Here is a 72,089-nt window from a genome sequence, read left to right on the forward strand (position 1 = left end):
CTGTCTCTATAAACTTGGAAATAACTACACCTCTATCCCTATAAACATGGAAATATCTAGACCGCCATCTCAATAAACATGGAAATATCTACACCACCATCGCTATAAACATTTAATATCTATACCGCTATCTGCATAAACATGGAAATATGTACACCGCCATCTCTATGAACATGGAAATATCTACACCGCTATTTGTATGAACATGGAAATATCTACACCGCTATCTCTATGAATAGGGAAATATCTACACCGCCATTTGTATGAACATGGAAATATCTACACCGCCATCTGTATGAACATGGAAATATCTTCATCGCCATCTGTATGAACATGGATATATGTACACCGGCATGTGGAAGAATATGGAAATATCTACACCGCTATCTGCATGAACATGGAAATATCTACACAGCTATCTGAATATACATGGAAATATCTACACAGATTTCTCTATAAGTATAGAAATATCTACAGCGCTATCTCTATAAACTTTGAAATATCTACACCGCCATCTGTATGAACATGGAAATATCTACACCGCTAACTGTATGAACATGGAAATATCTACACCGCTATTGGTATAAACATGAAAATATCTACACTACTATCTGTATGAACATGGAAATATCTACACCGCTATCTGTATGAACATGGAAATATCTACACCGCCCTCTGTATGAACATGGAAATATCTACACCGCCATCTGTATGAACATGGACATATCTACACCGCCATCTGTATTAAGATGGAAATATCAACACCGCTATCTGTATAAACATGGAAATATCTGCCCAACTATCTGTATAAACATGGAAATATCCGCACCGCTATCTGTATAAACATGGAAATATCTACACTTCTGTCTGCAAAAACATGGAAATATCCACACCGCCATCTGTATGAACATGTAAATATCTACACCGCCATCTGTATGAACATGGAAATATCTACACCGCTAACTGTATGAACATGGAAATATCTACACCGCTATTGGTATGAACATGGAAATAACTACACCGTTATCTGTATGAACATGGAAATATCTACACCGCCATCTGTATGAATATGGAAATATCTACACCGCCATCTGTATGAACATGTAAATATCTACACCGCCATCTGTATGAACATGGAAATATCTACACCGCTATCTGTATGAACATGGAAATATCTACACCGCTATCTGTATATCAATGGAAATATCTACACTGCTATCTCTATAAACATGGAAATAACTACACTTGTATTTGCATAAACATGGAAATATCCGCACCGCTTGCTGTGTAAACATGGAAATATCTTCACCGCTCTCTGTATAAACATGGAAATAACTACACCGCTATCTCTATGAACATGTAAATATTTACAACGCTATCTGTGTAAAGATGGAAATGTCTACACCGCTATCTGTGTAAACATGGAAATACCTACACCGCTATCTGTGTAAACATGGAAATACACCGCCATCTGTATAAACATGGAAATATCTACACTGCCAACCGTATGAACATGGAAATATCTACACCGCCATATCTATAAAGGTGGAAATATCTACACCGCTGTCTGTATGAACTTGGTAATATTCACACTGCTATTAGTATAAAAATGGAAATATCTACACTGCTATGTCTATAAGAATGGAAATATCTACACCGCTATCTGTATGAACAACGAAATATCTACACCGCCATTTCTACAAACATGTAAATATCTACACTGCTCTGTGAATAAACATGGAAATAACTACACCGCTATCTGTATAAACATGGAAATATCTACACCGCTATCTCTATAAACTTGGAAATAACTACACCACTATCTCTATAAACGTGGAAATATCTACACCGCCATATCTATAAACATGGAAATATCTACACCGCCGTCTGTAGGAACATGAAAATATCTTCACCGCCATCTCTATAAACATGGAAATACCTATACCGCCATCTCTATAAAGATGGAAATATATAAACCGCCATCTGTATGAACATGGAGATGTATACACCGCTATGTATATAAAGAAGGAAGCATCTACACCGCCACCTGTATAAACGTAGAAATATCTACACCGCCATCTCTATAAACATGGAAATATCTACACCGCTATCTGTATAAAGATGGAAATATCTACACCGCTATCTGAATAAACATGGAAATAACTACACTGCCATCGCTATAAACATGGAAATATCTACACCGCCATCTGTACGAACATGGAAATAACTACACCGCCATCTGTATGAACATGGAGAGATCTACACCGCTATGTATATAAAGAAGGAAGCATCTACACCGCCACCTGTATAAACGTAGAAGTATCTACACCGCCATCTCTATAAACATGGAAATATCTACACCGACATCTGTATAAACGTGGAAATATCTACACCGCTATCTCTATAAAGATGGAAATATCTACACCGCTATCTGAATAAACATGGAAATATCTAAACCGCCATCGCTATAAACATGGAAATATCTACACCGCCATCTGTACGAACATGGGAATATCTGCACCGCCATCTGTATGAACAAGGAAATATCTACAACGCCATCTGTATTAAGATGGAAATATCTACACCGCTATCTGTATAAACATGGAAATATTTACAACGCTATCTCTATATACTTGGAAATATCTACATCGCTACCTGTATAAACATGGAAATATCTTCACCGCTATCTGTATAAACATGGAAATATCTGCACCGCTATCAGTATAAAGATGGAAATATCTACACCGCTATCTGTATAAAGATGGAAATATCCACACCGCTATCTGTGTAAACATGGAAATATCTTCACCGCTATCTGTATAAACATGGAAATAACCACACCGCTATCTATATAAACATGTAAATATCTACAATGCTATATGACTAAACATGGAAATGTCTACACCACCATCTGTATGAACTTGGAAATATCTACACCGCCATCTCTAGGAACATGGAAATATCTACACCACTATCTGTATTAAGATGGAAATATCTACACCGCTATGTGTATAAACATGGAAATATCCACACTGCCATCTGTGTAAACATGGAAATATCTTCAGCGCTATCTGTATAAACATGGATATAATTACACCACTATCTCTATAAACATGTAAATATCTACAACGATATCTGTGTAAACATGGAAAGGCCTACACCGCTGTCTGTGTAAACATGGAAATATCTACACCGCTTTCTGTATAAACATGGAAATATCTACACCGACTTCTCTATAAACATAGAAATATCTACAGCGCCATCTGTGTAAACATGGAAATATCCAAACCGCCATCTCTATAAACATATTAATATCTACACCATAATCTGAATGAATGTAGAAATATCTACACCGCCATCTCTATAAAGGTGGAATTATCTACACTGCTATCTGTATGAACATGGAAATATCTACACAGCTATCTGCATGTACATGGAAATATCTACACAGCTTTATCTATAAACATGGAAATAACTACACCGCTATCTCTATAAACTTGGAAATATCTACAGCGCCATCTGTATGAACATGGAAATATCTACACCGCCATCTGTAGGAACATGGAAATATCTACACCGAAATCTGCATTAAGATGGAATATCTACACCGCTATCTGTATAAACATGGAAATATCTACACCGCTATCTGTAGAAACATGGAGATATCCACACCGCTATCTGTGTAAACATGGAAATAACTACACCGCTGTCTGTACAAACATGGAAATATCTACACCGCCATCTCTATAAACATGGAAATATCTGCACAACCATCTGTATAAACATGGAAATATCTACACCTCCATCTCTATAAACATGGAAATGTCTACACCACCATCTGTATAAACATGGAAATATCTATACCGCTCTCTGCATAAACATGAAAATATCTACACCGCCATCTCTATGAAGATGGAAATATCTACACCGCCATCTGTACGAACATGGAAATATCCACACCGCCATCTGTATGAACATGTAAATATCTACACCACCATCTGTATGAACATGGAAATATCTACACCGCTAACTGTATGAACATGGAAATATCTACACCGCTATCTGTATGAACATGGAAATATCTACACCGTTATCTGTATGAACATGGAAATATCTACACCGCTATCTGTATGAACATGGAAATATCTAAACCGCTATCTGTACGAACATGGAAATATCTACACCGCTATCTGTATGAACATGCAAATATCTACACAGCTATCTGTATATCAATGGAAATATCTACACTGCTATCTCTATAAACATGGAAATAACTACACTGCTATCTGTATAAACATGGAAATATCCACGCCGCCACCATTATGAACATGGAAATAACTACACTGCCATCCGTACGAACATGGAAATATCTACACCGCCATCTGTATGAACATGTAAATATCTACACCGCCATCGGTATGAACATGGAAATATCTACAACGCTAACTGTATGGACACGGAAATATCTACACCGCTATTGGTATGAACATGAAAATCTCTGCACCGCATTCTGCATGAACATGTAAATATCTACACCGCTCTCTGTATGAATATGGAAATATCTACAACGCTATCTGTATGAACATGGAAATATCTACACCGCTATCTGTATGAACATGCAAATATCCACACAGCTATCTGTATAATATTGAAATTATCTACACCACTATCTCTATAAACATGGAAATAGCTACACTGCTATCTGTATAAACATGGAAATATCTAAACCGCCATGTCTATGAACATGGAAGTAACTACACCGCCATTTGTATGAACATGGAAATATCTACACCGCCATCTCTATGAACATGGAAATATCTACACCGCCATTTGTATGAACCTGGAAATATCTACACCGCCATATGTATGAACATTGAAATATCTTCACCGCCATCTGTACGAACTTGGATATATCGACACCGGCATCTGGATGAACATGGAAATATCTACACCGCTATCTGCATGAACATGGAAATATCTACACAGCTATCTGCATATACATGAAAATATCTACACATATTTCTCTATAAATATGGAAATAACTACAGCGCTATCTGTATAATCTTCGAAATATCTACACCGCCATCTGTATGAACATGGAAATATCTACACCGGCACCTGTATGAACATGGAAATATCTACAATGCCATCTGTACGAACATGGAAATATCTACACCGCCATCTGTATGAACATGTAAATATCTACACCGCCATCTGTATGAACATGGAAATATCTACACCGCTATCTGTATGAACATGGAAATATCTACAATGCTATCTGTATGAACATAGAAATATTTACCCCGCTATTTGTATGAAGATGGATATATCTACACAGACATCTGGATGAACATGGAAATATCTACACCGCTATCTGTATGAACATGAAAATAGCTACACCGCTATTTGTATGAACATGGATATATCTACACAGTCATCTGGATGAACATGGAAATATCTACACCGCTATCTGTATGAACATGGAAATATCTATACAGCTATCTGCATATACATGGAAATATCTACACAGATATCTTTTTACACATGGAAATAACAACACCGCTATCTGTATGAACATGGTAATATCTACACCGCCATCTGTATGAAAATGGAAATGTCTGCACCGCCATCTGTATGAACATATAAATATTTACACTGCCATCTGTATTAAGATGGAGACATCTACACCTCTATCTGTATAAACATGGAAATATCTACTCCGCTATCTGTATAAACATGGAAATATGTACACCGCTATCTGTATAAAAATGGAAATATCTACACCGCTACCTGTATAAACATGGAAATATCAGCACCGCTATCTGTATGAACATGGAAATATCTACAACGCTATCTGTATGAACATGGAAATATCTGCACCGCTATCTGTGTAAACATGCATACATCTTCACCGCTATCTGTATAAACATGGAAATATCTTCACCGCCATCTGTATGAACATGGATATATCTACACAGACATCTGGATGAACATGGAAATATCTACACCGCTATCTGTATGAACATGAAAATAGCTACACCGCTATCTGTATGAACATGGAAATATCTACACCACTATCTGTATGAACATGGAAATATCTACACCGCTATCTGTATGAATATGGAAATATCTTCACCGCCATCTGTATGAACATGGATATATCTAAACAGCCATCTGGATGAACATGGAAATATCTACCCCGCTATCTGCATTAACATGGAAATAGCTACACCGCTATCTGTATGAACAGGGAAATATCTACACCACTATCTGTATGAACATGGAAATATCTACACCGCTATCTGTATGAACATGGATATATCAACACAGCCATCTGGATGAACATGGAAATATCTACACCGCTATCTGTGAAAACATGCATACATCCTCACCGCTATCTGTATAAACATGGAAATATATACTGTGCTATCTGGATGAACGTAGAAATATCTACACCTCTATCTGTTTGAACATGGAAATATCTACACCGCTATCTGCATGAAAATGGAAATATCTACACAGCTATCTGCATATACATGGAAATATCTACACAGCTATCTCTTTACACATGGAAATATCTACACCTCCATCTGTATAAACGTGGAAATATCTACGCTGCTATATGTAAAAAAGGGAAATATCTACACAACTATCTCTATAAATATGGAAATATCTACAACGCTATCTGTTTAAACATGGAAATGTCTACACCGCTACCTGAGTAAACATGGAAATATCTACACCGCTATCTGTATATACATGGAAATATCTACAACGCCATCACTATTAACACGGAAATATCTTCACCGCCATCTGTATAAACATGGAAATATCTACTCCGCCACCTGTATAAACATGGAAATATCTACACTGCCATCTGAATGAACATGGAAATATCTACACCGCCGTCTGTATAAACATGGAAATATCTACACCGCTATCTGTATATACTTGGAAATAATTACACCGCTATCCGTATAAACATGGAAATATCTACACCGTTATCTGTATAAACATGGAAATAACAACACCGCTATCTCTATAAACATGGTAATATCTACACCGCTATCCGTATAAACATAGAAATATCTACACTGCTATCTGTAAAACAGGGTAGAATAAACACAGCTATCTCTATAAACATGGAGATATCAACACTGCTATCTGTATAAACATGGAAATATCTACACCGCTATCGGTATGAACATGGAAATATCTACACCGCTCTCTGTTTGAACATGGAAATATCTAAACCGCTATCTGCATGAACATGGAAATAGCTACACCGCTATCTGTATGAACATGGAAATATCTACACCACTATCTGTATGAACATGGAAATATCTACACCGCTATCTGTATGAACACGGAAATATCTACACCGCTATCTGTATAAACATGGTAATATCTACACCGCTATCTGTACAAACATGGAAATATCTACACCGCTACCTGTATAAACATGGAAATATCAGCACCGATATCTGTAGGAACATGGAAATATCTACACCGCTATCTGTATGAACATGGAAATATCTACACCGCTATCTGTTTGAACATGGAAATATCTACACCGGTATCTGCATGAAAATGGAAATATCTACACAGCTATCTGCATATACATGGAAATATCTACAAAGCTATCTCTTTTCACATGGAAATAACTACACCGCTATCCTATAAATATGGAAATATCTACACCGCCATCTGCATATACATGGAAATATCTACAAAGCTATCTCTTTTCACATGGAAATAACTACACCGCTATCCTATAAACATGGAAATATCTACACCGCCATCTGTATGAACATGGAAATATCTGCACCGCCATCTGAATGAACATATAAATATCTACACCGCCATCTGTATTAAGATGGAGATATCTACACCGCAATCTGTATAAACATGGAAATATCTACACCGCTATCTGTATAAACATGGAAATATCTACACCACTATCTGTATGAACATGGGAATACCTACACCGCTATCTGTTTGAACATGGAAATATCTACACCGCTATCTGCATGAAAATGGAAATATCTACACAGCTATCTGTATATACATGGAAAAGTCTACAAAGCTATCTCTTCACACATGGAAATAACTACACCAGTATATCTATAAACATGGAAATATCTACACCGCCATCTGTATGAACATGCAAATATCTGCACCACCATCTGTATGAACATATAAATCTCTACACCGCCATCTGTATTAAGATGGAGATATCTACACCGCTATCTGTATAAACTTGGAAATATCTACACCGCTATCTGTATAAACATGGAAAAATCTATACCGCTATCTGTATAAACATGGAAATATCTACACCGCTACCTGTATAAACATGGAAATATAAACATCGCTATCTGTATTAATATGGAAATATCTACACCGCAATCTGTACGAACATGGATATATCCACACAGCCATCTGGATGAACATGGAAATATCTACACCGCTATCTGTATGAACATGCAAATATCTACACAGCTATCTGTATATCAATGGAAATATCTACACAGCTATCTCTATTAACATGGAAATAACTACACTGCTATCTTTATAAACATGGAAATATCTACACCGATATCTGTATGAACATGGAAATGTCTACACCGCTATCTGTATGAACATGGAAATATCTACACCGCTACCTGTATAAACATGGAAATATCCGCACCGCTATCTGTATGAACATGGAAATATCACCCCCTCTATCTGTATGAACATGGAAATAGCTACACCGCTATCTGCTTGAACATGGAAATATCTACAGCACTATCTGTATTAACATGGATATACCTACACCGCTATCTGTATGAACATGGAAATATCTACACCGCTGTCTGTATGAACATGGAAATATCTTCACCGCCATCTGTATGAACATGGATATATCTACACAGCCATATGGACGAACATGGAAATAACTACACCGCTATCTGTAAACATGGAAATATCTACACCGCTATCTGTATGAACATGGAAATATCTAAACCGCCATCTGTATGAACATATAAATATCTACACCGTCAACTGTATTAAGATGGAGATATCTACACCGCTGTCTGTATAAACTTGGAAATATCTTCACCGCTATCTGTATAAACATGGAAATATCTACACTGCTATCTGTATAAACAGGGAAATATCTACAACGTTACCTGTATGAACATGGAAATATAAGCACCGCTATCTGTATGAACATGGAAATATCTACACCGCTATCTGTACGAACATGGAAATATCTACACCGCTATCTGTATGAACATGGAAATAGCTACACCGCTATCTGCATGAACATGGAAATATCTACAGCACTATCTGTTTGAACATGGAAATATCTACACCGCTATCTGTATGAACATGGATATATCTACACAGCCATCTGGATGAACATGGAAATATCTACATCGCTATCTGTATGAACATGGAAATATCTACACCGCTATCTGTGTAAACATGCATACATCTTCACCGCAATCTGTATAAACATGGAAATATCTACACCGCTATCTGTATGAACATGGAAATATCTACTCCGCTATCTGCATGAAAATGGAAATATCTACACAGCTATCTGCATATACATGGAAATATCTACAAAGCTATCTCTTTTCACATGGAAATAACTACACCGCTATCCTATAAACATGGAAATATCTACACCGCCATCTGTATGAACATGGAAATATCTGCACCGCCATCTGAATGAACATATAAATATCTACACCGCCATCTGTATTAAGATGGAGATATCTACACCGCTATCTGTATAAACATGGAAATATCTACACCGCTATCTGTATAAACATGGAAATATCGACACCGCTATCTGTATGAACATGGAAATACCTACACCGCTATCTGTTTGAACATGGAAATATCTACACCGCTATCTGCATGAAAATGGAAATATCTACACAGCTATCTGCATATACATGGAAATGTCTACAAAGCTATCTCTTTACTCATGGAAATAACTACACCAGTACATCTATAAACATGGAGATATCTACACCGCCATCTGTATGAACATGCAAATATCTGCACCACCATCTGTATGAACATATAAATCTTTACACCGCCATCTGTATTAAGAAGGAGATATCTACACCGCTACCTGTATAAACTTGGAAATATCTACACCGCTATCTGTGTGAACATGGAAATATCTACACCGCTATCTATATGAACAAGGAAATATCTACACCGCTATCTGTATGAACATGGAAATACCTTCACCGCCATCTGTATGAACATGGATATATCTACACAGCCATATGGATGAACATGGAAATAACTACACCGCTATCTGTAAACATGGAAATATCTACACCGCTATCTGTATGAACATGGAAAAATCTAAACCGCTATCTGTATGAACATGGAAATATCTTCAACGCCATAGTATGAACATGGATATATCTACACAGCCATCTGGATGAACATGGAAATATCTACACCGCTAACTGTATGAACATGGAAATATCTACACCACTATCTGTGTAAAAAGGCATACATCTTCACCGCTATCTGTATAAACATGGAAATTTCTACACCGCTATCTGTATGAACTTGGAAATATCTACACCGCTATCTTTTTGAACTTAGAAGTATCTACACCGCTATCTGCATGGAAATGGAAATATCTACACAGCTCTCTGAATATACATGGAAATATCTACACAGCTATGTCTTTACACATGGAAATAACTACACTGCTATCTGTATGAAAATGGAATTATCTACACCACTATCTGTATGAACATAGAAATATCTACACTGCTATCGTTATGAACATGGAAATATCTTCACCGCCATCTGAATGAAGATGGATATATCTACACAACCATCTGGATGAACATGGAAATATCTACACCGCTATCTGCATGAACATGGAAATAGCAACACCGCTATCTGAACATGGAAATATCTACACCAATATCTGTATGAACATGGAAATATCTACACCGCTATCTGTACGAACATGGAAATATCTTCACCGCCATCTGTATGAACATGGATATATCTACACAGCCATCTGGATGAACATGGAAATATCTACACCGCTATCTGTATGAACATGGAAATACCTACACCGCTGTCTGTGTAAACATGCATATATCTTCACCGCTATCTGTATAAACATGGAAATATCTACACCACTATCTGTATGAACATGGAAATATCTACACCGCTATCTGTTTGAACATGGAAATATCTGCACCGCTATCTGCATGAAAATGGAAATATCTACACAGCTATCTGCATATACATGGAAATATCTACAAAGCTATCCCTTTACACAAGGAAATAACTACACCGCTATCTCTATAATCATGGAAATATCTACACCGCCATCTGTATGAACTTGGAAATATCTGCACCGCTATCTGTATGAACATATAAATATCTACACCGCCATCTGTATTAAGATGGAGATATCTACACCGTTATCTGTATAAACTTGGAAATATCTACACCGCTATCTGTATAAATATGGAATATCTACACTGCTATCTGTATAAACGGGGAAATATCTACACCGCTACATGTATGAACATGGAAATATAAGCACCTCTATCTGTATGAACATGGAAATATCTACACCGCTATCTGTACGAACATGGAAATATCTACACCGCTGTCTGTATGAACATGGAAATAGCTACACCGCAATCTGTATGAACATGGAAATATCTACAGCACTATCTGTATGAACATGGAAATATCTACACCGCTATCTGTATGAACATGGATATATCTACACAGCCATCTGGATGAACATGGAAATATCTACACCGCTATCTGTATGAACATGGATATATCTACATAGCCATCTGGATGAACATGGAAATATCTACCCCGCTATCTGTATGAACATGGAAATAGCTACACCGCTATCTGTATGAACATGGAAATATCTACACCACTATCTGAATAAACATGGAAATATTTACACCGCTATTTGTATGAACCTGGAAATATCTTCACCGCCATCTGTATGAACATGGATATATCTACACAGACATCTGGATGAACATGGAAATATCTACACCGCTATCTGCATGAACATGGAAATAGCAACACCGCTATCTGTATGAACATGGAAATATCTACACCAATATCTGTATGAACATGGAAATATCTACACCGCTATCTGTACGAACATGGAAATATCTTCACCGCCATCTGTATGAACATGGATATATCTACACAGCCATCTGGATGAACATGGAAATATCTACACCGCTATCTGTATGAACATGGAAATACCTACACCGCTGTCTGTGCAAACATGCATATATCTTCACCGCTATCTGTATAAACATGGAAATATCTACACCACTATCTGTATGAACATGGAAATATCTACACCGCTATCTGTTTGAACATGGAAATATCTGCACCGCTATCTGCATGAAAATGGAAATATCTACACAGCTATCTGCATATACATGGAAATATCTACAAAGCTATCCCTTTACACATGGAAAAAACTACACCGCTATCTCTATAAACATGGAAATATCTACACCGCCATCTGTATGAACTTGGAAATATCTGCACCGCTATCTGTTTGAACATATAAATATCTACAGCACCATCTGTATTAAGATGGAGATATCTACACCGTTATCTGTATAAACTTGGAAATATCTACACCGCTATCTGTATAAACATGGAAATATCTACACTGCTATCTGTATAAACGGGGAAATATCTACACCGCTACCTGTATGAACATGGAAATATAAGCACCTCTATCTGTATGAACATGGAAATATCTACACCGCTCTCTGTACGAACATGGAAATATCTACACCGCTATCTGTATGAACATGGAAATAGCTACACCGCAATCTGTATGAACATGGAAATATCTACAGCACTATCTGTATGAACATGGAAATCTCTACACCGCTATCTGTATGAACATGGATATATCTACACAGCCATCTGGATGAACATGGAAATATCTACACCGCTATCTGTATGCACATGGATATATCTACACAGCCATCTGGATGAACATGGAAATATCTACACCGCTATCTGTATGAACATGGAAATAGCTACACCGCTATCAGTATGAACATGGAAATATCTACACCAATATCTGTATGAACATGGAAATATCTTCACCGCCATCTGTATGAACATGGATATATCTACACAGCAATCCGGATGAACATGGAAATATCTACACCGCTACCTGCATGAACATGGAAATAGCTACACCCATATCTGTATGAACATGGAAATATCTACACCCATATCTGTATGAACATGGAAATATCTACACCGCCATCTGTACGAACATGGAAATATCTTCACAGCCATCCGTATGAACATGGATATATCTACACAGCCATCTGGATGAACATGGAAATATCTACACTGCTACCTGTATAAACATGGAATTATCAACACCGCTATTTGTATGAACATGGAAATATCAGCCCCTCAATCTGTACGAACATGGAAATATCTACACCAATATCTGTATGAACATGGAATTATCTACACCGCTATCTGTATGAACATGGAATTACCTTCACCGCCATCTGTATGAACATGGATATGTCTACACAGCCATCTGTATGAACATGGAAATATCTACACCACTATCTGTATGAACATGGAAATAGCTACACCGCTATCTGTATGAACATGGAAATATCTACACCGCTATCTGTATGAACATGGAAATATCTACACCGCTATCTGTATGAACATGGAAATAGCTACACCGCTATCTGTATGAACATGAAAATATCTACACCACTATCTGTATGAACTTGGAAATATCTACACCGCTATCTGTATAAACATGGAAATATCTACACGGCTATCTGTATAAACATGGAAATATCTACACCGCTACCTGTATAAACATGGAAATATAAGCACCGAAATCTGTATGAACATGGAAATATCTACACCGCTATCTTCATGAACATGGAAATATCTACACCGCTATCTGTACGAACATGGAAATACCTTCACCGCCATCTGTATGATCATGCATATATCTACACAGCCATCTGGATGAACATGGAAAAATCTACACCGCTATCTGCATGAACATGGAAATAGCTACACCGCTATCTGTATGAACATGGAAATATCTACACCATTATCTGTATGAACATGGAAATATCAACACCGTTATCTGTATGAACATGGATATATCAACACAGCCATCTGGATGAACATGGAAATATCTAGACCGCTATCTGTGTAAACATGCATATATCTTCCCTGCTATCTGTATAAACATGGAAATATCTACACCGCTATCTGTATAAACATGGAAATACCTACACCGCTACCTGTATAAACACGGAAATATCAGCACCGCTATCTGTATGAACATGGAAATATCTACAACGATATCTGTTTGATCATGGAAATATCTACACCGCTATCTGCATGAAAATGGAAATATCTACAAAGCAATCTCTTTATACATGGAAATAACTACACCGCTATCTCTATAAACATGGAGATATCTACACCGCCATCTGTATGAACATGGAAATATCTGCACCGCCATCTGTATGAACTTATAAATATCTACACCGCTATCAGTATTAAGATGGAGATACCTACACCGCTATCTGTATAAACATGGAAATAGCTACACCGCTATCTGTATAAACATGGAAATATATACACCGCTATCAGTATAAACATGGAAATATCTACACCGCTAGCTGTATAAACAGGGAAATATCAGCACCACCATCTGTATGAACATGGATATATCTACACAGCCATCTGGATGAACATGGAAATATCTACACCGCTATCTTCATGAACATGGAAATATCTGCACCGCCATCTGTATGAACTTATAAATATCTACACCGCTATCAGTATTAAGATGGAGATACCTACACCGCTATCTGTATAAACATGGAAATATCTACACCGCTATCTGTATAAACATGGAAATATATACACCGCTATCAGTATAAACATGGAAATATCTACACCGCTAGCTGTATAAACAGGGAAATATCAGCACCACCATCTGTATGAACATGGATATATCTACACAGCCATCTGGATGAACATGGAAATATCTACACCGCTATCTGCATGAACATGGAAATATCTACACCGCTATCTGTATGAACATGGATATATCTACACAGCCATCTGGATGAACATTTAAATATCTACACCGCTATCTGTATGAACATGGAAATATCTACACCGCTATCTGTGTAAACATGCATACATCTTCACCGCTATCTGTATAAACATGGAAATATCTACACCGCTATCTGTATGAACATGGAAATATCTACACCGCTATCTGTTTGAACATGGAAATATCTAAACCGCTATCTGTATGAAAATGGAAATATCTACACAGCTATCTGCATATATATGGAAATATCTACACCGCTATCTCTTTACACATGGAAATAACTACACCGCTATCTGTATGAACATGGATATATCTACACCGCCATCTGTATGAACATGGAAATATCCGCACGGCCATCTGTATGAACATATAAATATCTACATCCCCATCTGTATTAAGATGGAGATATCTACACCGCTATCTGTATAAACATGGAAATATCAACAACGCTACCTGTATAAACATGGAAGTATCAGCACCGCTATCTGTATGAACATGGAAATATCAGCCCCTCTATCAGTATGAAGATGGAAATATCTACACCACTATCTGTATGAACATGGAAATATCTTCACCGCTATCTGTATGAGCATGGAATTATATTCACCGCCATCTGTATGAACATGGATATGTCTAAACAGCCATCTGGATGAAGATGGAAATATCTACACCGCTATCTGTATGAACATGGAAATAGCTACACCGCCAGCTGTATGAACATGGAAATATCTTCACCGCCATCTGTATGAACATGGATATATCTACACAGCCATCTGGATGAACATGGAAATATCTACCCCGCTATCTGCATGAACATGGAAATAGCTACACCGCCATCTGTATGAACAAGGAAATATCTACACCAATATCTGTATGAACATGGAAATATCTATACCGCTATCTGTAGGAACATGGAAATATCTACACCGCTATCTGCATGAAAATGGAAATATCTACACAGCAATCTGCATGTACATGGAAATATCTACAAAGCTATCCCTTTACACATGGAAATAACTACACCGGTATCTCTATAAACATGGAAATATCTTCACCGCCATCTGTATGAACATGGAAATATCTGCACCGCCATCTGTATGAACATATAAATATCTACACCGCCAACTGTATTAAGATGGAGATATCTACACCGCTATCTGTATAAACTTGGAAATATCTACACCGCTATCTGTATAAACATGGAAATATCTACACTGCTATCTGTATAAACAGGGAAATATCTACATCGTTACCTGTATGAACATGGAAATATAAGCACCGCTATCTGTATGAACATGGAAATATCTACACCGCTATCTGTACGAACATGGAAATATCTACACCGCTATCTGTATGAACATGGAAATAGCTACACGGCTATCTGCATGAACATGGAAATATCTACAGCACTATCTGTATGAACATGGAAATATCTACACCGCTATCTGTATGAACATGGATATATCTACACAGCCATATGGATGAACATGGAAATATCTACACCGCTATCTGTATGAACATGGAAATATCTACACCGCTATCTGTGTAAACATGCATACACCTTCACCGCTATCTGTATAAACATGGAAATATCTACACCGCTATCTCTATGAACATGGAAATATCTACACCGCTATCTGTTTAAACATGGAAATATCTAAACCGCTATCTGCATGAAAATGGAAATTTCTACACTGCTATCTGCATATCCATGGAAATATCTACACTGCTATCTCTTTACACATGGAAATAACTACACCGCTATCTGTATGAACATGGATATATCTACACCGCCATCTGTATGAACATGGAAATATCTGCACGGCCATCTTTATGAACATATAAATATCTACATCGCCATCTGAATTAAGATGGAGGTATCTACACCGCTATCTGTATAAACTTGGAAATATCTACAACGCTACCTGTATAAACATGGAAATATCAGCACCGCTATCTGTATGAACATGGAAATATCAGCCCCTCTATCTGTATGAACATGGAAATATCTACACCACTATCTGTATGAACATGCAAATATCTACACCGCTATCTGTGTAAACATGCATACATCTTCACCGCTATCTGTATAAACATGGAAATATCTTCACCGCCATCTGTATGAACATGGATATATCTACACAGCCGTCTGGATGAACATGGAAATATCTACACCGCTATCTGTATGAACATGGAAATATCTTCACCGCCATCTGTATGAACATGGATATATCTACACAGCCATCTGGATGAACATGGAAATATCTACACCGCTATCTGTATGAACATGGAAATAGCTACACCGCTATCAGTATGAACATGGAAATATCTACACCAATATCTGTATGAACATGGAAATATCTTCACCGCCATCTGTATGAACATGGATATATCTACACAGCAATCCGGATGAACATGGAAATATCTACACCGCTACCTGCATGAACATGGAAATAGCTACACCCATATCTGTATGAACATGGAAATATCTACACCCATATCTGTATGAACATGGAAATATCTACACCGCCATCTGTACGAACATGGAAATATCTTCACAGCCATCCGTATGAACATGGATATATCTACACAGCCATCTGGATGAACATGGAAATATCTACACTGCTACCTGTATAAACATGGAATTATCAACACCGCTATTTGTATGAACATGGAAATATCAGCACCTCAATCTGTACGAACATGGAAATATCTACACCAATATCTGTATGAACATGGAATTATCTACACCGCTATCTGTATGAACATGGAATTACCTTCACCGCCATCTGTATGAACATGGATATGTCTACACAGCCATCTGTATGAACATGGAAATATCTACACCACCATCTGTATGAACATGGAAATAGCTACACCGCTATCTGTATGAACATGGAAATATCTACACCGCTATCTGTATGAACATGGAAATATCTACACCGCTATCTGTATGAACATGGAAATAGCTACACCGCTATCTGTATGAACATGAAAATATCTACACCACTATCTGTATGAACTTGGAAATATCTACACCGCTATCTGTATAAACATGGAAATATCTACACGGCTATCTGTATAAACATGGAAATATCTACACCGCTACCTGTATAAACATGGAAATATAAGCACCGAAATCTGTATGAACATGGAAATATCTACACCGCTATCTTCATGAACATGGAAATATCTACACCGCTATCTGTACGAACATGGAAATACCTTCACCGCCATCTGTATGATCATGCATATATCTACACAGCCATCTGGATGAACATGGAAAAATCTACACCGCTATCTGCATGAACATGGAAATAGCTACACCGCTATCTGTATGAACATGGAAATATCTACACCATTATCTGTATGAACATGGAAATATCAACACCGTTATCTGTATGAACATGGATATATCAACACAGCCATCTGGATGAACATGGAAATATCTAGACCGCTATCTGTGTAAACATGCATATATCTTCCCTGCTATCTGTATAAACATGGAAATATCTACACCGCTATCTGTATAAACATGGAAATACCTACACCGCTACCTGTATAAACACGGAAATATCAGCACCGCTATCTGTATGAACATGGAAATATCTACAACGATATCTGTTTGATCATGGAAATATCTACACCGCTATCTGCATGAAAATGGAAATATCTACAAAGCAATCTCTTTATACATGGAAATAACTACACCGCTATCTCTATAAACATGGAGATATCTACACCGCCATCTGTATGAACATGGAAATATCTGCACCGCCATCTGTATGAACTTATAAATATCTACACCGCTATCAGTATTAAGATGGAGATACCTACACCGCTATCTGTATAAACATGGAAATAGCTACACCGCTATCTGTATAAACATGGAAATATATACACCGCTATCAGTATAAACATGGAAATATCTACACCGCTAGCTGTATAAACAGGGAAATATCAGCACCACCATCTGTATGAACATGGATATATCTACACAGCCATCTGGATGAACATGGAAATATCTACACCGCTATCTTCATGAACATGGAAATATCTGCACCGCCATCTGTATGAACTTATAAATATCTACACCGCTATCAGTATTAAGATGGAGATACCTACACCGCTATCTGTATAAACATGGAAATATCTACACCGCTATCTGTATAAACATGGAAATATATACACCGCTATCAGTATAAACATGGAAATATCTACACCGCTTGCTGTATAAACAGGGAAATATCAGCACCACCATCTGTATGAACATGGATATATCTACACAGCCATCTGGATGAACATGGAAATATCTACACCGCTATCTGCATGAACATGGAAATATCTACACCGCTATCTGTATGAACATGGATATATCTACACAGCCATCTGGATGAACATTTAAATATCTACACCGCTATCTGTATGAACATGGAAATATCTACACCGCTATCTGTGTAAACATGCATACATCTTCACCGCTATCTGTATAAACATGGAAATATCTACACCGCTATCTGTATGAACATGGAAATATCTACACCGCTATCTGTTTGAACATGGAAATATCTAAACCGCTATCTGTATGAAAATGGAAATATCTACACAGCTATCTGCATATATATGGAAATATCTACACCGCTATCTCTTTACACATGGAAATAACTACACCGCTATCTGTATGAACATGGATATATCTACACCGCCATCTGTATGAACATGGAAATATCCGCACGGCCATCTGTATGAACTTATAAATATCTACATCCCCATCTGTATTAAGATGGAGATATCTACACCGCTATCTGTATAAACATGGAAATATCTACAACGCTACCTGTATAAACATGGAAGTATCAGCACCGCTATCTGTATGAACATGGAAATATCAGCCCCTCTATCAGTATGAAGATGGAAATATCTACATTACTATCTGTATGAACATGGAAATATCTTCACCGCTATCTGTATGAGCATGGAATTATATTCACCGCCATCTGTATGAACATGGATATGTCTAAACAGCCATCTGGATGAAGATGGAAATATCTACACCGCTATCTGTATGAACATGGAAATAGCTACACCGCCAGCTGTATGAACATGGAAATATCTTCACCGCCATCTGTATGAACATGGATATATCTACACAGCCATCTGGATGAACATGGAAATATCTATCCCGCTATCTGCATGAACATGGAAATAGCTACACCGCCATCTGTATGAACAAGGAAATATCTACACCAATATCTGTATGAACATGGAAATATCTATACCGCTATCTGTAGGAACATGGAAATATCTACACCGCTATCTGCATGAAAATGGAAATATCTACACAGCAATCTGCATGTACATGGAAATATCTACAAAGCTATCCCTTTACACATGGAAATAACTACACCGGTATCTCTATAAACATGGAAATATCTTCACCGCCATCTGTATGAACATGGAAATATCTGCACCGCCATCTGTATGAACATATAAATATCTACACCGCCAACTGTATTAAGATGGAGATATCTACACCGCTATCTGTATAAACTTGGAAATATCTTCACCGCTATCTGTATAAACATGGAAATATCTACACTGCTATCTGTATAAACAGGGAAATATCTACATCGTTACCTGTATGAACATGGAAATATAAGCACCGCTATCTGTATGAACATGGAAATATCTACACCGCTATCTGTACGAACATGGAAATATCTACACCGCTATCTGTATGAACATGGAAATAGCTACACCGCTATCTGCATGAACATGGAAATATCTACAGCACTATCTGTATGAACATGGAAATATCTACACCGCTATCTGTATGAACATGGATATATCTACACAGCCATATGGATGAACATGGAAATATCTACACCGCTATCTGTATGAACATGGAAATATCTACACCGCTATCTGTGTAAACATGCATACATCTTCACCGCTATCTGTATAAACATGGAAATATCTACACCGCTATCTGTATGAACATGGAAATATCTACACCGCTATCTGTTTAAACATGGAAATATCTAAACCGCTATCTGCATGAAAATGGAAATTTCTACACTGCTATCTGCATATCCATGGAAATATCTACACTGCTATCTCTTTACACATGGAAATAACTACACCGCTATCTGTATGAACATGGATATATCTACACCGCCATCTGTATGAACATGGAAATATCTGCACGGCCATCTTTATGAACATATAAATATCTACATCGCCATCTGAATTAAGATGGAGGTATCTACACCGCTATCTGTATAAACATGGAAATATCTACAACGCTACCTGTATAAACATGGAAATATCAGCACCGCTATCTGTATGAACATGGAAATATCAGCCCCTCTATCTGTATGAACATGGAAATATCTACACCACTATCTGTATGAACATGCAAATATCTACACCGCTATCTGTGTAAACATGCATACATCTTCACCGCTATCTGTATAAACATGGAAATATCTTCACCGCCATCTGTATGAACATGGATATATCTACACAGCCGTCTGGATGAACATGGAAATATCTACACCGCTATCTGTATGAACATGGAAATATCTTCACCGCCATCTGTATGAACATGGATATATCTACACAGCCATCTGGATGAACATGGAAATATCTACACCGCTATCTGTATGAACATGGAAATAGCTACACCGCTATCTGTATGAACATGGAAATATCTAAACCACTATCTGTATGAACATGGAAATATCTACACCGCTATCTGTATGAACACGGAAATATCTACACCGCTATCTGTATAAACATGGAAATATCTACACCGCTATCTGTACAAACATGGAAATATCTACACCGCTACCTGTATAAACATGGAAATATCAGCACCGATATCTGTAGGAACATGGAAATATCTACACCGCTATCTGTATGAACATGGAAATATCTACACCGCTATCTGTTTGAACATGGAAATATCTACACCGGTATCTGCATGAAAATGGAAATATCTACACAGCTATCTGCATATACATGGAAATATCTACAAAGCTATCTCTTTTCACATGGAAATAACTACACCGCTATCCTATAAATATGGAAATATCTACACCGCCATCTGCATATACATGGAAATATCTACAAAGCTATCTCTTTTCACATGGAAATAACTACACCGCTATCCTATAAACATGGAAATATCTACACCGCCATCTGTATGAACATGGAAATATCTGCACCGCCATCTGAATGAACATATAAATATCTACACCGCCATTTGTATTAAGATGGAGATATCTACACCGCTATCTGTATAAACATGGAAATATCTACACCGCTATCTGTATAAACATGGAAATATCTACACCACTATCTGTATGAACATGGAAATACCTACACCGCTATCTGTACGAACATGGAAATATCTTCACCGCCATCTGTATGAACATGGATATATCTACACAGCCATCTGGATGAACATGGAAATATCTACACCGCTATCTGTATGAACATGGAAATACCTACACCGCTGTCTGTGTAAACATGCATATATCTTCACCGCTATCTGTATAAACATGGAAATATCTACACCACTATCTGTATGAACATGGAAATATCTACACCGCTATCTGTTTGAACATGGAAATATCTGCACCGCTATCTGCATGAAAATGGAAATATCTACACAGCTATCTGCATATACATGGAAATATCTACAAAGCTATCCCTTTACACATGGAAATAACTACACCGCTATCTCTATAAACATGGAAATATCTACACCGCCATCTGTATGAACTTGGAAATATCTGCACCGCTATCTGTATGAACATATAAATATCTACACCGCCATCTGTATTAAGATGGAGATATCTACACCGTTATCTGTATAAACTTGGAAATATCTACACCGCTATCTGTATAAACATGGAAATATCTACACCGCTACCTGTATAAACATGGAAATATCAGCACCGATATCTGTAGGAACATGGAAATATCTACACCGCTATCTGTATGAACATGGAAATATCTACACCGCTATCTGTTTGAACATGGAAATATCTACACCGGTATCTGCATGAAAATGGAAATATCTACACAGCTATCTGCATATACATGGAAATATCTACAAAGCTATCTCTTTTCACATGGAAATAACTACACCGCTATCCTATAAATATGGAAATATCTACACCGCCATCTGCATATACATGGAAATATCTACAAAGCTATCTCTTTTCACATGGAAATAACTACACCGCTATCCTATAAACATGGAAATATCTACACCGCCATCTGTATGAACATGGAAATATCTGCACCGCCATCTGAATGAACATATAAATATCTACACCGCCATCTGTATTAAGATGGAGATATCTACACCGCAATCTGTATAAACATGGAAATATCTACACCGCTATCTGTATAAACATGGAAATATCTACACCACTATCTGTATGAACATGGGAATACCTACACCGCTATCTGTTTGAACATGGAAATATCTACACCGCTATCTGCATGAAAATGGAAATATCTACACAGCTATCTGTATATACATGGAAAAGTCTACAAAGCTATCTCTTCACACATGGAAATAACTACACCAGTATATCTATAAACATGGAAATATCTACACCGCCATCTGTATGAACATGCAAATATCTGCACCACCATCTGTATGAACATATAAATCTCTACACCGCCATCTGTATTAAGATGGAGATATCTACACCGCTATCTGTATAAACTTGGAAATATCTACACCGCTATCTGTATAAACATGGAAAAATCTATACCGCTATCTGTATAAACATGGAAATATCTACACCGCTACCTGTATAAACATGGAAATATAAACATCGCTATCTGTATTAATATGGAAATATCTACACCGCAATCTGTACGAACATGGATATATCCACACAGCCATCTGGATGAACATGGAAATATCTACACCGCTATCTGTATGAACATGCAAATATCTACACAGCTATCTGTATATCAATGGAAATATCTACACAGCTATCTCTATTAACATGGAAATAACTACACTGCTATCTTTATAAACATGGAAATATCTACACCGATATCTGTATGAACATGGAAATGTCTACACCGCTATCTGTATGAACATGGAAATATCTACACCGCTACCTGTATAAACATGGAAATATCCGCACCGCTATCTGTATGAACATGGAAATATCACCCCCTCTATCTGTATGAACATGGAAATAGCTACACCGCTATCTGCTTGAACATGGATATATCTACAGCACTATCTGTATTAACATGGATATACCTACACCGCTATCTGTATGAACATGGAAATATCTACACCGCTGTCTGTATGAACATGGAAATATCTTCACCGCCATCTGTATGAACATGGATATATCTACACAGCCATATGGACGAACATGGAAATAACTACACCGCTATCTGTAAACATGGAAATATCTACACCGCTATCTGTATGAACATGGAAATATCTAAACCGCCATCTGTATGAACATATAAATATCTACACCGTCAACTGTATTAAGATGGAGATATCTACACCGCTGTCTGTATAAACTTGGAAATATCTTCACCGCTATCTGTATAAACATGGAAATATCTACACTGCTATCTGTATAAACAGGGAAATATCTACAACGTTACCTGTATGAACATGGAAATATAAGCACCGCTATCTGTATGAACATGGAAATATCTACACCGCTATCTGTACGAACATGGAAATATCTACACCGCTATCTGTATGAACATGGAAATAGCTACACCGCTATCTGCATGAACATGGAAATATCTACAGCACTATCTGTTTGAACATGGAAATATCTACACCGCTATCTGTATGAACATGGATATATCTACACAGCCATCTGGATGAACATGGAAATATCTACATCGCTATCTGTATGAACATGGAAATATCTACACCGCTATCTGTGTAAACATGCATACATCTTCACCGCAATCTGTATAAACATGGAAATATCTACACCGCTATCTGTATGAACATGGAAATATCTACTCCGCTATCTGCATGAAAATGGAAATATCTACACAGCTATCTGCATATACATGGAAATATCTACAAAGCTATCTCTTTTCACATGGAAATAACTACACCGCTATCCTATAAACATGGAAATATCTACACCGCCATCTGTATGAACATGGAAATATCTGCACCGCCATCTGAATGAACATATAAATATCTACACCGCCATCTGTATTAAGATGGAGATATCTACACCGCTATCTGTATAAACATGGAAATATCTACACCGCTATCTGTATAAACATGGAAATATCGACACCGCTATCTGTATGAACATGGAAATACCTACACCGCTATCTGTTTGAACATGGAAATATCTACACCGCTATCTGCATGAAAATGGAAATATCTACACAGCTATCTGCATATACATGGAAATGTCTACAAAGCTATCTCTTTACTCATGGAAATAACTACACCAGTACATCTATAAACATGGAGATATCTACACCGCCATCTGTATGAACATGCAAATATCTGCACCACCATCTGTATGAACATATAAATCTTTACACCGCCATCTGTATTAAGAAGGAGATATCTACACCGCTACCTGTATAAACTTGGAAATATCTACACCGCTATCTGTGTGAACATGGAAATATCTACACCGCTATCTATATGAACAAGGAAATATCTACACCGCTATCTGTATGAACATGGAAATACCTTCACCGCCATCTGTATGAACATGGATATATCTACACAGCCATATGGATGAACATGGAAATAACTACACCGCTATCTGTAAACATGGAAATATCTACACCGCTATCTGTATGAACATGGAAAAATCTAAACCGCTATCTGTATGAACATGGAAATATCTTCAACGCCATAGTATGAACATGGATATATCTACACAGCCATCTGGATGAACATGGAAATATCTACACCGCTAACTGTATGAACATGGAAATATCTACACCACTATCTGTGTAAAAAGGCATACATCTTCACCGCTATCTGTATAAACATGGAAATTTCTACACCGCTATCTGTATGAACTTGGAAATATCTACACCGCTATCTTTTTGAACTTAGAAGTATCTACACCGCTATCTGCATGGAAATGGAAATATCTACACAGCTCTCTGAATATACATGGAAATATCTACACAGCTATGTCTTTACACATGGAAATAACTACACTGCTATCTGTATGAAAATGGAATTATCTACACCACTATCTGTATGAACATAGAAATATCTACACTGCTATCGTTATGAACATGGAAATATCTTCACCGCCATCTGAATGAAGATGGATATATCTACACAACCATCTGGATGAACATGGAAATATCTACACCGCTATCTGCATGAACATGGAAATAGCAACACCGCTATCTGAACATGGAAATATCTACACCAATATCTGTATGAACATGGAAATATCTACACCGCTATCTGTACGAACATGGAAATATCTTCACCGCCATCTGTATGAACATGGATATATCTACACAGCCATCTGGATGAACATGGAAATATCTACACCGCTATCTGTATGAACATGGAAATACCTACACCGCTGTCTGTGTAAACATGCATATATCTTCACCGCTATCTGTATAAACATGGAAATATCTACACCACTATCTGTATGAACATGGAAATATCTACACCGCTATCTGTTTGAACATGGAAATATCTGCACCGCTATCTGCATGAAAATGGAAATATCTACACAGCTATCTGCATATACATGGAAATATCTACAAAGCTATCCCTTTACACAAGGAAATAACTACACCGCTATCTCTATAATCATGGAAATATCTACACCGCCATCTGTATGAACTTGGAAATATCTGCACCGCTATCTGTATGAACATATAAATATCTACACCGCCATCTGTATTAAGATGGAGATATCTACACCGTTATCTGTATAAACTTGGAAATATCTACACCGCTATCTGTATAAATATGGAATATCTACACTGCTATCTGTATAAACGGGGAAATATCTACACCGCTACATGTATGAACATGGAAATATAAGCACCTCTATCTGTATGAACATGGAAATATCTACACCGCTATCTGTACGAACATGGAAATATCTACACCGCTGTCTGTATGAACATGGAAATAGCTACACCGCAATCTGTATGAACATGGAAATATCTACAGCACTATCTGTATGAACATGGAAATATCTACACCGCTATCTGTATGAACATGGATATATCTACACAGCCATCTGGATGAACATGGAAATATCTACACCGCTATCTGTATGAACATGGATATATCTACATAGCCATCTGGATGAACATGGAAATATCTACCCCGCTATCTGTATGAACATGGAAATAGCTACACCGCTATCTGTATGAACATGGAAATATCTACACCACTATCTGAATAAACATGGAAATATTTACACCGCTATTTGTATGAACCTGGAAATATCTTCACCGCCATCTGTATGAACATGGATATATCTACACAGACATCTGGATGAACATGGAAATATCTACACCGCTATCTGCATGAACATGGAAATAGCAACACCGCTATCTGTATGAACATGGAAATATCTACACCAATATCTGTATGAACATGGAAATATCTACACCGCTATCTGTACGAACATGGAAATATCTTCACCGCCATCTGTATGAACATGGATATATCTACACAGCCATCTGGATGAACATGGAAATATCTACACCGCTATCTGTATGAACATGGAAATACCTACACCGCTGTCTGTGCAAACATGCATATATCTTCACCGCTATCTGTATAAACATGGAAATATCTACACCACTATCTGTATGAACATGGAAATATCTACACCGCTATCTGTTTGAACATGGAAATATCTGCACCGCTATCTGCATGAAAATGGAAATATCTACACAGCTATCTGCATATACATGGAAATATCTACAAAGCTATCCCTTTACACATGGAAAAAACTACACCGCTATCTCTATAAACATGGAAATATCTACACCGCCATCTGTATGAACTTGGAAATATCTGCACCGCTATCTGTTTGAACATATAAATATCTACAGCACCATCTGTATTAAGATGGAGATATCTACACCGTTATCTGTATAAACTTGGAAATATCTACACCGCTATCTGTATAAACATGGAAATATCTACACTGCTATCTGTATAAACGGGGAAATATCTACACCGCTACCTGTATGAACATGGAAATATAAGCACCTCTATCTGTATGAACATGGAAATATCTACACCGCTCTCTGTACGAACATGGAAATATCTACACCGCTATCTGTATGAACATGGAAATAGCTACACCGCAATCTGTATGAACATGGAAATATCTACAGCACTATCTGTATGAACATGGAAATCTCTACACCGCTATCTGTATGAACATGGATATATCTACACAGCCATCTGGATGAACATGGAAATATCTACACCGCTATCTGTATGCACATGGATATATCTACACAGCCATCTGGATGAACATGGAAATATCTACACCGCTATCTGTATGAACATGGAAATAGCTACACCGCTATCAGTATGAACATGGAAATATCTACACCAATATCTGTATGAACATGGAAATATCTTCACCGCCATCTGTATGAACATGGATATATCTACACAGCAATCCGGATGAACATGGAAATATCTACACCGCTACCTGCATGAACATGGAAATAGCTACACCCATATCTGTATGAACATGGAAATATCTACACCCATATCTGTATGAACATGGAAATATCTACACCGCCATCTGTACGAACATGGAAATATCTTCACAGCCATCCGTATGAACATGGATATATCTACACAGCCATCTGGATGAACATGGAAATATCTACACTGCTACCTGTATAAACATGGAATTATCAACACCGCTATTTGTATGAACATGGAAATATCAGCCCCTCAATCTGTACGAACATGGAAATATCTACACCAATATCTGTATGAACATGGAATTATCTACACCGCTATCTGTATGAACATGGAATTACCTTCACCGCCATCTGTATGAACATGGATATGTCTACACAGCCATCTGTATGAACATGGAAATATCTACACCACTATCTGTATGAACATGGAAATAGCTACACCGCTATCTGTATGAACATGGAAATATCTACACCGCTATCTGTATGAACATGGAAATATCTACACCGCTATCTGTATGAACATGGAAATAGCTACACCGCTATCTGTATGAACATGAAAATATCTACACCACTATCTGTATGAACTTGGAAATATCTACACCGCTATCTGTATAAACATGGAAATATCTACACGGCTATCTGTATAAACATGGAAATATCTACACCGCTACCTGTATAAACATGGAAATATAAGCACCGAAATCTGTATGAACATGGAAATATCTACACCGCTATCTTCATGAACATGGAAATATCTACACCGCTATCTGTACGAACATGGAAATACCTTCACCGCCATCTGTATGATCATGCATATATCTACACAGCCATCTGGATGAACATGGAAAAATCTACACCGCTATCTGCATGAACATGGAAATAGCTACACCGCTATCTGTATGAACATGGAAATATCTACACCATTATCTGTATGAACATGGAAATATCAACACCGTTATCTGTATGAACATGGATATATCAACACAGCCATCTGGATGAACATGGAAATATCTAGACCGCTATCTGTGTAAACATGCATATATCTTCCCTGCTATCTGTATAAACATGGAAATATCTACACCGCTATCTGTATAAACATGGAAATACCTACACCGCTACCTGTATAAACACGGAAATATCAGCACCGCTATCTGTATGAACATGGAAATATCTACAACGATATCTGTTTGATCATGGAAATATCTACACCGCTATCTGCATGAAAATGGAAATATCTACAAAGCAATCTCTTTATACATGGAAATAACTACACCGCTATCTCTATAAACATGGAGATATCTACACCGCCATCTGTATGAACATGGAAATATCTGCACCGCCATCTGTATGAACTTATAAATATCTACACCGCTATCAGTATTAAGATGGAGATACCTACACCGCTATCTGTATAAACATGGAAATAGCTACACCGCTATCTGTATAAACATGGAAATATATACACCGCTATCAGTATAAACATGGAAATATCTACACCGCTAGCTGTATAAACAGGGAAATATCAGCACCACCATCTGTATGAACATGGATATATCTACACAGCCATCTGGATGAACATGGAAATATCTACACCGCTATCTTCATGAACATGGAAATATCTGCACCGCCATCTGTATGAACTTATAAATATCTACACCGCTATCAGTATTAAGATGGAGATACCTACACCGCTATCTGTATAAACATGGAAATATCTACACCGCTATCTGTATAAACATGGAAATATATACACCGCTATCAGTATAAACATGGAAATATCTACACCGCTAGCTGTATAAACAGGGAAATATCAGCACCACCATCTGTATGAACATGGATATATCTACACAGCCATCTGGATGAACATGGAAATATCTACACCGCTATCTGCATGAACATGGAAATATCTACACCGCTATCTGTATGAACATGGATATATCTACACAGCCATCTGGATGAACATTTAAATATCTACACCGCTATCTGTATGAACATGGAAATATCTACACCGCTATCTGTGTAAACATGCATACATCTTCACCGCTATCTGTATAAACATGGAAATATCTACACCGCTATCTGTATGAACATGGAAATATCTACACCGCTATCTGTTTGAACATGGAAATATCTAAACCGCTATCTGTATGAAAATGGAAATATCTACACAGCTATCTGCATATATATGGAAATATCTACACCGCTATCTCTTTACACATGGAAATAACTACACCGCTATCTGTATGAACATGGATATATCTACACCGCCATCTGTATGAACATGGAAATATCCGCACGGCCATCTGTATGAACATATAAATATCTACATCCCCATCTGTATTAAGATGGAGATATCTACACCGCTATCTGTATAAACATGGAAATATCAACAACGCTACCTGTATAAACATGGAAGTATCAGCACCGCTATCTGTATGAACATGGAAATATCAGCCCCTCTATCAGTATGAAGATGGAAATATCTACACCACTATCTGTATGAACATGGAAATATCTTCACCGCTATCTGTATGAGCATGGAATTATATTCACCGCCATCTGTATGAACATGGATATGTCTAAACAGCCATCTGGATGAAGATGGAAATATCTACACCGCTATCTGTATGAACATGGAAATAGCTACACCGCCAGCTGTATGAACATGGAAATATCTTCACCGCCATCTGTATGAACATGGATATATCTACACAGCCATCTGGATGAACATGGAAATATCTACCCCGCTATCTGCATGAACATGGAAATAGCTACACCGCCATCTGTATGAACAAGGAAATATCTACACCAATATCTGTATGAACATGGAAATATCTATACCGCTATCTGTAGGAACATGGAAATATCTACACCGCTATCTGCATGAAAATGGAAATATCTACACAGCAATCTGCATGTACATGGAAATATCTACAAAGCTATCCCTTTACACATGGAAATAACTACACCGGTATCTCTATAAACATGGAAATATCTTCACCGCCATCTGTATGAACATGGAAATATCTGCACCGCCATCTGTATGAACATATAAATATCTACACCGCCAACTGTATTAAGATGGAGATATCTACACCGCTATCTGTATAAACTTGGAAATATCTACACCGCTATCTGTATAAACATGGAAATATCTACACTGCTATCTGTATAAACAGGGAAATATCTACATCGTTACCTGTATGAACATGGAAATATAAGCACCGCTATCTGTATGAACATGGAAATATCTACACCGCTATCTGTACGAACATGGAAATATCTACACCGCTATCTGTATGAACATGGAAATAGCTACACGGCTATCTGCATGAACATGGAAATATCTACAGCACTATCTGTATGAACATGGAAATATCTACACCGCTATCTGTATGAACATGGATATATCTACACAGCCATATGGATGAACATGGAAATATCTACACCGCTATCTGTATGAACATGGAAATATCTACACCGCTATCTGTGTAAACATGCATACACCTTCACCGCTATCTGTATAAACATGGAAATATCTACACCGCTATCTCTATGAACATGGAAATATCTACACCGCTATCTGTTTAAACATGGAAATATCTAAACCGCTATCTGCATGAAAATGGAAATTTCTACACTGCTATCTGCATATCCATGGAAATATCTACACTGCTATCTCTTTACACATGGAAATAACTACACCGCTATCTGTATGAACATGGATATATCTACACCGCCATCTGTATGAACATGGAAATATCTGCACGGCCATCTTTATGAACATATAAATATCTACATCGCCATCTGAATTAAGATGGAGGTATCTACACCGCTATCTGTATAAACTTGGAAATATCTACAACGCTACCTGTATAAACATGGAAATATCAGCACCGCTATCTGTATGAACATGGAAATATCAGCCCCTCTATCTGTATGAACATGGAAATATCTACACCACTATCTGTATGAACATGCAAATATCTACACCGCTATCTGTGTAAACATGCATACATCTTCACCGCTATCTGTATAAACATGGAAATATCTTCACCGCCATCTGTATGAACATGGATATATCTACACAGCCGTCTGGATGAACATGGAAATATCTACACCGCTATCTGTATGAACATGGAAATATCTTCACCGCCATCTGTATGAACATGGATATATCTACACAGCCATCTGGATGAACATGGAAATATCTACACCGCTATCTGTATGAACATGGAAATAGCTACACCGCTATCAGTATGAACATGGAAATATCTACACCAATATCTGTATGAACATGGAAATATCTTCACCGCCATCTGTATGAACATGGATATATCTACACAGCAATCCGGATGAACATGGAAATATCTACACCGCTACCTGCATGAACATGGAAATAGCTACACCCATATCTGTATGAACATGGAAATATCTACACCCATATCTGTATGAACATGGAAATATCTACACCGCCATCTGTACGAACATGGAAATATCTTCACAGCCATCCGTATGAACATGGATATATCTACACAGCCATCTGGATGAACATGGAAATATCTACACTGCTACCTGTATAAACATGGAATTATCAACACCGCTATTTGTATGAACATGGAAATATCAGCACCTCAATCTGTACGAACATGGAAATATCTACACCAATATCTGTATGAACATGGAATTATCTACACCGCTATCTGTATGAACATGGAATTACCTTCACCGCCATCTGTATGAACATGGATATGTCTACACAGCCATCTGTATGAACATGGAAATATCTACACCACCATCTGTATGAACATGGAAATAGCTACACCGCTATCTGTATGAACATGGAAATATCTACACCGCTATCTGTATGAACATGGAAATATCTACACCGCTATCTGTATGAACATGGAAATAGCTACACCGCTATCTGTATGAACATGAAAATATCTACACCACTATCTGTATGAACTTGGAAATATCTACACCGCTATCTGTATAAACATGGAAATATCTACACGGCTATCTGTATAAACATGGAAATATCTACACCGCTACCTGTATAAACATGGAAATATAAGCACCGAAATCTGTATGAACATGGAAATATCTACACCGCTATCTTCATGAACATGGAAATATCTACACCGCTATCTGTACGAACATGGAAATACCTTCACCGCCATCTGTATGATCATGCATATATCTACACAGCCATCTGGATGAACATGGAAAAATCTACACCGCTATCTGCATGAACATGGAAATAGCTACACCGCTATCTGTATGAACATGGAAATATCTACACCATTATCTGTATGAACATGGAAATATCAACACCGTTATCTGTATGAACATGGATATATCAACACAGCCATCTGGATGAACATGGAAATATCTAGACCGCTATCTGTGTAAACATGCATATATCTTCCCTGCTATCTGTATAAACATGGAAATATCTACACCGCTATCTGTATAAACATGGAAATACCTACACCGCTACCTGTATAAACACGGAAATATCAGCACCGCTATCTGTATGAACATGGAAATATCTACAACGATATCTGTTTGATCATGGAAATATCTACACCGCTATCTGCATGAAAATGGAAATATCTACAAAGCAATCTCTTTATACATGGAAATAACTACACCGCTATCTCTATAAACATGGAGATATCTACACCGCCATCTGTATGAACATGGAAATATCTGCACCGCCATCTGTATGAACTTATAAATATCTACACCGCTATCAGTATTAAGATGGAGATACCTACACCGCTATCTGTATAAACATGGAAATAGCTACACCGCTATCTGTATAAACATGGAAATATATACACCGCTATCAGTATAAACATGGAAATATCTACACCGCTAGCTGTATAAACAGGGAAATATCAGCACCACCATCTGTATGAACATGGATATATCTACACAGCCATCTGGATGAACATGGAAATATCTACACCGCTATCTTCATGAACATGGAAATATCTGCACCGCCATCTGTATGAACTTATAAATATCTACACCGCTATCAGTATTAAGATGGAGATACCTACACCGCTATCTGTATAAACATGGAAATATCTACACCGCTATCTGTATAAACATGGAAATATATACACCGCTATCAGTATAAACATGGAAATATCTACACCGCTTGCTGTATAAACAGGGAAATATCAGCACCACCATCTGTATGAACATGGATATATCTACACAGCCATCTGGATGAACATGGAAATATCTACACCGCTATCTGCATGAACATGGAAATATCTACACCGCTATCTGTATGAACATGGATATATCTACACAGCCATCTGGATGAACATTTAAATATCTACACCGCTATCTGTATGAACATGGAAATATCTACACCGCTATCTGTGTAAACATGCATACATCTTCACCGCTATCTGTATAAACATGGAAATATCTACACCGCTATCTGTATGAACATGGAAATATCTACACCGCTATCTGTTTGAACATGGAAATATCTAAACCGCTATCTGTATGAAAATGGAAATATCTACACAGCTATCTGCATATATATGGAAATATCTACACCGCTATCTCTTTACACATGGAAATAACTACACCGCTATCTGTATGAACATGGATATATCTACACCGCCATCTGTATGAACATGGAAATATCCGCACGGCCATCTGTATGAACTTATAAATATCTACATCCCCATCTGTATTAAGATGGAGATATCTACACCGCTATCTGTATAAACATGGAAATATCTACAACGCTACCTGTATAAACATGGAAGTATCAGCACCGCTATCTGTATGAACATGGAAATATCAGCCCCTCTATCAGTATGAAGATGGAAATATCTACATTACTATCTGTATGAACATGGAAATATCTTCACCGCTATCTGTATGAGCATGGAATTATATTCACCGCCATCTGTATGAACATGGATATGTCTAAACAGCCATCTGGATGAAGATGGAAATATCTACACCGCTATCTGTATGAACATGGAAATAGCTACACCGCCAGCTGTATGAACATGGAAATATCTTCACCGCCATCTGTATGAACATGGATATATCTACACAGCCATCTGGATGAACATGGAAATATCTATCCCGCTATCTGCATGAACATGGAAATAGCTACACCGCCATCTGTATGAACAAGGAAATATCTACACCAATATCTGTATGAACATGGAAATATCTATACCGCTATCTGTAGGAACATGGAAATATCTACACCGCTATCTGCATGAAAATGGAAATATCTACACAGCAATCTGCATGTACATGGAAATATCTACAAAGCTATCCCTTTACACATGGAAATAACTACACCGGTATCTCTATAAACATGGAAATATCTTCACCGCCATCTGTATGAACATGGAAATATCTGCACCGCCATCTGTATGAACATATAAATATCTACACCGCCAACTGTATTAAGATGGAGATATCTACACCGCTATCTGTATAAACTTGGAAATATCTTCACCGCTATCTGTATAAACATGGAAATATCTACACTGCTATCTGTATAAACAGGGAAATATCTACATCGTTACCTGTATGAACATGGAAATATAAGCACCGCTATCTGTATGAACATGGAAATATCTACACCGCTATCTGTACGAACATGGAAATATCTACACCGCTATCTGTATGAACATGGAAATAGCTACACCGCTATCTGCATGAACATGGAAATATCTACAGCACTATCTGTATGAACATGGAAATATCTACACCGCTATCTGTATGAACATGGATATATCTACACAGCCATATGGATGAACATGGAAATATCTACACCGCTATCTGTATGAACATGGAAATATCTACACCGCTATCTGTGTAAACATGCATACATCTTCACCGCTATCTGTATAAACATGGAAATATCTACACCGCTATCTGTATGAACATGGAAATATCTACACCGCTATCTGTTTAAACATGGAAATATCTAAACCGCTATCTGCATGAAAATGGAAATTTCTACACTGCTATCTGCATATCCATGGAAATATCTACACTGCTATCTCTTTACACATGGAAATAACTACACCGCTATCTGTATGAACATGGATATATCTACACCGCCATCTGTATGAACATGGAAATATCTGCACGGCCATCTTTATGAACATATAAATATCTACATCGCCATCTGAATTAAGATGGAGGTATCTACACCGCTATCTGTATAAACATGGAAATATCTACAACGCTACCTGTATAAACATGGAAATATCAGCACCGCTATCTGTATGAACATGGAAATATCAGCCCCTCTATCTGTATGAACATGGAAATATCTACACCACTATCTTTATGAACATGCAAATATCTACACCGCTATCTGTGTAAACATGCATACATCTTCACCGCTATCTGTATAAACATGGAAATATCTTCACCGCCATCTGTATGAACATGGATATATCTACACAGCCGTCTGGATGAACATGGAAATATCTACACCGCTATCTGTATGAACATGGAAATATCTTCACCGCCATCTGTATGAACATGGATATATCTACACAGCCATCTGGATGAACATGGAAATATCTACACCGCTATCTGTATGAACATGGAAATAGCTACACCGCTATCTGTATGAACATGGAAATATCTAAACCACTATCTGTATGAACATGGAAATATCTACACCGCTATCTGTATGAACACGGAAATATCTACACCGCTATCTGTATAAACATGGAAATATCTACACCGCTATCTGTACAAACATGGAAATATCTACACCGCTACCTGTATAAACATGGAAATATCAGCACCGATATCTGTAGGAACATGGAAATATCTACACCGCTATCTGTATGAACATGGAAATATCTACACCGCTATCTGTTTGAACATGGAAATATCTACACCGGTATCTGCATGAAAATGGAAATATCTACACAGCTATCTGCATATACATGGAAATATCTACAAAGCTATCTCTTTTCACATGGAAATAACTACACCGCTATCCTATAAATATGGAAATATCTACACCGCCATCTGCATATACATGGAAATATCTACAAAGCTATCTCTTTTCACATGGAAATAACTACACCGCTATCCTATAAACATGGAAATATCTACACCGCCATCTGTATGAACATGGAAATATCTGCACCGCCATCTGAATGAACATATAAATATCTACACCGCCATTTGTATTAAGATGGAGATATCTACACCGCTATCTGTATAAACATGGAAATATCTACACCGCTATCTGTATAAACATGGAAATATCTACACCACTATCTGTATGAACATGGAAATACCTACACCGCTATCTGTACGAACATGGAAATATCTTCACCGCCATCTGTATGAACATGGATATATCTACACAGCCATCTGGATGAACATGGAAATATCTACACCGCTATCTGTATGAACATGGAAATACCTACACCGCTGTCTGTGTAAACATGCATATATCTTCACCGCTATCTGTATAAACATGGAAATATCTACACCACTATCTGTATGAACATGGAAATATCTACACCGCTATCTGTTTGAACATGGAAATATCTGCACCGCTATCTGCATGAAAATGGAAATATCTACACAGCTATCTGCATATACATGGAAATATCTACAAAGCTATCCCTTTACACATGGAAATAACTACACCGCTATCTCTATAAACATGGAAATATCTACACCGCCATCTGTATGAACTTGGAAATATCTGCACCGCTATCTGTATGAACATATAAATATCTACACCGCCATCTGTATTAAGATGGAGATATCTACACCGTTATCTGTATAAACTTGGAAATATCTACACCGCTATCTGTATAAACATGGAAATATCTACACCGCTACCTGTATAAACATGGAAATATCAGCACCGATATCTGTAGGAACATGGAAATATCTACACCGCTATCTGTATGAACATGGAAATATCTACACCGCTATCTGTTTGAACATGGAAATATCTACACCGGTATATGCATGAAAATGGAAATATCTACACAGCTATCTGCATATACATGGAAATATCTACAAAGCTATCTCTTTTCACATGGAAATAACTACACCGCTATCCTATAAATATGGAAATATCTACACCGCCATCTGCATATACATGGAAATATCTACAAAGCTATCTCTTTTCACATGGAAATAACTACACCGCTATCCTATAAACATGGAAATATCTACACCGCCATCTGTATGAACATGGAAATATCTGCACCGCCATCTGAATGAACATATAAATATCTACACCGCCATTTGTATTAAGATGGAGATATCTACACCGCTATCTGTATAAACATGGAAATATCTACACCGCTATCTGTATAAACATGGAAATATCTACACCACTATCTGTATGAACATGGAAATACCTACACCGCTATCTGTACGAACATGGAAATATCTTCACCGCCATCTGTATGAACATGGATATATCTACACAGCCATCTGGATGAACATGGAAATATCTACACCGCTATCTGTATGAACATGGAAATACCTACACCGCTGTCTGTGTAAACATGCATATATCTTCACCGCTATCTGTATAAACATGGAAATATCTACACCACTATCTGTATGAACATGGAAATATCTACACCGCTATCCGTTTGAACATGGAAATATCTGCACCGCTATCTGCATGAAAATGGAAATATCTACACAGCTATCTGCATATAGATGGAAATATCTACAAAGCTATCCCTTTACACATGGAAATAACTACACCGCTATCTCTATAAACATGGAAATATCTACACCGCCATCTGTATGAACTTGGAAATATCTGCACCGCTATCTGTATGAACATATAAATATCTACACCGCCATCTGTATTAAGATGGAGATATCTACACCGTTATCTGTATAAACTTGGAAATATCTACACCGCTATCTGTATAAACATGGAAATATCTACACTGCTATCTGTATAAACGGGGAAATATCTACACCGCTACATGTATGAACATGGAAATATAAGCACCTCTATCTGTATGAACATGGAAATATCTACACCGCTATCTGTACGAACATGGAAATATCTACACCGCTATCTGTATGAACATGGAAATAGCTACACCGCAATCTGTATGAACATGGAAATATCTACAGCACTATCTGTATGAACATGGAAATATCTACACCGCTAGCTGTATGAACATGGATATATCTACACAGCCATCTGGATGAACATGGAAATATCTACACCGCTATCTGTATGAACATGGATATATCTACATAGCCATCTGGATGAACATGGAAATATCTACCCCGCTATCTGTATGAACATGGAAATAGCTACACCGCTATCTGTATGAACATGGAAATATCTACACCACTATCTGAATAAACAAGGAAATATTTACACCGCTATTTGTATGAACCTGGAAATATCTTCACCGCCATCTGTATGAACATGGATATATCTACACAGACATCTGGATGAACATGGAAATATCTACACCGCTATCTGCATGAACATGGAAATAGCAACACCGCTATCTGTATGAACATGGAAATATCTACACCAATATCTGTATGAACATGGAAATATCTACAACGCTATCTGTACGAACATGGAAATATCTTCACCGCCATCTGTATGAACATGGATATATCTACACAGCCATCTGGATGAACATGGAAATATCTACACCGCTATCTGTATGAACATGGAAATACCTACACCGCTGTCTGTGTAAACATGCATATATCTTCACCGCTATCTGTATAAACATGGAAATATCTACACCACTATCTGTATGAACATGGAAATATCTACACCGCTATCTGTTTGAACATGGAAATATCTGCACCGCTATCTGCATGAAAATGGAAATATCTACACAGCTATCTGCATATACATGGAAATATCTACAAAGCTATCCCTTTACACATGGAAAAAACTACACCGCTATCTCTATAAACATGGAAATATCTACACCGCCATCTGTATGAACTTGGAAATATCTGCACCGCTATCTGTTTGAACATATGAATATCTACAGCACCATCTGTATTAAGATGGAGATATCTACACCGTTATCTGTATAAACTTGGAAATATCTACACCGCTATCTGTATAAACATGGAAATATCTACACTGCTATCTGTATAAACGGGGAAATATCTACACCGCTACCTGTATGAACATGGAAATATAAGCACCTCTATCTGTATGAACATGGAAATATCTACACCGCTCTCTGTACGAACATGGAAATATCTACACCGCTATCTGTATGAACATGGAAATAGCTACACCGCAATCTGTATGAACATGGAAATATCTACAGCACTATCTGTATGAACATGGAAATATCTACACCGCTATCTGTATGAACATGGATATATCTACACAGCCATCTGGATGAACATGGAAATATCTACACCGCTATCTGTATGAACATGGATATATCTACACAGCCATCTGGATGAACATGGAAATATCTACACCGCTATCTGTATGAACATGGAAATAGCTACACCGCTATCAGTATGAACATGGAAATATCTACACCAATATCTGTATGAACATGGAAATATCTTCACCGCCATCTGTATGAACATGGATATATCTACACAGCAATCCGGATGAACATGGAAATATCTACACCGCTACCTGCATGAACATGGAAATAGCTACACCCATATCTGTATGAACATGGAAATATCTACACCCATATCTGTATGAACATGGAAATATCTACACCGCCATCTGTACGAACATGGAAATATCTTCACAGCCATCCGTATGAACATGGATATATCTACACAGCTATCTGGATGAACATGGAAATATCTACACTGCTACCTGTATAAACATGGAATTATCAACACCGCTATTTGTATGAACATGGAAATAACAGCCCCTCAATCTGTACGAACATGGAAATATCTACACCAATATCTGTATGAACATGGAATTATCTACACCGCTATCTGTATGAACATGGAATTACCTTCACCGCCATCTGTATGAACATGGATATATCTACACAGCCATCTGTATGAACATGGAAATATCTACACCACTATCTGTATGAACATGGAAATAGCTACACCGCTATCTGTATGAACATGGAAATATCTACACCGCTATCTGTATGAACATGGAAATATCTACACCGCTATCTGTATGAACATGGAAATAGCTACACCGCTATCTGTATGAACATGAAAATATCTACACCACTATCTGTATGAACTTGGAAATATCTACACCGCTATCTGTATAAACATGGAAATATCTACACGGCTATCTGTATAAACATGGAAATATCTACACCGCTACCTGTATAAACATGGAAATATAAGCACCGATATCTGTATGAACATGGAAATATCTACACCGCTATCTTCATGAACATGGAAATATCTACACCGCTATCTGTACGAACATGGAAATACCTACACCGCTATCTGTACGAACATGGAAATATCTTCACCGCCATCTGTATGAACATGGATATATCTACACAGCCATCTGGATGAACATGGAAATATCTACACCGCTATCTGTATGAACATGGAAATACCTACACCGCTGTCTGTGTAAACATGCATATATCTTCACCGCTATCTGTATAAACATGGAAATATCTACACCACTATCTGTATGAACATGGAAATATCTACACCGCTATCTGTTTGAACATGGAAATATCTGCACCGCTATCTGCATGAAAATGGAAATATCTACACAGCTATCTGCATATAGATGGAAATATCTACAAAGCTATCCCTTTACACATGGAAATAACTACACCGCTATCTCTATAAACATGGAAATATCTACACCGCCATCTGTATGAACTTGGAAATATCTGCACCGCTATCTGTATGAACATATAAATATCTACACCGCCATCTGTATTAAGATGGAGATATCTACACCGTTATCTGTATAAACTTGGAAATATCTACACCGCTATCTGTATAAACATGGAAATATCTACACTGCTATCTGTATAAACGGGGAAATATCTACACCGCTACATGTATGAACATGGAAATATAAGCACCTCTATCTGTATGAACATGGAAATATCTACACCGCTATCTGTACGAACATGGAAATATCTACACCGCTATCTGTATGAACATGGAAATAGCTACACCGCAATCTGTATGAACATGGAAATATCTACAGCACTATCTGTATGAACATGGAAATATCTACACCGCTAGCTGTATGAACATGGATATATCTACACAGCCATCTGGATGAACATGGAAATATCTACACCGCTATCTGTATGAACATGGATATATCTACATAGCCATCTGGATGAACATGGAAATATCTACCCCGCTATCTGTATGAACATGGAAATAGCTACACCGCTATCTGTATGAACATGGAAATATCTACACCACTATCTGAATAAACATGGAAATATTTACACCGCTATTTGTATGAACCTGGAAATATCTTCACCGCCATCTGTATGAACATGGATATATCTACACAGACATCTGGATGAACATGGAAATATCTACACCGCTATCTGCATGAACATGGAAATAGCAACACCGCTATCTGTATGAACATGGAAATATCTACACCAATATCTGTATGAACATGGAAATATCTACACCGCTATCTGTACGAACATGGAAATATCTTCACCGCCATCTGTATGAACATGGATATATCTACACAGCCATCTGGATGAACATGGAAATATCTACACCGCTATCTGTATGAACATGGAAATACCTACACCGCTGTCTGTGTAAACATGCATATATCTTCACCGCTATCTGTATAAACATGGAAATATCTACACCACTATCTGTATGAACATGGAAATATCTACACCGCTATCTGTTTGAACAAGGAAATATCTGCACCGCTATCTGCATGAAAATGGAAATATCTACACAGCTATCTGCATATACATGGAAATATCTACAAAGCTATCCCTTTACACATGGAAAAAACTACACCGCTATCTCTATAAACATGGAAATATCTACACCGCCATCTGTATGAACTTGGAAATATCTGCACCGCTATCTGTTTGAACATATAAATATCTACTGCACCATCTGTATTAAGATGGAGATATCTACACCGTTATCTGTAAAAACTTGGAAATAACTACACCGCTATCTGTATAAACATGGAAATATCTACACTGCTATCTGTATAAACGGGGAAATATCTACACCGCTACCTGTATGAACATGGAAATATAAGCACCTCTATCTGTATGAACATGGAAATATCTACACCGCTCTCTGTACGAACATGGAAATATCTACACCGCTATCTGTATGAACATGGAAATAGCTACACCGCAATCTGTATGAACATGGAAATATCTACAGCACTATCTGTATGAACATGGAAATATCTACACCGCTATCTGTATGAACATGGATATATCTACACAGCCATCTGGATGAACATGGAAATATCTACACCGCTATCTGTATGAACATGGATATATCTACACAGCCATCTGGATGAACATGGAAATATCTACACCGCTATCTGTATGAACATGGAAATAGCTACACCGCTATCAGTATGAACATGGAAATATCTACACCAATATCTGTATGAACATGGAAATATCTTCACCGCCATCTGTATGAACATGGATATATCTACACAGCAATCCGGATGAACATGGAAATATCTACACCGCTACCTGCATGAACATGGAAATAGCTACACCCATATCTGTATGAACATGGAAATATCTACACCCATATCTGTATGAACATGGAAATATCTACACCGCCATCTGTACGAACATGGAAATATCTTCACAGCCATCCGTATGAACATGGATATATCTACACAGCCATCTGGATGAACATGGAAATATCTACACTGCTACCTGTATAAACATGGAATTATCAACACCGCTATTTGTATGAACATGGAAATATCAGCCCCTCAATCTGTACGAACATGGAAATATCTACACCAATATCTGTATGAACATGGAATTATCTACACCGCTATCTGTATGAACATGGAATTACCTTCACCGCCATCTGTATGAACATGGATATGTCTACACAGCCATCTGTATGAACATGGAAATATCTACACCACTATCTGCATGAACATGGAAATAGCTACACCGCTATCTGTATGAACATGGAAATATCTACACCGCTATCTGTATGAACATGGAAATATCTACACCGCTATCTGTATGAACATGGAAATAGCTACACCGCTATCTGTATGAACATGAAAATATCTACACCACTATCTGTATGAACTTGGAAATATCTACACCGCTATCTGTATAAACATGGAAATATCTACACGGCTATCTGTATAAACATGGAAATATCTACACCGCTACCTGTATAAACATGGAAATATAAGCACCGATATCTGTATGAACATGGAAATATCTACACCGCTATCTTCATGAACATGGAAATATCTACACCGCTATCTGTACGAACATGGAAATACCTTCACCGCCATCTGTATGATCATGCATATATCTACACAGCCATCTGGATGAACATGGAAAAATCTACACCGCTATCTGCATGAACATGGAAATAGCTACACCGCTATCTGTATGAACATGGAAATATCTACACCATTATCTGTATGAACATGGAAATATCAACACCGTTATCTGTATGAACATGGATATATCAACACAGCCATCTGGATGAACATGGAAATATCTAGACCGCTATCTGTGTAAACATGCATATATCTTCCCTGCTATCTGTATAAACATGGAAATATCTACACCGCTATCTGGATGAACATGGAAATATCTACACCGCTATCTGTTTGAACATGGAAATATCTACACCGCTATCTGCATGAAAATGGAAATATCTACACAGCTATCTGCATATACATGGAAATATCTACACAGCTATCTCTTTACACATGGAAATAACAACACCGCTATCTGTATGAACATGGAAATATCAACACCGCTATCTGTATGAACATGGAAATATCTGCACCGCCATCTGTATGAACATATAAATATCTACACGGCCATCTATATTAAGATGGAGATATCTACACCGGTATCTGTATAAACATGGAAATATGTACACCGCTATCTGTATAAACATGGAAATATCTACACCGCTATCTGTATAAACATGGAAATACCTACACCGCTACCTGTATAAACACGGAAATATCAGCACCGCTATCTGTATGAACATGGAAATATCTACAACGATATCTGTTTGAACATGGAAATATCTACACCGCTATCTGCATGAAAATGGAAATATCTACACAGCTATCTGCATATACATGGAAATATCTACAAAGCTATCTCTTTTCACATGGAAATAACTACACCGCTATCCTATAAATATGGAAATATCTACACCGCCATCTGCATATACATGGAAATATCTACAAAGCTATCTCTTTTCACATGGAAATAACTACACCGCTATCCTATAAACATGGAAATATCTACACCGCCATCTGTATGAACATGGAAATATCTGCACCGCCATCTGAATGAACATATAAATATCTACACCGCCATCTGTATTAAGATGGAGATATCTACACCGCTATCTGTATAAACATGGAAATATCTACACCGCTATCTGTATAAACATGGAAATATCTACACCACTATCTGTATGAACATGGAAATACCTACACCGCTATCTGTTTGAACATGGAAATATCTACACCGCTATCTGCATGAAAATGGAAATATCTACACAGCTATCTGCATATACATGGAAATGTCTACAAAGCTATCTCTTCACACATGGAAATAACTACACCAGTATATCTATAAACATGGAAATATCTACACCGCCATCTGTATGAACATGCAAATATCTGCACCACCATCTGTATGAACATATAAATCTCTACACCGCCATCTGTATTAAGATGGAGATATCTACACCGCTATCTGTATAAACTTGGAAATATCTACACCGCTATCTGTATAAACATGGAAATATCTACACCGCTATCTGTATAAACATGGAAATATCTACACCGCTACCTGTATAAACATGGAAATATAAACATCGCTATCTGTATTAATATGGAAATATCTACACCGCAATCTGTACGAACATGGAAATATCTACACCGCTATCTGTATGAACATGGAAATAGCTACACCGCTATCTGCTTGAACATGGAAATATCTACAGCACTATCTGTATTAACATGGATATACCTACACCGCTATCTGTATGAACATGGAAATATCTACACCGCTGTCTGTATGAACATGGAAATATCTTCACCGCCATCTGTATGAACATGGATATATCTACACAGCCATATGGATGAACATGGAAATAACTACACCGCTATCTGTAAACATGGAAATATCTACACCGCTATCTGTATGAACATGGAAATATCTAAACCGCCATCTGTATGAACATATAAATATCTACACCGTCAACTGTATTAAGATGGAGGTATCTACACCGCTGTCTGTATAAACTTGGAAATATCTTCACCGCTATCTGTATAAACATGGAAATATCTACACTGCTATCTGTATAAACAGGGAAATATCTACAACGTTACCTGTATGAACATGGAAATATAAGCACCGCTATCTGTATGAACATGGAAATATCTACACCGCTATCTGTACGAACATGGAAATATCTACACCGCTATCTGTGTGAACATGGAAATAGCTACACCGCTATCTGCATGAACATGGAAATATCTACAGCACTATCTGTTTGAACATGGAAATATCTACACCGCTATCTGTATGAACATGGATATATCTACACAGCCATCTGGATGAACATGGAAATATCTACATCGCTATCTGTATGAACATGGAAATATCTACACCGCTATCTGTGTAAACATGCATACATCTTCACCGCTATCTGTATAAACATGGAAATATCTACACCGCTATCTGTATGAACATGGAAATATCTACTCCGCTATCTGCATGAAAATGGAAATATCTACACAGCTATCTGCATATACATGGAAATATCTACAAAGCTATCTCTTTTCACATGGAAATAACTACACCGCTATCCTATAAACATGGAAATATCTACACCGCCATCTGTATGAACATGGAAATATCTGCACCGCCATCTGAATGAACATATAAATATCTACACCGCCATCTGTATTAAGATGGAGATATCTACACCGCTATCTGTATAAACATGGAAATATCTACACCGCTATCTGTATAAACATGGAAATATCTACACCGCTATCTGTATGAACATGGAAATACCTACACCGCTATCTGTTTGAACATGGAAATATCTACACCGCTATCTGCATGAAAATGGAAATATCTACACAGCTATCTGCATATACATGGAAATGTCTACAAAGCTATCTCTTTACATATGGAAATAACTACACCAGTATATCTATAAACATGGAGATATCTACACCGCCATCTGTATGAACATGCAAATATCTGCACCACCATCTGTATGAACATATAAATCTTTACACCGCCATCTGTATTAAGAAGGAGATATCTACACCGCTACCTGTATAAACTGGGAAATATCTACACCGCTATCTGTATGAACATGGAAATATCTACACCGCTATCTATATGAACAAGGAAATATCTACACCGCTATCTGTATGAACATGGAAATACCTTCACCGCCATCTGTATGAACATGGATATATCTACACAGCCATATGGATGAACATGGAAATAACTACACCGCTATCTATAAACATGGAAATATCTACACCGCTATCTGTATGAACATGGAAATATCTAAACCGCTATCTGTATGAACATGGAAATATCTTCAACGCCATATGTATGAACATGGATATATCTACACAGCCATCTGGATGAACATGGAAATATCTACACCGCTATCTGTATGAACATGGAAATATCTACACCACTATCTGTGTAAACAGGCATACATCTTCACCGCTATCTGTATAAACATGGAAATTTCTACACCGCTATCTGTATGAACTTGGAAATATCTACACCGCTATCTTTTTGAACTTAGAAGTATCTACACCGCTATCTGCATGAAAATGGAAATATCTACACAGCTATCTGAATATACATGGAAATATCTACAAAGCTATCTCTTTACACATGGAAATAACTACACCGCTATCTGTATGAACATGGAATTATCTACACCACTATCTGTATGAACATGGAAATATCTACACTGCTATCTGTAAGAACATGGAAATATCTTCACCGCCATCTGTATGAACATGGATATATCTACACAGCCATCTGGATGAACATGGAAATATCTACACCGCTATCCGTATGAACATGGAAATATCTTCACCGCCATCTGTATGAACATGGATATATCTACACAGCCATCTGGATGAACATGGAAATATCTAGACCGCTATCTGTATGAACATGGAAATATCTACACCGCTACCTGTATAAACATGGAAATATCAGCACCGCTATCTGTATGAACATGGAAATATCTACACCGCTATCTGTATAAACATGGAAATATCTACACCACTATCTGTATGAACATGGAAATACCTACACCGCTATCTGTTTGAACATGGAAATATCTACACCGCTATCTGCATGAAAATGGAAATATCTACACAGCTATCTGCATATACATGGAAATGTCTACAAAGCTATCTCTTCACACATGGAAATAACTACACCAGTATATCTATAAACATGGAAATATCTACACCGCCATCTGTATGAACATGCAAATATCTGCACCACCATCTGTATGAACATATAAATCTCTACACCGCCATCTGTATTAAGATGGAGATATCTACACCGCTATCTGTATAAACTTGGAAATATCTACACCGCTATCTGTATAAACATGGAAATATTTACACCGCTATCTGTATAAACATGGAAATATCTACACCGCTACCTGTATAAACATGGAAATATAAACATCGCTATCTGTATTAATATGGAAATATCTACACCGCAATCTGTACGAACATGGAAATATCTACACCGCTATCTGTATGAACATGGAAATATCTACACCGCTGTCTGTATGAACATGGAAATATCTTCACCGCCATCTGTATGAACATGGATATATCTACACAGCCATATGGATGAACATGGAAATAACTACACCGCTATCTGTAAACATGGAAATATCTACACCGCTATCTGTATGAACATGGAAATATCTAAACCGCCATCTGTATGAACATATAAATATCTACACCGTCAACTGTATTAAGATGGAGGTATCTACACCGCTGTCTGTATAAACTTGGAAATATCTTCACCGCTATCTGTATAAACATGGAAATATCTACACTGCTATCTGTATAAACAGGGAAATATCTACAACGTTACCTGTATGAACATGGAAATATAAGCACCGCTATCTGTATGAACATGGAAATATCTACACCGCTATCTGTACGAACATGGAAATATCTACACCGCTATCTGTGTGAACATGGAAATAGCTACACCGCTATCTGCATGAACATGGAAATATCTACAGCACTATCTGTTTGAACATGGAAATATCTACACCGCTATCTGTATGAACATGGATATACCTACACAGCCATCTGGATGAACATGGAAATATCTACATCGCTATCTGTATGAACATGGAAATATCTACACCGCTATCTGTGTAAACATGCATACATCTTCACCGCTATCTGTATAAACATGGAAATATCTACACCGCTATCTGTATGAACATGGAAATATCTACTCCGCTATCTGCATGAAAATGGAAATATCTACACAGCTATCTGCATATACATGGAAATATCTACAAAGCTATCTCTTTTCACATGGAAATAACTACACCGCTATCCTATAAACATGGAAATATCTACACCGCCATCTGTATGAACATGGAAATATATGCACCGCCATCTGAATGAACATATAAATATCTACACCGCCATCTGTATTAAGATGGAGATATCTACACCGCTATCTGTATAAACATGGAAATATCTACACCGCTATCTGTATAAACATGGAAATATCTACACCGCTATCTGTATGAACATGGAAATACCTACACCGCTATCTGTTTGAACATGGAAATATCTACACCGCTATCTGCATGAAAATGGAAATATCTACACAGCTATCTGCATATACATGGAAATGTCTACAAAGATATCTCTTTACATATGGAAATAACTACACCAGTATATCTATAAACATGGAGATATCTACACCGCCATCTGTATGAACATGCAAATATCTGCACCACCATCTGTATGAACATATAAATCTTTACACCGCCATCTGTATTAAGAAGGAGATATCTACACCGCTACCTGTATAAACTTGGAAATATCTACACCGCTATCTGTATGAACATGGAAATATCTACACCGCTATCTATATGAACAAGGAAATATCTACACCGCTATCTGTATGAACATGGAAATACCTTCACCGCCATCTGTATGAACATGGATATATCTACACAGCCATATGGATGAACATGGAAATAACTACACCGCTATCTGTAAACATGGAAATATCTACACCGCTATCTGTATGAACATGGAAATATCTAAACCGCTATCTGTATGAACATGGAAATATCTTCAACGCCATATGTATGAACATGGATATATCTACACAGCCATCTGGATGAACATGGAAATATCTACACCGCTATCTGTATGAACATGGAAATATCTACACCACTATCTGTGTAAACAGGCATACATCTTCACCGCTATCTGTATAAACATGGAAATTTCTACACCGCTATCTGTATGAACTTGGAAATATCTACACCGCTATCTTTTTGAACTTAGAAGTATCTACACCGCTATCTGCATGAAAATGGAAATATCTACACAGCTATCTGAATATACATGGAAATATCTACAATCTATCTCTTTACACATGGAAATAACTACACCGCTATCTGTATGAACATGGAATTATCTACACCACTATCTGTATGAACATGGAAATATCTACACTGCTATCTGTAAGAACATGGAAATATCTTCACCGCCATCTGTATGAACATGGATATATCTACACAGCCATCTGGATGAACATGGAAATATCTACACCGCTATCCGTATGAACATGGAAATATCTTCACCGCCATCTGTATGAACATGGATATATCTACACAGCCATCTGGATGAACATGGAAATATCTAGACCGCTATCTGTATGAACATGGAAATATCTACACCGCTATCTGTATAAACATGGAAATATCAGCACCGCTATCTGTATGAACATGGAAATATCTACACCGCTATCTGTATGAACATGGAAATATCTACACCGATATCTGTTTGAACATGGAAATATCTACACCGCTATCTGCATGAAAATGGAAATATCTACACGGCTATCTGCATATACATGGAAATATCTACAAAGCTATCTCTTTACACATGGAAATAACTACACCGCTATCTCTATAAACATGGAAATATCTACACCGCCATCTGTATGAACATGGAAATATCTGCACCGCCATCTGTATGAACATATAAATATCTACACTGCCATCTGTATTAAGATGGGGATATCTACACCGCTATCTGTATAAACAAGGAAATAACTACACCGCTATCTGTATAAACATGGAAATATCTACACCGCTATCTGTATGAACATGGAAATATCTACACCGCTATCTGTTTGAACATGGAAATATCTACACCGCTATCTGCATGAAAATGGAAATATCTACACAGCTATCTGCATATACATGGAAATGTCTACAAAGCTATCTCTTTACACATGGAAATAACTACACCAGTATATCTATAAACATGGAAATATCTACACCGCTATCTGTATTAACATGGAAATAGCTACACCGCTATCTGTTTGAACATGGAAATATCTACAGCACTATGTGCATGAACATGGAAATACCTACACCGCTATCTGTGTGAACATGGATATATCTACACAGCCAACTGGATGAACATGGAAATATCTAAACCGCTATCTGTATGAACATGGAAATATCTACACCGCTCTCTGTGTAAACATGCATACATCTTCACCGATATCTGTATAAACATGGATATATCTACACCGCTATCTGTATGAACATGGAAATATCTACACAGCTATCTGTTTGAACATGGAAATATCTACATCGCTATCTGCATGAAAATGGAAATATCTACACAGCTATCTGCATATACATGCAAATATCCACACAGCTATCTCTTTACACATGTAAATAACTACACCGCTATCTCTACAACCATGGAAATATCTACACCGCCATCTGTATGAACATGGAAATGTCTCCACCGCCATCTGTTTGAACATATAAATATCTACTCCGCCACCTGTATTAAGATGGAGATATCTACATCACTATCTGTATAAACATGGAAATATCTACACCGCAACTGTATTAACATGGAAATACCTACACCGCTATCTGTATGAACATGGAAATATCAGCACCGCTGTCTGTATGAACATGGAAATATCTTCACCGCCATCTGTATGAACATGGATATATCTACACAGCCATATGGATGAACATGGAAATAACTACACCGCTATCTGTCAACATGGAAATATCTACACCGCTATCTGTATGAACATGGAAATATCTGAACCGCTATCTGTATGAACATGGAAATATCTTCACCGCTATCTGTATGAACATGGAAATATCTTCAACGCCATCTGTATGAACATGGATATATCTACACAGCCTTCTGGATGAACATGGAAATATCTACACCGCTATCTGTATGAACATGGATATATCTACACCGCTATCTGTGTAAACAGGCATACATCTTCACCGCTATCTGTATAAACATGGAAATTTCTACACCACTATCTGAATGAACATGGAAATATCTACACCGCTATGTTTTTGAACTTAGAAATATCTACACCGCTATCTGCATGAAAATGGAAATATCTACACAGCTATCTGAATATACATGGAAATATCTACACAGCTATCTCTTTACACATGGAAATAACTACACTGCTATCTGTATGAACATGGAATTATCTACACCACTATCTGTATGAACATGGAAATATCTACACTGCTATCTGTATGAACATGGAAATATCTTCACCGCCATCTGTATGAACATAGATATATCTACACAGCTATCTGGATGAACATGGAAATATCTACACCGCTATCTGTATGGACATGGAAATAGCTACACCGCTATCTGTATGAACATGGAAATATCTACACCACTATCTGTATGAACATGGAGATATCTACACCGCTATCTGTAAGAACATGGATATAACTACACAGCCATCTGGATGAACATGGAAATATCTACACCGCTATCTGTGTAAACATGCATACATCTTCACCGCTATCTGTATAAACATGGAAATATCTACACCGCTATCAGTATGAACATGGAAATATCTACACCGATATCTGTTTGAACATGGAAATATCTACACCGCTATCTGCATGAAAATGGAAATATCTACACAGCTATCTGCATATACTTGGAAATATCTACACAGCTATCTCTTTACACATGGAAATAACTTCACCACTATCTGTATGAACATGGTAATATATACACCGCCATCTGTATGAACATGGAAATATCTGCACCGCCATCTGTATGAACATATAAATATCTACACCGCCATCTGTATTAAGATGGAGATATCTACTCCTCTATCTATATAAACATGGAAATATCTACAGCGCTATCTGTATAAACATGGAAATATCTACACCGCTATCTGCATAAACAGGGAAATATCTACACCGCTACCTGTATAAACATGGAAATCTCATCACCGGTATCTGTATGAACACGGAAATATCTACACCGCTATCTGTATGAACATGGAAATGTCTTCACCGCCATCTGTACGAACATGGATATATCTACACAGCCATCTGGATGAACATGGATATATCAGCAACGCTATCTGTATGAACATGGAAATATCTACACCGCTATCTGTATGAACTTGGAAATATCTTCACCGCCTTGTGTATGAACATGGAAATAACTACACAGCCATCTGGATGAACATGGAAATATCTACACCGCTATCTGTATGAACATGGAAATATCTTCACTGCTATCTGTTTAAACATGCTTACATCTTCTCCGCTATCTGTATGAACATGGAAATATCTACACCGCTATCTGTATGAACATGGAAATATCTGCACCGCTATCTGTTTGAACATGGAAATATCTACACCGCTGTCTGCATGAAAATGGAAATATCTACACAGCTATCTGCATATACATGGAAATATCTACACAGCTGTCTCTTTATACTTGGAAATAACTACACCGCTATCTCTATAAACATGGACATATCTACACCGCCATCTGTATGAACATGGAAATATCTACACAGCCATATGGATGGACATGGAAATAACTACACCGCTATCTGTAAACATGGAAATATCTACACCGCTATCTGTATGAACATGGAAATATCTTCAACGCCATCTGTATGAACATGGATATATCTACACAGCCATCTGGATGAACATGGAAATATCTACACCGCTAGCTGTATGAACATGGAAATATCTACACCACTATCTGTGTAAACAGGCATACATCTTCACCGCTATCTGTATAAACATGGAAATTTCTACACCGCTATCTGTATGAACTTGGAAATATCTACACCGCTATCTTTTTGAACTTAGAATTATCTTCACCGCTATCTGCATGAAAATGGAAATATCTACACAGCTATCTGAATATACATGGAAATATCTACTCAGCTATCTCTTTACACATGGAAATAACTACACCACTATCTGTATGAACATGGAATTATCTACACCACTATCTCTATGAACATGGAGATATCTACACCGCTATCTGTAAGAACATGGATATAACTACACAGCCATCTGGATGAACATGGAAATATCTACACCGCTATCTGTGTAAACATGCATACATCTTCACCGCTATCTGTATAAACATGGAAATATCTACACCGCTATCAGTATGAACATGGAAATATCTACACCGATATCTGTTTGAACATGGAAATATCTACACCGATATCTGCATGAAAATGGAAATATCTACACAGCTATCTGCATATACTTGGAAATATCTACACAGCTATGTCTTTACACATGGAAATAACTTCACCGCTATCTGTATGAACATGGTAATATATACACCGCCATCTGTATGAACATGGAAATATCTGCACCGCCATCTGTATGAACATATAAATATCTACACCGCCATCTGTATTAAGATGGAGATATCTACTCCTCTATCTATATAAACATGGAAATATCTACAGCGCTATCTGTATAAACATGGAAATATCTACACCGCTATCTGCATAAACAGGGAAATATCTACACCGCTACCTGTATAAACATGGAAATCTCATCACCGGTATCTGTATGAACACGGAAATATCTACACCGCTATCTGTATGAACATGGAAATATCTTCACCGCCATCTGTACGAATATGGATATATCTACACAGCCATCTGGATGAACATGGATATATCAGCACCGCTATCTGTATGAACATGGAAATATCTACACCGCTATCTGTATGAACTTGGAAATATCTTCACCGCCATGTGTATGAACATGGAAATAACTACACAGCCATCTGGATGAACATGGAAATATCTACACCGCTATCTGTATGAACATGGAAATATCTTCACTGCTATCTGTTTAAACATGCTTACATCTTCTCCGCTATCTGTATGAACATGGAAATATCTACACCACTATCTGTATGAACATGGAAATATCTGCACCGCTATCTGTTTGAACATGGAAATATCTACACCGCTATCTGCATGAAAATGGAAATATCTACACAGCTATCTGCATATACATGGAAATATCTATACAGCTGTCTCTTTATACTTGGAAATAACTACACCGCTATCTCTATAAACATGGACATATCTACACCGCCATCTGTATGAACATGGAAATATCTGCACCGCCATGTGTATGAACATATAAATCTTTACACCGCCATCTGTATTAAGATGGAGATATCTACACCGCTATCTGTATAAACATGGAAATATCTACACCGCTATCTGTATAAACATGGGAATATCTACACCGTTATCTATATGAACATGGAAATATCTACACCGCTATCTGTATGAACATGGAAATACGTTCACCGCCATCTGTATGAACATGGATATATCTACACAGCCATATGGATGGACATGGAAATAACTACACCGCTCTCTGTAAACATGGAAATATCTACACCGCTATCTGTATGAACATGGAAATATCTTCAACGCCATCTGTATGAACATGGATATATCTACACAGCCATCTGGATGAACATGGAAATATCTACACCGCTAGCTGTATGAACATGGAAATATCTACACCACTATCTGTGTAAAGACGCATACATCTTCACCGCTATCTGTATAAACATGGAAATTTCTACACCGCTATCTGTATGAACTTGGAAATATCTACACCCCTATCTTTTTGAACTTAGAATTATCTTCACCGCTATCTGCATGAAAATGGAAATATCTACACAGCTATCTGAATATAAATGGAAATATCTACTCAGCTATCTCTTTACACATGGAAATAACTACACCACTATCTGTATGAACATGGAATTATCTACACCACTATCTGTATGAACATGGAAATATCTACACGGCTATCTTTATGAACATGGAAATATCTTCACCGCCATCTGCATGAAGATGGATATATCCACACAACCATCTGGATGAACATGGAAATATCTACACCGCTATCTGCATGGACTTGGAAATAGCTATACCGCTATCTGTATGAACATGGAAATATCTACACCACTGTCTGTATGAACATGGAGATATCTACACCGCTATCTGTATGAACATGGATATATCTACACAGCCATCTGGATAAACATGAAAATATCTACACCTCTATCTGTGTAAACAGGCACACGTCTTCACCGCTATCTGTATAAACATGGAAATATCTACACCGCTATCTGTATGAACATGGAAATATCTAAACCAATATCTGTTTGAACATGGAAATATCTACACCGCTATCTGCATGAAAATGGAAATATCTAAACAGATATCTGCATATACATGGAAATATCTACACAGCTATCTCTTTACACATGGAAATAACCACACCGCTATCTGTATGAACATGGTAATATCTACACCGACATCTGTATGAGCATGGAAATATCTGCACCGCCATCTGTATGAACATATAAATATCTACACCGCCATCTGTATTAAGATGGAGATATCTACACCTCTATCTGTATAAACATGGAAATATCCACAACGCTATCTCTATAAACATGGAAATATCTACACCGCTATCTGTATAAACATGGAAATATCTACACCGCTACGTTTATAAACATGGAAATATCATCACCGCTATCTGTATGATCATGGTAATATCCACACCGCCATCAGTATGAACATGGAAATATCTTCAGCGCCATCTGTACGAACATGGATATATCTACACAGCCATCTGGATGAACATGGAAATATCAGCACCGCTATCTGTATTAACATGGAAATATCTACACCGCTATCTGTATGAACATGGAAATATCTACACCGCTATCTGTATGAACATGGAAATATCTTCACCGCCATGTGTATGAACATGGAAATAACTACACAGTCATCTAGGTGAACATGGAAATATCTACACCGCTATCTGTATGAACATGGAAATATCTTCACCGCTATCTGTGTAAACATGCATACATCTTCTCCGCTATCTGTATAAACATGGAAATATCTACACCGCTATCTGTATGAACATGGAAATATCTACACCGCTATCTGCATGAAAATGGAAATATCTACACAGCTATCTGCATATACATGGAAATATCTACACAGCTATCTCTTTACACATGGAAATAACTACACCGCTATCTCTATAAACATGGAAATAACTACACCGCCATCTGTATAAACATGGAAATATCTGCACCGCCATGTGTATGAACACATAAATATCTACACCGCCATCTGTATTAAGATGGAGATATCTACACCGCTATCTGTATAAACATGGAAATATCTACACCGCTATCTGCATAAACATGGAAATATCTACACCGCTATCTGTATGAACATGGAAATATCTACACCGCTATTTGTATGAAGATGGAAATATCTACACCGCTATCTGTATAAACATGGAAATATCTACACCGCTATCTGTATGAAGATGGAAATATCTACACCGCTATCTGTATAAACATGGAAATATCTACACCGCTATCTGTATGAACATGGAAATACCTACACCGCTATCTGTATGAACATGGAAATATCTACACCGCTATCTGCATGAAAATGGAAATATCTACAAAGCTATCTGCATATACATGGAAATATCTACAAAGCTGTCTCTTTACACAAGAAAATAACTACACCGCTATCTCTATAAACATGGAAATATCTACACCGCCATCTGTATGAACATGGAAATATCTGCACCGCCATCTGTATGAACATATAAATAGCTACACCGCCACCTGTATTAAGATGGAGATATCTACACCGCTAACTGTATAAACATGGAAATATCTACAACGCTATCTGTACAAACATGGAAATATCTACACCGCTATCTGTATAAACATGGAAATATCTACACCGCTACCTGTATAAACAAGGAAATATCAGCACCGCTATCTGTATGAACATGGAAATATCTACACCGCTATCTGTGTAAACATGCATACATCTTCACCGCTATCAGTATAAAGATGGAAATATCTACACCGCTATCTGTATGAACATGGAAATATCTACACCGCTATCTGTACGAACATGGAAATATCTACACCGCTATCTGCATGAACATGGACATAGCTACACCGCTATCTGTATGAACATGGAAATATCTACACCGCTACCTGTATAAACATGGAAATATCAGCACCGCTATCTGTATGAACATGGAAATATCTACACCGCTATCTGTATGAACATGGAAATATCTACACCGATATCTGTTTGAACATGGAAATATCTACACCGCTATCTGCATGAAAATGGAAATACCTACACGGCTATCTGCATATACATGGAAATATCTACAAAGCTATCTCTTTACTCATGGAAATAACTACACCGCTATCTCTATAAACATGGAAATATCTACACCGCCATCTGTATGAACATGGAAATATCTGCACCGCCATCTGTATGAACATATAAATATCTACACTGCCATCTGTATTAAGATGGGGATATCTACACCGCTATCTGTATAAACAAGGAAATAACTACACCGCTATCTGTATAAAGATGGAAATATCTACACCGCTATCTGTATAAACATGGAAATATCTACACCGCTACCTGTATATACATGGAAATATCAGCACCGCTATCTGTATGAACATGGAAATAGCTACACCGCTATCTGTGTAAACATGCATACACCTTCACCGCTATCTGTATAAACATGGAAATATCTACACCGCTATCTGTATAAACATGGAAATGTCTACACCGCTATCTGTATAAACATGGAAATATCAGCACCGCTATCAGTATGAGCATGGAAATATCAGCCCCTCTATCGGTATGAACATGGAAATATCTACACCACTATCTGAATGAACATGGAAATATCTAAACCGCTATCTGTATGAACATGGAATTACATTCACCGTCATCTGTATGAGCATGGATATATCTACACAGCCATCTGGATGAACATGGAAATATCTACACCGCTATCTGTATGAACATGGAAATAGCTACACCGCTATCTGTATGAACATGGAAATATCTACACCACTATCTGTATGAACATGGAAATATCTACACCGCTATCTGTATGAACATGGAAATACCTACACCGCTATCTCTATTAACATGGAAATATCTACACTGCCATCTGTATGAACATGGAAATATCTGCACCGCCATCTGTAAGAACATATAAATATCTACACCGCCAACTGTATTAAGATGGAAATAACTACACCGCTATCTGTATAAACTTGGAAATATCTACACCGCTATCTGTATAAACTTGGAAATATCTACACCGCTATCTGTATAAACATGGAAATATGTACAACGCTATCTGTATAAACATGGAAATATCTACATCGCTACCTGTATAAACATGGAAATATAAGCACCGCTATCTGTATGAACATGGAAATATCTACACCGCTATCTGTACGAACATGGAAATATCTACACCGCTATCTGTATGAACATGGAAATAGCTACACCGCTATCTCTATAAACATGGAAATATCTACACCGCCATCTGTATGAACATGGAAATATCTGCACCGCCATCTGTTTGAACATATAAATATCTACACCGCCAACTGTATTAAGATGGAGATATCTACACCGCTATCTGTATAAACTTGGAAATATCTACACCGCTATCTGTACGAACATGGAAATATCTACACCACTATCTGTATGAACATGGAAATAGCTACACCGCTATCTGCATGAACATGGAAATATCTACAGCACTATCTGTATGAACATGGAAATATTTACACCGCTATCTGTATGAACATGGATATATCTACACAGCCATCTGGATGAATATGGAAATATCTACACCGCTATCTGTATGAACATGGAAATATGTACACCGCTATCTGTGTAAACATGCATACATCTTCACCGCTATCTGTATAAACATGGAAATATCTACACCGCTATCTGTATGAACATGGAAATATCTACACCGCTATCTGTTTGAACATGGAAATATCTAAACCGCTATCTGCATGAAAATGGAAATATCTACACTGCTATCTGCATATACATGGAAATATCTACACCGCTATCTCTTTACACATGGAAATAACTACACCGCTATCTGTATGAACATGGATATATCTACACCGCCATCTGTATGAACATGGAAATGTCTGCACGGCCATATTTATGAACATATAAATATCTACATCGCCATCTGAATTAAGATGGAGATATCTCCACCGCTATCTGTATAAACATGGAAATATCTACAACGCTACCTGTATAAACATGGAAATATCAGCACCGCTATCTGTATGAACATGGAAATATCAGCCCCTCTATGTGTATGAACATGGAAATATCTACACCACTATCTGTATAAACATGGAAATATCTACACCGCTACCTGTATAAACATGGAAATATCAGCACCGCTATCTGTATGAACATGGAAATATCAGCCCCTCTCTCTGTATGAACATGGAAATATCTACACCACTATCTGTATGAACAAGGAAATAGCTACACTGCTATCTGTATGAACATGGAAATATCTACACCAATATCTGTATGAACATGGAAATATCTACACCGCTATCTGTACGAACATGGAAATATCTTCACCGCCAGCTGTATGAACATGGATATATCAACACAGCCATCTGGATGAACATGGAAATATCTACACCGCTATCTGTCTAAATATGCATACGTCTTCACCGCTAACTGTTTAAGCATGGAAATATCTACACCGCTATCTGTATGAACATGGAAATATCTTCACCGCTATCTGTGTAAACATGCATACATCTTCACCGCTATCTGAATAAACATGGAAATATCTTCACCGCCATGTGTATGAACATGGATATATCTACACAGTCATCTGGATGAACATGGAAATATCTACACCGCTATCTGTATGAACATGGAAATACCTACACCGCTATCTGTGTAAACATGCATACATCTTCACCGCTATCTGAATAAACATGGAAATATCTACACCGCTATCTCTATGAACTTGGAAATATCTACACCGCTATCTGTTTGAACATGGAAATATCTACACCGCTATCTGCATGAAAATGGAAATATCTACACTGCTATCTGTATAAACATGGAAATATCTACACCGCTATCTGTACAAACATGGAAATATCCACACCGCTACCTGTATAAACATGGAAATATCAGCACCTCTATCTGTAGGAACATGGAAATATAAGCATCGCTATCTGTATTAATATGGAAATATCTACACCGCAATCTGTACGAACATGGAAATATCTACACCGCTATCTGTATGAACATGGAAATAGCTACACCGCTTTATGTTTGAACATGGAAATATCTACAGCACTATCTGTATTAACATGGAAATACCTACACCGCTATCTGTATGAACATGGAAATATCTACACCGCTGTCTGTATGAACATGGAAATATCTTCACCGCCATCTGTATGAACATGGATATATCTACACAGCCATATGGATGAACATGGAAATAACTACACCGCTATCTGTAAACATGGAAATATCTTCACCTCTATCTGTATGAACATGGAAATATCTAAACCGCCATCTGTATGAACATATAAATATCTACACCGCCAACTGTATTAAGATGGAGATATCTACACCGCTATCTGTATAAACTTGGAAATATCTACACCGCTATCTGTATAAACATGGAAATATCTACACTGCTATCTGTATAAACATGGAAATATCTACACCGCTAGCTGAATAAACATAGAAATATCTACACCGCTATCTGTATAAACATGGAAATATCTACACTGCTATCTGCATAAACAGGGAAATATCTACACTGCTATCTGTTTGAACATGGAAATATCTACACCGCTATCTGCATGAAAATGGAAATATCTACACAGCAATCTGCATGTACATGGAAATATCTACAAAGCTATCCCTTTACACATGGAAATAACTACACCGCTATCTCTATAAACATGGAAATATCTACACCGCCATCTGTATGAACATGGATATATCTGCACCGCCATCTGTATGAACATATAAATATCTACACTGCCAACTGTATTAAGATGGAGATATCTACACCGCTATCTGTATAAACTTGGAAATATCTACACCGCTATCTGTATAAACATGGAAATATCTACACTGCTATCTGTATAAACAGGGAAATATCTACACCGTTACCTGTATGAGCATGGAAATATAAGCACCGCTATCTGTATGAATATGGAAATATCTACACCGCTATCTGTACGAACATGGAAATATCTACACCGCTATCTGTATGAACATGGAAAAAGCTACAGCGCTATCTGCATGAACATGGAAATATCTACAGCACAATCTGTATGAACATGGAAATATCTACACCGCTATCTGTATGAACATGGATATATCTACACAGCCATCTGGATGAACATGGAAATATCTACACCGCTATCTGTATGAACATGGAAATATCTACACCGCTATCTGTGTAAACATGCATACATCTTCACCGCTATCTGTATAAACATGGAAATATCTACACCGCTATCTGTATGAACATGGAAATATGTACACCGCTATCTGTTTGAACATGGAAATCTCTAAACCGCTATCTGCATGAAAATGGAAATATCTACACTGCTATCTGCATATCCATGGAAATATCTACACCGCTATCTCTTTACACATGGAAATAACTACACCGCTATCTGTATGAACATGGATATATCTACACCGCCATCTGTATGAACATGGAAATATCTGCACGGCCATCTTTATGAACATATAAATATCTACATCGCCATCTGAATTAAGATGGAGATATCTACACCGCTATCTGTATAAACATGGAAATATCTACAACGCTACCTGTATAAATATGGAAATATCAGCACCGCTATCTGTATGAACATGGAAATATCAGCCCCTCTATCTGTATGAACATGGAAATATCTACACCACTATCTGTATGAACATGCAAATATCTACACCGCTATCTGTGTAAACATGCATACATCTTCACCGCTATCTGTATAAACATGGAAATATCTTCACCGCCATTTGTATGAACATGGATATATCTACCCAGCCGTCTGGATGAACATGGAAATATCTACACCGCTATCTGAATGAACATGGAAATATCTTCACCGCCATCTGTATGAACATGGATATATCTACACAGCCATCTGGATGAACATGGAAATATCTACACCGCTATCTGTATGAAGATGGAAATAGCTACACCGCTATCTGTATGAACATGGAAATATCTACACCACTATCTGTATGAACATGGAAATATCTACACCGCTATCTGTATGAACACGGAAATATCTACACCGCTCTCTGAATCAACATGGAAATATCTACACCGCTATCTGTATAAACATGGAAATATCTACACCGCTACCTGTATAAACATGGAAATATCAGCACCGCTATCTGTAGGAACATGGAAATATCTACACAGCTATCTGCCTATACATGGAAATATCTACAAAGCTATCTCTTTTCACATGGAAATAACTACACCGCTATCCTATAAACATGGAAATATCTACACCGCCATCTGTATGAACATGGAAATATCTGCACCGCCATCTGAATGAACATATAAATATCTACACCGCCATCTGTATTAAGATGGAGATATCTACACCGCTATCTGTATAAACATGGAAATATCTACACCGCTATCTGTATAAACATGGAAATATCTACACCGCTATCTGTATGAACATGGAAATACCTACACCGCTATCTGTTTGAACATGGAAATATCTAGACCGCTATCTGCATGAAAATGTAAATATCTACACAGCTATCTGCATATACATGGAAATGTCTACAAAGCTATCTCTTTACACATGGAAATAACTACACCAGTATATCTATAAACATGGAAATATCTACACCGCCATCTGTATGAACATGGAAATATCTGCACCACCATCTGTATGAACATATAAATCTCTACACCGCCATCTGTATTAAGATGGAGATATCTACACAGCTATCTGTATAAACTTGGAAATATCTACACCACTATCTGTATGAACATGGAAATACCTACACCGCTCTCTGTATAAACATGGAAATATCTACACCGCTACCTGTATAAACATGGAAATATAAGCATCGCTATCTGTATTAATATGGAAATATCTACACCTCTATCTGTACGAACATGGAAATGTCTACACCGCTATCTGTATAAACATGGAAATATCTACACCGCTATCTGCATAAACATGGAAATATCTACACCGCTACCTTTATAAACATGGAAATATCATCACCGGTATCTGTATGAACACGGAAATATCTACACCGCCATCTGTATGAACATGGAAATATCTTAACTGCCATCTGTACGAACATGGATATATCTACACAGCCATCTGGATGAACATGGAAATATCAGCACGGCTATCTGTATGAACATGGAAATATCTACACCGCTATCTGTATGAACATGGAAATATCTACACCGCTATCTGTATGAACATGGAAATATCTTCACCGCCATGTGTATGAACATGGAAATAACTACACAGCCATATGGATGAACATGGAAATATCTACACCGCTATCTGTATGAACATGGAAATATCTTCACCGCTATCTGTGTAAACATGCACACATCTTCTCCACTATGTGTATAAACATGGAAATATCTACACCGCTATCTGTATGAACATGGAAATATCTGCACCGCTATCTGTTTGAACATGGAAATATCTACACTGCTATCTGCATGAAAATGGATATATCTATACAGCTATCTGCATATACATGGAAATATCTACACAGCTGTCTCTTTATACTTGGAAATAACTACACCGCTATCTCTATAAACATGGAAATATCAACACCGCCATCTGTATGAACATGGAAATATCTGCAGCGCCATGTGTATGAACATATAAATATCTACACCGCCATCTGTATTAAGATGGGGATATCTACACCGCTATCTGTATAAACATGGAAATATCTACACCGCTATCTGTATAAACATGGGAATATCTACACCGCTGTCTGTATGAACATGGAAATAACTACACCGCTATCTGTTTGAACATGGAAATATCTACACCGCTATGTGCATGAAAATGGAAAAATCTACACAGCTATCTGCATATACATGGAAATATCTACAAAGCTATCTCTTTACACATGGAAATAAATACACCAGTATATCTATCAACATGGAAATATCTACACCGCCATCTGTATGAACAAGGAAATATCTGCACCACCATCTGTATGAACTTATAAATCTTTACACCGACATCTGTATTAAGATGGAGATATCTACACCGCTACCTGTATAAACTTCGAAATATCTACACCGCTATCTGTATGAACATGGAAATATCTACACCGCTATCTATATGAACATGGAAACATCTACACCGCTATCTGTATGAACATGGAAATACCTTCACCGCCATCTGTATGAACATGGATATATCTACACAGCCATATGGATGAACATGGAAATAACTACACCGCTATCTGTAAACATGGAAATATCTACACCGCTATCTGTATGAACATGGAAATAACTAAACCGCTATCTGTATGAACATGGAAATATCTACACCGCTATCTGTATGAGCATGGAAATATCTACATCGCTGTCTGTGTAAACAGGCATACATCTTCACCGCTATCTGTATAAACATGGAAATTTCTACACCGCTATCTGTATGAACATGGAAATATCTACACCGCTATCTTTTTGAACTTAGAAATATCTAGACCGCTATCCGCATGAAAATGGAAATATCTACACAGCTATCTGAATATACATTGAAATATCTACACAGCTATCTCTTTACACATGGAAATAACTACACCGCTATCTGTATGAAAATGGAATTATCTACACCACTATCTGTATAAACATGGAAATATCTACACTGCTATCTGTGTGAACATGGAAATATCTTCACCGCCATCTGTATGAACATAGATATATCTACACAGCCATCTGGATGAACATGGAAATATCTACACCGCTATCTGCATGGACATGGAAATACGTACACCGCTATCTGTATGAACATGGAAATATCTACACCCCTATCTGTATGAACATGGAGATATCTACACCGCTATCTGTATGAACATGGATATAACTACACAGCCATCTTGATGAACATGGAAATATCTACACCGCTATCTCTTTAAACATGCATATATCTACACCGCTATCTGTATAAACATGGAAATATCTACACCGCTACCTGTATAAACATGGAAATATAAGCACCGATATCTGTATGAACATGGAAATATCTACACCGCTATCTGCATGAACATGGAAATATCTACACCGCTATCTGTATGAACATGGAAATACCTTCACCGCCATCTGTATGATCATGCATATATCTACACAGCCATCTGGATGAACATGGAAAAATCTACACCGCTATCTGCATGAACATGGAAATAGCTACACCGCTATCTGTATGAACATGGAAATATCTACACCATTATCTGTATGAACATGGAAATATCTACACCGTTATCTGTATAAACATGGAAATATCTACACCGCTATCAGTATAAACATGGAAATATCTACACCGCTAGCTGTATAAACATGGAAATATCAGCACCGCTATCTGTATGAAGATGGAAATATCTACACCGCTATCTGTATGAACATGGAAATATCTACACCGCTATCTGTATGAAAATGGAAATATCTTCACCGCCATCTGTATGAACATGGAAATAACTACACAGCCATCTGGATGAACATGGAAATATCTAAACCACTATCTGTACGAACATGGAAATATCTACACTGCTATCTGTATGAACATGGAAATATCTTCACCGCCATCTGTATGAACATGGATATATCTACACAGCCATATGGATGAACATGGAAATATCTAAACCGCTATCTGCATGAACATGGAATTATCTACACCGCTTTCTGTATGAACATGGAGATATCTACACAGCCATCAGGATGAACATTTAAATATCTACACCGCTATCTGTATGAACATGGAAATATCTACACCGCTATCTGTGTAAACATGCATACATCTTCACCGCTATCTGTATAAACATGGAAATATCTACACCGCTATCTGTATGAACATGGAAATATCTACACCGCTATCTGTTTGAACATGGAAATATCTAAACCGCATTTTCTGCATGAAAATGGAAATATCTACACAGCTATCTGCATGTATATGGTAATATCTACACCGCTATCTCTTTACACAGGGAAATAACTACACCGCCATCTGTATGAACATGGAAATATCCGCACGGCCATCTGTATGAACATATAAATATCTACATCGCCATCTGTATTAAGATGGAGATATCTACACCGCTATCTGTATAAACATGGAAATATCTACAACGCTACCTGTATAAACATGGAAGTATCAGCACCGCTATCTGTATGAACATGGAAATATCAGCCCCTCTATCTGTATGAACATGGAAATATCTACACCACTATCTGTATGAACATGGAAATATCTACACCGCTATCTGTATGAGCATGGAATTATATTCACCGCCATCTGTATGAACATGGATATGTCTAAAGAGCCATCTGGATGAACATGGAAATATCTACACCGCTATCTGCATGAAAATGGAAATATCTACACAGCAATCAGCATGTACATGGAAATATCTACAAAGCTATCCCTTTACACATGGAAATAACTACACCGCTATCTCTATAAACATGGAAATATCTACACCGCCATCTGTATGAACATGGAAATATCTGCACCGCCATCTGTATGAACATGGAAATTTCTACACCGCCATCTGTATTAAGATGGAGATATCTACACCGCTATCTGTATAAACTTGGAAATATCTACACCGCTATCTGTATAAACATGGAAAAATCTACACTGCTATCTGTATAAACAGGGAAATATCTACACCGTTACCTGTATGAACATGGAAATATAAGCACCGCTATCTGTATGAACATGGAAATATCTACACCGCTATCTGTACGAACATGGAAATATCTACACCGCTATCTGTATGAACATGGAAATAGCTACACCGCTATTTGCATGAACATGGAAATATCTACAGCACTATCTGTATGAACATGGAAATATCTACACCGCTATCTGTATGAACATGGATATATCTTCACAGCAATCTGGATTAACATGGAAATATCTACACCGCTATCTGTATGAACATGGAAATATCTACACCGCTATCTGTGTAAACATGCATACATCTTCACCGCTATCTGTATAAACATGGAAATATCTACACCGCTATCTGTATGAACATGGAAATATCTACACCGCTATCTGTTTGAACATGGAAATATCTAAACCGCTATCTGCATGAAAATTTAAATATCTACACTGCTATCTGCATATACATGGAAATATCTACACCGCTATCTCTTTACACATGGAAATAACTACACCGCTATCTGTATGAACATGGATATATCTACACCGCCACCTGTATGAACAAGGAAATATCTGCACGGCCATCTTTATGAACATATATATATATCTACATCGCCATCTGAATTAAGATGGAGATATCTACACCGCTATCTGTATAAACATGGAAATTTCTACAACGCTACCTGTATAAACATGGAAATATCAGCACCACTATCTGTATGAACATGGAAATATCAGCCCCTCTATCTGTATGAACATGGAAATATCTACACCACTATCTGCATGAACATGGAAATATCTACACCGCTATCTGTATGAACATGGAATTATCTTCACCGCCATCTGTATGAACATTTATATGTCTACACAGCCATCTGGATGAAGATGGAAATATCTACACCGCTATCTGTATGAACATGGAAATAGCTACACCGCTATGTGTATGAACATGGAAATATCTACACCACTATCTGAATGAACATGGAAATATTTACACCGCTATTTGTATGAACCCGGAAATATCTTCACCGCCTTCTGTATGAACATGGATACATCTACACAGACATCTGGATGAACATGGAAATATCTACACCGCTATCTGCATTAACATGGAAATAGCAACACCGCAATCTGTATGAACATGGAAATATCTACACCAATATCTGTATGAACATGGAAATATCTACACCGCTATCTGTACGAACATGGAAATATCTTCACCGCCATCTGTATGAACATGGATATATCTACACAGCCATCTGGATGAACATGGAAATATCTACACCGCTATCTGTATGAACATGGAAATACCTACACCGCTGTCTGTGTAAACATGCATATATCTTCACCGCTATCTGTATAAACATGGAAATATCTACACGACTATATGTATGAACATGGAAATATCTACACCGCTATCTGTTTGAACATGGAAATATCTGTACAGATATCTGCAGGAAAATGGAAATATCTACACAGCTATCTGCATATACATGGAAATATCTACAATGCTATCCCTTTACACATGGAAATAACTACACCACTATCTCTATAAACATGGAAATATCTACACCGCCATCTGTATGAACTTGGAAATATCTGCACCGCCATCTGTATGAACATATAAATATCTACACCGCCATCTGTATTAAGATGGAGATATCTACACCGTTATCTGTATAAACATGGAAATATCTACACCGCTATCTGTATAAACATGGAAATATCTACACCGCTATCTGTATGAACATGGAAATACCTACACCGCTATCTCTTTGAACATGGAAATATCTACACCGCTATCTGCATGAAAATGGAAATATCTACACAGCTATCTGCATATACATGGAAATATCTACAAAGCTATCTCTTTTCACATGGAAATAACTACACCGCTATCCTATAAACATGGAAATATCTTCACCGCCATCTGTATGAACATGGAAATATCTGCACCGCCATCTGAATGAACATATAAATATCTACACCGCCATCTGTATTAAGATGGAGATATCTACACCGCTATCTTTATAAACATGGAAATATCTACACCGCCATCTGTATTAAGATGGAGATATCTACACCGCTATCTGTATAAACATGGAAATATCTACACCGCTATCTGTATAAACATGGAAATATCTACACCGCTATCTGTATGAACATGGAAATACCTACACCGCTATCTCTTTGAACATGGAAATATCTACACCGCTATCTGCATGAAAATGGAAATATCTACACAGCTATCTGCATTTACATGGAAATGTCTACAAAGCTATCTCTTTACACATGGAAATAACTACACCAGTATATCTATAAACATGGAAATATCTACACCGCCATCTGTATGAACATGGAAATATCTGCACCACCATCTGCATGAACATATAAATCTCTACACAGCCATCTGTATTAAATGGAGATATCTACACCGCTATCTGTATAAACTTGGAAATATCTACACCGCTATCTGTATAAACATGGAAATAT

This window comes from Gorilla gorilla, chromosome 9, assembly GCF_029281585.2.
Source record: "Gorilla gorilla gorilla isolate KB3781 chromosome 9, NHGRI_mGorGor1-v2.1_pri, whole genome shotgun sequence".
In the NCBI taxonomy this organism is placed as follows: domain Eukaryota; kingdom Metazoa; phylum Chordata; class Mammalia; order Primates; family Hominidae; genus Gorilla; species Gorilla gorilla.